Source organism: Schistocerca nitens, chromosome 12 (assembly GCF_023898315.1).
Source record: "Schistocerca nitens isolate TAMUIC-IGC-003100 chromosome 12, iqSchNite1.1, whole genome shotgun sequence".
NCBI classification, from domain to species: domain Eukaryota; kingdom Metazoa; phylum Arthropoda; class Insecta; order Orthoptera; family Acrididae; genus Schistocerca; species Schistocerca nitens.
The window spans coordinates 11,178,151-11,250,239 of record NC_064625.1 but is presented as its reverse complement, the minus strand read 5'-3'; positions in this window follow the sequence as shown (position 1 = coordinate 11,250,239).

Here is a 72,089-nt window from a genome sequence, read left to right as displayed (position 1 = left end):
TATGCTTACGACTATTCGAGTAAAATTACAAATACACTACTTGTTCAAATTATAAATCAACGTGAGTGACTAAATATATTTTTTACATTTCAGCACAGTACCTGCCTCCATTGTTTTGTTATATTTTATTTCAGCTTTAAAAATTGAGTTTACGACAGGTATGAGCTGGCACCCTATGACGAAAAACGAAGCCGAACATTGAGACCAGCCACATCTCTGGGCCGCTCAATTTCGACAGCTCTAAGCTGCCATCTTGAGATCCACAGAGTACGGATTATGAAATCGTGCTCTGTGACAAAACCGCACGTTCGTATTCCTACCGTCGTAACGAACTCGCAATAACAATTACGATGGTACGAACACAAACGTGCAGCTAATCCTGTCGAAACTAGAAACCCATTGTACATACACACGGTCAAGGGAATAAAGAACGCATCAGAAGCTTTCTGTACACTGAATTAAATGATCGCTCCACACACTACAATGTCAGCCATTTATAACAGGAGTATCTTTGGTAACAAAGCTATGGCCACTGAGCTGCCTCCTACGACACCAAGGTCGAACTTTAAAAACCGTATTGCTTGACATTGTCGTGTCTCAGTATTCTAGGCGCACAAGATATTGGTCGAATGTACGTTAAGCCGTCGATTGGGGCTTGGTGGCATGTAACATGTAACCAATAGCACTGCCCTGGCGAACCACAAAACCACCCCGATTGTGTTGCACGGTCCTTTAGTACTCCATACTTCGTGTCTCTAATTGAGTTCTTAATTTGGGCATTACAGAGCAATTCATCGCCCTAATTGCGCGAATGATGGAGGGACGAATCGTATCGCGTCTACAGATATATACAATGAGCTGAAAAAATCCATGGGACAGCGATACTCACATATGGTGGTGGTGGTGAGCTAGGTGCATGGGATATTCCGCTCCGGAAATTGTTAGCGAATTCAATACTGCGAGATCCACAGTGTCAAGAGTGTATCGAGAATACCAAATTTCAGGCATTACTTCTCACCAGGGCCAACGCAGTGGCCGACTGACTCCACTTACTTAACGAGAACAAACTGCGTCTGCGTTGAGTTGTCAGCGCTAACAGACAGGAGACACTGCGTAAAAAAGCCGCATAAATCAATGTGGGGCGTACGACCGACGTATCCGTTAGGAGAGCGCGGCGAAATTTGGCGTTAATGTGCGGTGGCAGCAGACGACCGACGCGAGTGCCTCTGCTAACAGCACGACATCACCTGCAGCTGCCCTGGTGAACATAACGGCTGGACCGTACACCACTGGTAAACCGTGGCCTGGTCACGTGAGTTCCGGTTTCCCTGATGGTAGGGTTTGTATGTGACGCAGACACCAAGAACCTGTAGGCTCATGTTGTCAACAAGGCTCTGTGGAAGCTGGTGGTGGCTCAGTGATGGTGTGGGCTGCGTTTACACGGAATGGACTGAGTCCTCTGGCCCAAATGAACCGTTCATTCACTGGACATGATCGTATTCCGCTACTTAGATGCCTTTTTTTTATTGATGAGAATCCGTCATGTCACTGGGCCACAATTGTTTGCGGTTGTTTTAAAGAATTCTGGACGATTATAGCTAATGATTGGGCACCCAGATCGCTCGATATGACTCCCACCGAACGTTTATGCGACATAAGCGAGAGGCAAGTGAATTAAATTACCTAATTAAAATATCCGAACGTTCATAACTATTCTAATTATTTGTCGGCCGGAGTGGCCGTGCAGTTCTAGGCACTACAGTCTGGAACCGAGCGACCGCTGCGGTCGCAGGTTCGAATTCTGCCTCAGGCATGGATGTGTGTGGTGTCCTTAGGTTAGTTAGGGTTTAAGTAGTTCTAAGTTCTAGGCGACTGATGACCTCAGAAGTTAAGTCGCATAGTGCTCAGAGCCATTTGAACCATTCTAATTATTTATTTTACTTATATTTGTTTTATGTTTTAAATTGTTATTTTACATTTTACATTCCTGGCTGTCTTGGTTTTCAGTTTACCGTTTCGCATACGTGTGTTTTATTAACTGAAGATTATGAGTAACTCATTATTATGAAAAAATGATAATTTCTAAGAAAATGCTTGAAAGATGACTTTTTTTTACACCATGCACATAAAAAGGACGAAATTTCTTAAGGTAATACACACGACGGAAGAGCCAATATAAAACAAAATTCCACTGGATTTCAAATGGTTACGCATGATCATCTAAATATTCTAATTTGTGTCAGGTATATTTCAGGAAATTGGTAATGCTTGCCTAAGAGAATTGTTTATGTACTAGTGACTGCAGCTTGAATGTATTGTTTCTCAAGTGGAGATTGACATCATAATCATTCACAAGAGCCAGACCTGGAAGTCTTCTCACAGACTCCTTACAACATATAAAGCCGTATACGTCGTGCGGCTGTCTGTACCTGTGCATTCGAGCAGATGAACAGGTTCTTTGTTTGTTCTTAGGTGGATGATCAAAGGGTTCTTACGCATTGACCACCACAAGAATCCAACAATAATAGAGATATTTCACCCTCACTGGGAAAGAAAACGAATGCAAAATATCTTTTGACATGGTCGGACGTCTGTGTACCACATTGCGATGCCGTCACGAGAGCATTTGGGACTTCAAAAATGAGATTATCGATTTCTCGATCCTAACTCACCACTAGTTTCCTTTAGAAATATGAAAAGGCGGGCGGTCAGAGTGAAAAAAGTAATTTTGGTTGGTTGGTTGGTTGGTTGGTTGGCGGGAGACCGAACAGCGAGGTCATCGGTCTCATCGGATTAGGGAAGGATGGGAAAGGAAATCGGCCGTGCCCTTTCAAAGGAACCGTCCCGGCATTTGCCTGAAGCGATTTTCGGAAATCGAGGAAAACCTAAATCAGGATGGCCGGACGCCGGTTTGAACCGTCGTCCTCCCGAATGCGAGTCCAGTGTGCTAGCCACTGCGCCACCTCGCTTGGTGAAAGTCATTCTGGGCGTCGTAACCTAGGACAAGAAACATCTGGTGCTCCCAAAAGGACTAGATGGCACAGGCGCACTGTTGAGATATATACAGCTTTAGACGTTGTAAGAACTTGATGAGAAGATTTTTCAGATCTAGTTCTGTTGATTGATTATGTCAATCTGCACTTCAGAAACAATACAATCAAGCTGCCGTCCCTAGTAAACAATCAGTTTTCTTAGCGAAGGCTTAGCAATTTGCCGAAATGTGCCTGATACAAACCTTGATATTTCGGCGATCACCCATGATAATCTGAAAACTTGCAGATTTTTTTTGTATTGTCTTCTCCTTCGTGTATATTAGACGAAGAAATTTCGTTCATTTTATGTGCATGGTGTAAAAAAAAGTCATGTTTGAAGCATTTCTCGGCCATAATTATTATCGTAATTATTTTCTGCCATAATAATGAGTTCCTTATTCTGAATTAACAAAATACACGTATGTGAAATGGTGAACCAGAAAACAAAAAAATACATGAATGCATAACGTCAAGTCACAATTCGAACTCTATAACAAATATAAGTAAAATTAATAATCAGAATAGTAATGAATCTTTGTAGGGATCTCATATGTTTTCTCCTGTTGTAAATAATTCACCTTTGCTGTACTGGGACAAAGATAACCGAGTGAATAAGATCCTTTGTGTTTAGTTTCAACTGTGGCTGACTAGCTGGTCAGTTGTTAGCCAGCGTTGGGACATTCTTAATCGAGCCATAGTAGCTTACAGTTGAGTTTTTCTGAGAAATGTATCTATTTGTCAGTCTGGGAGAGACTATCTGGAATACTTCATTAGCGGGATTAAGCCCCATCTGTAATCCTTTGAAGAAGATTTTGGAGGAACTTTTTAGGTACGTTTGTAGTTTCCTTGTAATGAGAGAATTTTGTAATTGTTAGTCATCTCATTTTGTCCAGTCCTCTTGCCAATAATCAGAGTTTGATTTCTCAGGAACGATTTTCTTTAAAGTAAAACCTACCTCCATGATTCGTAATACAGGTAAGAATATTTCGTCATGTGTGCATTGCACCTTACAAAAAAAAAAAATGTTCAAATGTGGGTGAAATCTTATGGGACTTAACTGGTAAGGTCATCAGTCCCTAAGATTACACACTACTTAACCTAAATTATCCTAAGGACAAACACACACACACACACACACACACACACACACACACACACACACACACCCATGCCCGAGGGAGGACTCGAACCTCCGTCGGGACCAGCCGCACAGTCCATGACTGCACCTTACACCACACGAATTCACAGATTGTTTCAAACAAGGAAAACAAGTTAGAGTTCATTATTTATCTTTAGCTGCTGCATCTGCAGATTTGTATTTGCTTTCGAGAACGTCAGTACTCCGAAAAAACAGCAAGCTGAGCAAGAGGCAAGTCACTTTTATTACAGGGCAGATCTCACCTTGCATTTAGTTTTTCTGTGATTTCCCTAAATCGCTCTAGGCAAATGCCGCGATGGTTCCTTTGAAAGGGCTCGGCCGACTTCCTTCCCCGTTCCCTAATCCGATGAGACCGATGACCTCGCTGTCTGGTCTCCTCCCCCAACCCGGCCCAACCCTCACCTTGCATTCTTCAGCAAATAGTGCGCAGTCGGGATCGTCACGTGTCGTGCTAGTGAGCAGATTGTCAGTGAACCGTTCTGGTAATTCGAAATAGTTATTTTCTTCCGAGTACAGTAGTAATTTATTTTTCTGGATATTAAAAGTCTAACAGTGTGCTTCATATAACGCAACGTTCATAATGTATTTCGTTACTGAGTTTTAGTTATATAGTTTTCATTGAGTGCACAATTAGTTTCTTTTGACATTTAATTAGATTCATTTTCATTATTTCAAATTCTGTATTTCATGAAGATTAAAATTTTATTTCACGACACTGTCCACATGCGCAACACAGTGGCAGATGTCAGTATTGCTCAGAAATTGAACAAGAAACCTAAAATACACTTGGAAAAGAGGTTTAGAGAGAGAGAGAGAGAGAGAGAGAGAGAGAGAGAGAGAGAGAGAGAGAGAGAGATGTACATAAAATTTCATTTTTCTCACATACAGACAGCACTTTTAAAGAAAACTTACGTGTATGTTAATTAGGCATGTTGAAAGTACTCTGACAGCACATACTGTACAGCTTATTTTACAAAACTGGTATTTATGAAACCAGCTTTATTAAACAGGGCTGTATGTGGCTTGAAAGCTTTATGTCGTAACAAAATTATGTAATAGTAATGGGATATTTTGCAAAAATTTCGAATTATTATAAAAGCTGGTTATATGGTTTCCAGGAACATTAATTACATATAGACTTTCATACGAAAAAAATTATGTTTTATCGTTTTAGAGATACTCCTAAACTTAAAATGCCAAATTTGCTATCAGGGTGTATTTTGCCCCTGAAAAGTGAAATTGGGCACAAACAAAAAGATACCAATTGCAACGTTTTCTCCTCCTCTACACACTTGCCTGCTTTCACCAAGATAGTTTACTGACACTTGGGAATGTGCCCTTGTGAGTGGTGTGTGTGACGACCGAACGTTGTCGCATTCCCGCATTACCCCGGTGTGTCCGTCGGCCGCGAGAATCCACACCAGTGAGGTCGTCTGTATTTGTACGGCCTCCGCGGGGATTACCGGCACGCACGTGACATCTGTGTGCGCCCAGCTGGCGCTCTAACGCCGCTCTTGTCTGCTCCCGGCCCTCCAGGTATGCGGGAACAGCTGAGGTTAGGATTTATTTTCTCACCTGTCTTCTGACTGTTCTGATGCGGCCCGCCGCGAATTCCTCCCAAGCGCCGAACTCTTCACCTCAGAGCGGTACCTGCATCCAGCGTCCTCAGTTACTTGTTGGCTATATTCCAACCTGTGCCTCCGCCTAGAGCTACCTCTAGTACCGAGGAAATTATTCTCTGATGTGTTTTGGATCAGATACCAGTAAAATCCTAATCCTGATTCTGTAACGAATCGAACTTCCATGTATGTGTCCTACAACGATATAATTTTATAGGTAGATTCAGTGCTATGTGTATATAATGCATGCAACACCTGTTGCGAATTGAGTTAGCACTGAAAAAGTGATAAATTAAAATGCCATGCCTCTGGTAGTTTTACTGTATGAACACTGAAAATATAATAGCAGATAAGCTTTTATCACGATTTCGTGGAGGGTCTCAGCGAGAAAAACTGTCGTGTAGGTTTAAAATTAAGTGTAATCTTTGTTGGAGTATTTCCAAAGTGAGGAGATGACACAAAACACGAATACATTTTCACTACTATGTAAAGACAAGTCGCAGTTTAACGTTGTTACCTAAGATCTCGATAAGTGCTTGACCAACTTACTTCATATTTTTACCCGATACTCTAACGTTCGAATGGACAAAGGTCAAGTACTTATACACTCTATAAAGGGGAAATGTTGTAAAAACTATAGAGAACGAAACTTGTCTAGCTTGAAGGGGGAAACCAGATGGCGCTATGGTTGGCCCGCTAGATGGCGCTGCCATAGGTCAAACATGTATCAACTCCGTTTTTTAAAATAGGAACCCCCATTTTTTATTACATATTCGTGTAGTACGTAAACAAATATGAATGTTTTAGTTGGACCACTTTTTTCGCTTTGTGATAGATGGCGCTGTCAGTCACAAACGTGCAAATACATGGTATCACGTAAGGAACAGTTGGTAACAGGTAGGTTTGTTAAATTAAAATACAGAACGTACGTACGTTTGAACATTTTATTTCGGTTGTTCCAATGTGATACATGTATCTTTGTGAACTTATTTCTGAGAACGCATGCTGTTACATCGTGGTTACCTGTAAATAGCACATTAATGCAGTAAATGCTCAAAATGATGTCCGTCACCTCAATGCATTACGCAATACGTGTAACGACATTCCTCTCAACAGCGATTAGTTCGCCTTTCATAATGTTCACACATGCATTGACAACGCGCTGACGCATGTTGTCAGGCGTTGTCGGTGGATCACGATAGCAAATAGCCTTCAACTTTCCCCACAGAAAGAAATCCGGGGACGTCAGATCCGGTGAACGTGCTTCGACGATCAATCCATCTGTCATGAAATATGCTATTCAATACCGCTTCAACCGCACGCGAGCTATTTGCCGGACATCCATCATGTTGGAAGTACATCGCCATTCAGCCATGCAGTGAAACACTTTGTAGTAACATCGGTAGAACATTACGTAGAAAATCAGCATACATTGCGCTATTTAGATTGCCATCGATAAAATGGGGACCACTTATCCTTCTTCCCATAATGCCGCACCATACATTATAACCCGCCAAGGTCGCTGATGTTCCACTTGTAGCAGCCATCGTGGATTTTCTGTTGCCCAATAGTGCATATTATGCCGGTTTACTTTACCGCTGTTGGTGAATGACGCATCATACACCGCGTGGAAAAAATGTCATCGTCCCGTAATTTCTCTTGTGCCCAGTGGCAGAACTGTACACGACCTACAAATTCGTCGCCAGGCAATTCCTGGTGCATAGAAATATGGTACGGATGCAATCGATGTTGATGTAGCATTTTCAACAGCGACGTTTTTGAGATTCCCGATTCTCGCGCAATTTGTCTGCTACTGATGTGCGGATTAGCCGCGACAGCAGCTAAAACACCTACTTGGGCATCATCATTTGTTGCAGGTTGTGGTTCACGCTTCACATGTTGCTGAACACTTCCTGTTTCCTTAAATAACGTAACTAACCGGCGAACGGGCGGGACACTTGGATGATGTCGTCCAGGATGCCGAGCAGCGTACACAGCACACGCCCGTTGGGCATTTTGATCACAATAGCCATACATCAGCACGATATCGACCTTATCCGCAATTGGTAAACGGTCCGTTTTAACACGGGTAATGTATCACGAAGCAAATACCGCTGGCGGAATGTTACGTGATACGACGTACTTATATGTTTGTGACTATTACAGCGCCATCTATCACAAAGCGAAAAAAGTGGTCCAACTAAAACATTCATATTTCTTTACGTACTACACGAATATGTAACAAAAAATGGGGGTTCCTATTTTAAAAAACTCAGTTGATATCCGTTTGACCTATGGCAGCGCCGTGTAGCGGGCGAACCATAACGCAATCTGGTTTCCCTCTTCAAGCTAGACGAGTTTCGTTCTTTGTAGTTTTTTCGTTTGATGCTTATTTCTTGAGATATTTGGCCCGGTCACTATCAATGGACCATCCAGGAACCGTTGTCAGGACTAATCTCTAAAGCTTCTTCAGTGATTTACTTCAAATATTCACAACACACATTAGTAAAATTTGGACGGCCATGGACTATATTGTTTTAAACATATGTAGTATATAGGATATGACAGGCAAATGTCAGGAAAAATCTCGCAAAGTTCTCGATCGATTAACTTCACACTTTTGCACAATACTCTGATAAACATTCACACGTACGTAGGCTATGTATTTTTTTTTAAAGTAAAAGAAAAAGAAAGAATACTGTGCTGTGAAAATGTGTGGTTTAGTTTTCTTTCTGACAGTAAATTTTAACTCCGGCATTAGGGCATTTAAACCAGTAGAGAAATTCTGGCCAGTTTTCAAGGAGTTCCTTGAGGTGTGGGGGAGTGGCCATGTATTTACAAAATAGTATCTCATTTGAGTCCATAAACGTATCACGGCACTGCACTAAACATATATTTGAATGTTGTGCAGGGGCAGCTGAATTTAGTGAAACTAAACCTGTAATTGTTGTTGCTTATAGGTCCCCTAACTCTGACTTCAGAGCATTTCTGCTCAAGCTAGAGAGGGCTCTTGATTCGCTTTCTAGGAAATACCGGAAGTTACTTATATGTGGTGACTTGAATATAAATTTTGTGTTGTTCTAAACGGGCTACTAGCAGTAATAGGCAGTCCGGTTGGCTGACTTGGGGGGTAAGGATATCATGTAGAACAAAGTGGGAAATATATCAAAATGCTGGAAGTTGTCACAATCAAGCTACAGTAGCCCATTACAGACAGTATTTCAATGGACTCAAAAATGTTATTAGGAAGGCAAAGCGTATGTGGTAAGCAGATAGAATAGGCAATTTCACACGATAAAATTAAAACCATACGGTCAGTTGTGAAGGAAGAGGTGGGCCAGCGGCATAAGGTCGACGATATAAAGTGAGTTCACAGTAAAAATATTTCTGTTACTTATAAATCAGATATATATGTACAGTAGTGAACAATCTTTTTATGAGCTTTGCTGGTGAATTAAACAAAAACTTACTTTCTACAGGGAATCATGTAACTGTCTTGGAAAATTCGTTTCCGAGATTGATACTTTAAACACTCCTCTGTGATACAGACAAGGGGGAGATTGAGTCAATAATGAAATCACTAAAGGCTAAGGCCTCTCGTGGATATAATGGAGTGCCTAGTAGAATATTCAAGTACTGTGCTGCACGTGTTAGCCCTGTACTTAGCCATATTTGTAATTTTTCCTTTAGTAATGGTCAGTTTCCTAGATACTGGATGGGTTAAACAAAAGGTTTCGAATGCTAGGCACATTATTTGATTTAACTAAGGCGTTTGAGTGTGTTGATCACAAAATATTGCTCCAGAAGTTGGACCATTACGGAATACAGGGAGTAGCTCACAATTGGTCCACCTCATACTTTAACAACAGACAGCAGGTTGTCATTATTCACAATGTTGATAACGGCTGTGATGTGGGGTGTGAGTGGGGTACAGTCAAGTGGAGAGGTGCCCCAGAGATCAGTGTTGGGCCCACTCCTGTTCCTTATTTATATAAATGATATGCCCTCTAGTATTACGGGTAAATCTAAAGTATTTCTGTTTGCTGATGACACTAGCTAGCTAGTAAAGGATGTTGTGTGCAACATTGGCTGGTTTCAAATAGTGGAGTTCATGACAAGTTCATGGCTTGTAGAAAATAAACTAACGCTAAATCATAGTAACACATAATTTAAAAAAAACCGACGTTTTAACTTCACGGAATCGGCATATGATTAGTGAAACTGAACAGTTAAAATTTCTAAGTGTTCAGATAGATAGCAAACTGTCGTGGAAAGCCCACTTGAGGATCTAGTTCAGAAACATAAATGTGCCATTCTTACTATTCGAATGGTATCTGAAGCAAGTGATCGTTCGACACGAAAATTAATCTACTTTGCTTATTTTCATTCGCTTACGTCGTACGGTATTATATTTTGGGGCAACGCTTCCCATTCTAAAAGGTTATTTCCGGCTGCGAAACGAGCTGTTTGGGCAATGAGTGGTGTACATTCGCGAACCTCTTGTTATCCAGTTCACTGGTATTTTTACATTGCCCTCTCAGTACATGTATTCTTTACTGTCGTTTCTTGTTAACAATATCAGCTTATTCCAAAGAATTAGTAGCTTTAACTCAGGTAATACTCGGCAGAAATCCAACCTGCATTTGGATCGGACTTGCTTAACCCTTGTGCAGAAAGTTGTTAGGTATTCTGTTGCATCCATTTTTAATAAGCTACCGCAAGAATTTGAAAGTCTTGGCAGTAACCCACGCGCTTTGAAATCGAAACTGAAGAGTTTCCTCATGGGTCACTACTCCTATTCCGTTGGTGAGTTCCTTGAAAAATTAAGCTGATTCTTATGTTATATTGCTGATTGCGTTTACTTACACTTATGGCTTGTCTTTTTTGGATTTATAAACATTTTATTTTATCTGTTACTACTTTTATGTTTTAATTTCATGTACAGACACGTTCCATGACCTTGGTGATTTGCTCCTCAATTTGGTCCTACAGAACTTTACGTGTAAATAAATAAAAATTGTTTCCCCTTAATATATTTTAAACTAAATTTGTATATATGAGAATGTGCTGTTTTGTTTTATTCCTCACAGACGGTTTTAATAGGAAATAGGAAGGTTGCATTTATGACTTATCACCGTATGATTAGAATACAATTACACAACCTGAGTCATCTGGAACTTTGTAATCCTAGCCTTGCAGATTAAAACCATAACAACATTCAGCAACTGGAGAGATTTCCCTCATACCCTGTATACCAGTTATCCCAACCAGTTGACCCATTCATTTCTAGCGATTTTCATTCATAGTCAAAGTTTCTTTTGCTACACCAATAAACAAGGCTCCAAGTCAGAGAGAGGAGGTGGTGTACTAAGAGGGAGAGACGGAGATTAAAACGAACATGCAAATCACCGACATAATTAGCAACTACGAAAAATAGTCGGTTCCGTTAGCAATGCCATATTCACAAGAATGAGAGATATTCCAGTGTGGTGTCGTTCAAAAAGCCAGGTGCATCTGTGGAGCTGATACCTCACGACGGAACCACAGGCCAGCTACGGGCGCTGTCCGACGCGAACACGAATGAGAGACGTCGAAGAAGCCTCGCCGTCAACAGGTTCGGCACGCCGCCGCTGCATGAGGTCTAGGCCTGCTTACGTCAGAGGGCAGTGCGTATCGCCGAATCTGACAACAGCTTCGTCGTAGTTCAGGTCCAGCAGCGGTCTTCTCACTAGTGTCTGTAGTCAGAATAGTGTACTAAAGTTTTAAGTGTAACAAGTGATATTTGACTGTCACGTTAGGGTGAAAATATGTTCAAATGCGTGTGAATTCATGAGGGACCAAACTGCTGAGGTCAATGGTCCCTCGACTTACACACAACTTAAACTGACTTATGCTAAGAACAACACGGACACTTACGCCCGAGGGATGGTCTCGAACCGCCGGCGGTGAGTGGCCGCGAAATCCGTGACATGGCACCTCAAACCGCACGGCCACTCCGCGCCGACGTTACGGTGTATAACAGTTATTCAGTACAAGAACTACAAACAGTTATTCAGTACAAGAACTACAAACAGTTATTCAGTACAAGAACTACAAACAGTTATTCAGTACAAGAACTACAAACAGTTACGACGAAAGCAGCACTATTATTCGATCAAAAGAACAGTTTATTACCGAGTGTTCAAAAAAATGGCTCTGAGCACTACAGGACTTAACTTCTGAGGTCATCAGTCCCCTAGAAATCAGTACTACTTAAACCTAACTAACCTAAGGACATCACACACACACCTATGCCCGAGGCAGGATTCGAACCTGTGACCGTAGCGATCGCGCGGTTCCGGACTGTAGCGCCTAGAACCGCTCGGCCACCCTGGCCGGCTATTACCGAGTGTGTTGAGAGGCTTTACTACGTATTATCGTCCAAGATATGGCCATGGACGTCTCTTAAAAATAAATATTCGTTATTAAAGTGTGTTACTGAAACTGATCTCATGAATTGTAAGTGGTGTAGAAGCTTCTAGACTTGCTCTTAAAGGTAAAGCTGTAGAATTATTGTCTAGGCGGGCTAAGACAAAATTTAGTAATACGCTGTCACGTATGCAACAATATCCATAGTGAATACGTTGAATCAGACATACGAGGGGAGTTCGATAAATAACGTAACACATTTTTTTTTCAATAAGGTTGGTTTTATTCAGGATTCCAGCACACCATATTATAAAACACTCTTTCGGCTATACAGGGTGGTCCACTGATAGTGATCGGGCCAAATATCTCACGAAATAAGCATCAAACGAAAAAACTACGAAGGACGAAACTCGTCTAGCTTGAAGGGAGAAACCAGATGGCGCTATGGTTGGCCCGTTAGATGGCGCTGTCATAGGTCAAACGGATATCAAATGCGTTCTTTTTAGATAGGAACCCCCAGTTTTTATTACATATTCGCGTAGTACGTAAAGAAATATGAATATTTTAGTTGGACCACTTTTTCGCTTTGTGATAGATGGCGCTGTAATAGCCACAAACGTGTAACTACGAGGTATCACGTAACATTCTGCCAATGCGGACGGTATTTGCTTCGTGATACATTGTTGTTGTTGTTGTTGTTGTTGTGGTCTTCAGTCCTGAGACTGGTTTGAAACAGCTCTCCATGCTGCTCCATCCTGTGCAAGCTTCATCTCCCAGTACCTACTGCAACCTACATCCTTCTGAATCTGCTTAGTGTATTGATCTCTTGGTCTCCCTCTACGATTTTTACCCTCCACGCTTCAATACTAAATTGGTGATCCTTTGATGCCTCAGAACATGTCCTACCAACCGATCCCTTCTTCTAGTCAAGTTGTGCCACAAACTTCTCTTCTCCCCAATCCTATTCAATACCTCCTCATTAGTTATATGATCTACGCATCTAATCTTCAGCATTCTTCTGTAGCACCACATTTCGAAAGCTTCTATTCTCTTCTTGTCCAAACTAGTTATCGTCCATGTGTCACTTCCATACATGGCTACACTCCATACAAATACTTTCAGAAACGACTTCCTGACAAATCTATACTCGACGTTAACAAATTTCTCTTCTTCAGAAACGATTTCCTTGCCATTGCCAGTCTACATTTTATGTCCTCTCTACTTCGACCATCGTAAGTTATTTTACTCCCTAATTAGCAAAACTCCTTTACTACTTTAAGTGTCTCATTTCCTAATCTAATTCCCTCAGAATCACCCGAATTAATTTCACTACATTCCATTATCCTCGTTTTGCTTTTGTTGATGTTCATCTTATATCCTCCTTTCAAGACACTGTCCATTCCGTGATACATTACCCGTGTTAAAATGAACCTTTTTCCAATTGCGGAAAATGTCGATATCGTGTTGATGTATGGCTATTGTGATCAAAATGCCCAACGGGCGTGTGCTGTGTACGCTGCTCGGCATCCTGGACGACATCATCCAAGTGTCCGGACCGTTCGACGGTTAGTTACGTTATTTAAGGAAACAGGAAGTGTTCAGACACATGCGAAACGTCAACCACGACCTGCAACAAATGATGATGCCCAAGTAGGTGTTTTAGCTGCTGTCGCGGCAAATCCGCACATCAGTTGCAGACAAATTGCGCGAGAATCGGGAATCTCAAAAACGTCGGTGTTGAGAATGCTACATTAACATCAATTGCACCTGTACCATATTTCTGTGCACCAGGAATTGCATGGCGACGAATTTGAAGGTCGTGTACAGTTCTGCCACTGGGCACAAAAGAAATTACGGGACGATGACTGATTTTGCACGCGTTCTATTTAGCGACGAAGAGTCATTCAGCAACAGTGGTAACGTAAACCGGCATAATATGCACTATTGGGCAACGGAAAATCCACGACGGCTGCGACAAGTGGAACATCAGCGACCTTGGCGGGTTAATGCATGGTGCGGCATTATGAGAGGAAGGATAATTGGTCCCCATTTTATCGTTGGCAATCTAAATGGTGCAATGTATGCTGATTTCCTACGTAATGTTCTACCGATGTTACTACAAGATGTTTCACTGCATGACAGAATGGCGATGTACTTCCAACATGATGGATGTCCGGCAAATAGCTCGCGTGCGGTCGAAGCGGTATTGAATAGCATATTTCATGACAGGTGGATTGGTCGTCGCAGCCCCATAGCATGGCCCGCACGTTCACCGCATTTGACGTCCCCGGATTTCTTTCTGTGGGGAAAGTTGAAGGATTTTTGCTATCGTGATCCACCGACAACGCCTGACAACATGCGTCAGCGCATTGTCAATGAATGTGCGAACATAACGGAAGGCGAACTACTCGCTGTTGAGAGGAATGTCGTTACACGTATTGCCAAATGCATTGAGGTTGACGGACATCGTTTTGAGCATTTATTGCATTAATGTGGTATTTACAGGTAATCACGCTGTAACAGCATGCGTTCTCAGAAATGATAAAGGTTCATGTATCACATTGGAACAACCGAAATAAAATGTTCAAACATACCTACGTTCTGCATTTTAATTTAAAAAACCTACTCGTTACTAACTGTTCGTCTCAAATTGTGAGACATACGTTTTTGACTATTACAGCGCCATCTATCACAAAGCGAAAAAAGTCGTCCAACTAAAACATTCATATTTCTTTACGTACTACACGAATATATAATAAAAAATAGGGGGTTCCAATTTTAAAAAAACGGAGTTGATGTCAGTTTGACCTATGGCAGCGCCATCCAGCGGACCAACCATAGCGCCATCTGGTTTCCCCGTTCTAGCTAGACGAGTTTCGTTCTTTGTAGTTTTTTCGTTTGACGCTTATTTCATTAGATATTTGGCCCGGTCACGATCAATGGACGGCCCCGTGTAACCTAATTATTTAACATGATCTACGTCAATGCAACTGCCTTGCGCCGCCTTAGCGGAAAGGCATGCATGTCCGCACGGTACCACTGTACTGGTCGACGTCGGAACCAACGTCTCTGTGCATCAGTAACCTGCCCATCATCATCCCTGTGCTGCTTCCTGCGGAGTGCATCCTTCACTGGGCCAAACTGGTGGAAGTCGGTAGGGTGCGAGATTCGGTCTGTACACTTTTGAGTACCAGAACTAGTGGACGAGTGTGTGAGCACGCCAACAAAACCGTGCAGTTGTGCAGCGAAGTGTTTCATTGCGAATCGCCGGTCACCTCGAATGAGAGTGTCCGCACGTTCCAACGCTGCAGAAATCACAGCTCCGTGCGACCCGCAGGCACGCGAGAGATCGGACAGGTTTGCGCGACCTCGTTGCGATGACGACACACCGTCTCCCAACGACTCACCGTGCTTTTGTTCACTGCGACGTCTCCGTAGACATTCTGTAAGCGTCTATAAATACCTGCGATGATCTGGTTTTCCGCCAGGTATCTGCTCTGAACGCAGCTCCGTTACTGACGCCAATTTGATGGTTACATACAGCACTGTCACCTATCGGAACTCCATATAAGGGCTGAAGCGGAAGTCCCACTTCGAAATGACAAGCGAAGAGGTGTCTGGAGTCGCCCTGCACAGCCGTGGGATCCCATCCTGACTGATGCCCTGCCATACGGCCGACAGCTAGGAGTGATGGTCTCTGGTGGCATTTCACTTCACTTCACAGGAGGACGCGTTAGGTTGTCATCCACGGCACCAACACAGCGGTACGTCGACGATATTCAATGCCCAGTTTTGTGCCCCTTCATGGCAAGCCATTCTGGGCTGTAATTTCAACAAGATAACGGCCGCCCGCATACGGCGACAGTTTCTACTGTTTGTTTACGTGCTTGCCGAACCTTACTTTGGCCAGCAAGGTCGCCGGATGTCTCCCCACTTGAAAATGTTTGGAGCATTATGGGAGGGTCTCTCCAACTAGCACGAAATTTTGAGAATGCAACCCGCCAATTGGGCAGAATCTGACACGATATTCCAGAGGGGGACGTCCAACGATTCTATCAGTCAATGCCAAACCGAATGATCAGCGCGTTATTGACCTTTATTGTAAGGTTCCTTCTATATCTACATATATACTCCGCTAGCCACGAAGCGGTGTGTGGCGGAGGGCACAATTCGTGCCAAAGTCATATTCCATCCCCCCCCCCCCCCCCCCTCTGTGTTCAGAGGGAAAAACGACTGTCTGAACGCCTCAGTACGAGCTCCAATTTCCCTTATCTTTGAATGGTGATCATTGCGCGATTTGAAAGTTGGTGCTAATAATATATGCTCTACATCCTCGGCGAAGATGGGATTTCGGAATTTAGTGAGCAGCCCCTTCCGTTTAGCACTTAGTCTATCTGCAAGTGTGTCCCACTTCAAACTTTCAATGAGATTTGTAACGCTCTCGCGATGGCTAAATGTACCAGTCACGAATCTTGCCGCTCTTCTTTGGACCTTCTCAATCTCTTGAACCAGACCCAACTGGTAAGGGTCGCATATTGACGAGCAATACTCCGAGACTGGACGAATTAACGTATTATAAGCAATTTCCTTCGTTGAAGGACTGCATCGCTCCAGGATTCTACCGATAAACCGCAATCTACAGTTCGCCATGCCCGTTACTTGTGCAATCTGATCATTTCATTTAAGATCATTTCGAACAGTCACACCCAGATACTTGACGGATGTTACCACTTCCAATGACTGGGCATTTATTTTGTACTCTTACATTAATGGGTATATTCGGCATGTTATACGCAGTAGCTTACACGTACTAATATTGAGAGATAACTGCCAGACATTACACCACGTATTTATTTTCTGCAAATCCTCATTGATTTGTTCAAAACTTTCGTGTGATACTACTTTCCTGTAGACTACAGGATCATTGGCAAACAGTCTAATGCCACTGTCAATACCATCAACGAGATCTTTTATGTAAATCGTAAAAAAGCAGCTGACCTATTACACTGCCTGGGGGCACACTTGATGTTACGCGTGTTTCTGTTGAAGTCTCCCCATTCAGGACGTCATACTGTTCTGTCTCTTAGAAAACTTCCTATCCAACCGCATATGTCATCGGATAGACCGTAAGCGCGCACTTTTTGGCGCAAGCGATAGTGCGGAACTGCGTCGAACGCCTTTCGAAAGTCGAGAAACATGGCATCAACCTGGGAGACGGTATCTAGAGCCTGTTGTATATCATGCATAAAGAGGGCCAGCTGTGTCTCGCATGACCGCTGTTTCCTAAAACCGTGCTGGTTTCGGCAGACGAGCTTCTCAGAGTCTAGAAAGGTCATTATGTCTGAACACAAAATACATTCCATGATTCTACAACAAATGGACGTCAGTGAAATTGGCCGGTAATTATGTGCATCCGATTTTCTACCCTTTTTATAGATTTCTATGACTTGGACCTTCTTCGTGTCCTGTGGAACTTCCCACTGTTACAATGATCTCTGATAGGTGATGGATAAGAATGGTGCTATATTTGTAGCATAGTCAACATATAATCTTATCGCGCTTCCCACGCCCGGGATCCCGGGTTCGATTCCCGGCGGGGTCAGGGATTTTCTCTGCCTCGTGATGACTTGGTGTTGTGTGATGTCCTCAGGTTAGTTAGGTTTAAGTAGTTCTAAGTTCTGGGGGACTGATGACCATAGATGTTAAGTCCCATAGTGCTCAGAGCCATTTAAACCATATAATCTTACGGGGATACCGTCTGGGCCAGATGCCTTCCTGGCGTCTAAGGATAACTGTTTAACAATCCCAGATACACTAACCACTATGTCAGTCATCCTTGCGTTTGTTAGATAACTGAAAGGGGGAATGGTGCTGTAGTCCCCTACCGTAAAAGAATTTTTGAAAGTTAGGTTTAGAATTTAGGCTTTCTGTTTATCATCATCGGTTACATTACTCGTATTGTCAGCTACGGAAGTTATTGAATTGTTTGTAGCGTTCATATATTTTACGTACGACGAAAATTTTTTGGGATTATTTTTAGAAGCTGCAGATAAAATATTGATTTCACATTTGTTAAAAGAATCTCTCCTTGACCTTTTGACAGCTGCTTTCATTTCGCATAATTTCTGTCGTTTAATGAACAAAGTGAGAGCATATGGACTGTCAGACCAATTCTGTGATTGGATTGAAGAGTTTCTAGATAACATAAATTCTCAATGGAGAGAAGTCTTCCGAAGTAAGAGTGATTTCAGGTGTGCCGCAGGGGAGCGTCGTAGGGCCGTTGCTATTCACAATACACATAAATGACCTGGTGGATGACATCGGAAGTTCACTGAGGCTTTTTGGGGATGATGCTGTAGTATATTGAGAGGTTGTGACAATGAGAAATTTTGCAGAAATGCAGGAGGGTCTGCAGTGAATAGATGCATGGTGCAGGGAATGACATTTGAATCTCAATGTAGACACGTGCTGCGAATACGTATGAAGAAAGATCCCTTATCATATAGCTACAATATAGCAGGTCAGCAACTGGAAGCAGCGCGCTTCTTTTTTTTTTGTTTTGGGTTTAGGGCGCAAAACTTCTATGGTCATTAGCGCCCGGTCCGTGACTTAGGAAACAGTAAAAAACCGAAATTGAAAAACAGCAGCAATGAGAATTCATAAAATTGGAGAAACTAAAAGCAGAAGGAAGGCTTAAAAATCCACTACAGAAAGGGGTAGGTTGTCTCCAAAAAAAGCTTCAAATGACTGACGTCATTTCACTGGCACTAATAAACTTGAGAACGCGGTCGGCTCAGCGCGTGTCATCTGCTAAAATCGTTGATATATCAGGCGATAGCTGTAGACGGGAGCTTAACGGATTAAAATAAGGGCACTCAATTAAAAAGTGTCTTACCGTCCACAGCTGAGAGCAGTGGGGACAGAGTGGGGGAGGATCGCCGCTTAAAAGATGTCGATGGCTAAAAAGACAGTGCCCTATCCGGAGTCTAGTTAAAATTACCTCCTCCCGACGACGCGTTCGGGAGGAAGAGGTCCAAGCACAAGGAAGAGCTTTCACGTCCCGCAATTTATTATGGGTAAGTGTCGACCAATGTGTGTGCCATAAATGAACAACACGTCGACATAGAACGCTCCGTAGATCGGCGAAGGGAATAGATTGAATAGCTGGCCGAGGAAGAGAGACTGCAGCCTTGGCTGCAATATCGGCCGCCTCATTTCCATAGATACCAACGTGTCCCGGGAGCCAGAGGAACGCCACCGAGACGCCCCCCAGGATAAAGAGCGTGGAGACTGAGGAGAGAGCTGAGAGAATCTGAGCAGATAACGTTCTGTATCCGCTGATGGCGGCGGATGTAGTGGACAGCCTGGAGAACAGCGTAAAGCTCCGCAGTATAAACCGAACACTGGTCGGGAAGCCGAAAGTGATTTGGGGTGTCGCCAACAATATAGGCACTCCCTACACCTAACGATGTTTTCGAGCCGTCGGTGTAAATAAAGGTGGCGTCCGTCATTTGTGCACATAGAGCAGCAAATGCCCGACGATAAACAAGTGAAGGGGTACCATCCTTGGGAAATCGACAAAGGTTACGGAGCAGGCAGATCCGGGGACGGAGCCAAGGCGGTGCTGTACCCCAAGTTGTCAAGAAGGTTTTAGGAAAGCGGAAGGAAAGAGAATGGAGCAGTTGACGGAAGCGGACTCCCGGTGGGAGGAGGGAGGAGGGGCGGCCTGCATACCCTACATCAAAGGAGGCGTCGAAAAAAAGGTCATGGGCTGGATTAGCAGGCATGGAAGACAGATGGCTAGCATAACGACTCAGAAGGACTACTCGCCGATTGGACAGCGGAGGTTCAGCAGTCTCAGCATAAAGGCTTTCCACAGGGCTGGTGTAAAAAGCTCCAGACACTAAACGTAATCCACGGTGGTGGATAGAGACGCCGAAGAATACACGGCCGAGCAGAGGAGTAGACTATGCTTCCATAGTCCAATTTCGAGCGCACTAAGGTGCGATAGAGGCGGAGAAGGACCACTCGGTCCGCTCCCCAGGAGGTACCATTCAGGACACGGAGGGTGTTGAGGGATCGCAGACAGCGAGCCGAAAGATAGGAAACGTGGGAGGACCAGCAGTTTTCTGTCAAACATAAGACCAAAGAATTTAGTGACGTTTGAAAACGGAAGGTTGACAGGACCTAGATGTAAGGAGGGCGGAAGAAACTCCTTACGTCGCCAAAAATTAACACAAACGGTCTTACTGGGAGAAAAACGGAAGCCGGTTTCGATGCGCCAAGAGTGGAGGCGATCGAGACATCCTTGAAGACGTCGTTCAAGAAGGCTGGTCCGTTGAGAGCTGTAGTAGATCGCAAAATCGTCCACAAAGAGGGAGCCCGAGACATCAGGAAGGAGACAATCCATAATTGGATTGATGGCACTGGCAAACAGTACAACACTCAGCACGGAGCCCTGAGGTACCCCGTTTTCTTGGGAGAAAGTACGGGAGAGAGTAGTGTTCACCCGCACCCTAAATGTGCGCTCTGCCGTAAATTCGCGAAGAAAAAGGGGCAGACGACCTCGAAAGCCCCAAGAAAACAGTGTGCGGAGGATGCCTGTCCTCCAACAGGTATCATATGCTCTCTCCAGATCAAAAAATATTGTTACTGTTTGGCGTTTCAGGAGAAAGTTGTTCATGATATAAGTGGAGAGAGCAACAAGATGGTCAACTGCAGAACGATGCTTTCGGAATCCGCATTGGGCAGGTGTTAAAAGACTGCGGGATTCCAGCCACCACGCTAAACGGTAATTCACCATACGCTCCAAAACCTTACAGACACTACTCGTGAGAGAAATGGGGCGATAGCTAGAGGGGAGATGTTTGTCCTTTCCAAGTTTCGGAACAGGAACGACGATAGCTTCCCGCCATCGTCTGGGAAAAGTACTGTCGGTCCAAATTCGGTTATAAATGCGAAGAGGTAACGCAGACTATGGGTTGATAAATGCAGCAACATTTGGACGTGGATACCATCCGGTCCTGGGGCGGAGGAGCGATAAGAAGAGAGTGCATGTTGGAGTTCCCGCAAGGAGAAAACAGTATTGTAGCTTCCGCGATTTTGAGAGGAGAAAGCAAGAGGTCGCACTTCCGCTGCACGTTTCTTCGGGAGAAACGCTGGCGGGTAATTTGAAGAGCTCGAAATCTCGGCAAAGTGCTGACCCAACGAGTTAGAAATTGCGACGGGGTCCACTAATGTGTCATGCGCGACAGTGAGCCCAGAGACCGGGGAGAAACTAGGCGCGCCTGAGAACCGTCGAAGCCGACTCCGAACTTCCGAGGAGGGAGTGAAGGTGTTAAATGAGCTAATAAAGAATTTCCAGCTTGCCTTCTTGCTATTGCGGATGACACGACGGCATCGCGCACGGAACTGCTTATAGCGGATATAGTTGGCCAAGGTAGGATGGTGGCGGAAAACGCGGAGAGCACGTCGCCGCTCACGTAGTGCATCACGGCATGCCTCGTTCCACCAAGGAACTGGGGGGCGCCGGGGCAATTCGGAGGTGCGTGGTATTGAATGTTCCGCAGCTGTAAGAATAACGTCGGTAATATGTGTTTTTTTTTTTTTTTGTGGTTTTAGGGCGCACAACGTCAACGGTCATTAGCGCCCAGACTACTTTAGGAATGCACCGCGAGTCACAAGTTTAAAACAGCAACAAGACGGAGAACACGATGAAAGACATACTGACAGGCATAGGATTAAAAAAGAAAACAGCATAATCAAATGTCCTTTGAGAGGGTTGTCAAATTGATAAAATGAAGAACGCGAGCAGCTGCTCGTGGGTCATCCGCTAAAATGGCTTCTACAGTACATGGCAGGCCAATATCGAGACGTAGGGTGTTAAAATTCGGACACGACGTTAAAATGTGGCGGACCGTCAGCAATTGCCCACATGGGCAGAACGGCGCCGGCGCAGCCGTCAGCAGATGGCGATGGCTGAACCGGCAGTGGCCAATTCGCAACCGGGCCAAAACTACCTCCTCCCGCCGAGAAGGGCGTGAGGAGGACGTCCAAGCCACGGGTAGAGCTTTCAAGGCCCGAAGCTTGTTGTCTGAAAGTGCAGCCCAATCGGCATGCCACAGCGAGACAATGCGCCGACAAATTACCCTGCTACAATCTGACGAAGGGACACCACAAGAAGCTGTCCGAGGCTGGAGGACCGCAGCCTTGGCCGCGGCATCTGCAGCTTCGTTCCCAGGGATACCGTCATGGCCAGGAATCCACATAAAGCTAACCGGAGAACCGACGTCCACCAGCTGCTGAAGAGAGCGTTGAATCCGGTGCACGAAAGGGTGAACCGGGTACGGATCACCGAGGCTCTGGATAGCGCTCAGGGAATCGGAGCAGATGACATATGCAGAATGTCGGTGGCGCCAGATGTAAAGGACAGCCTGGTAGAGGGCAAAGAGCTCAGCTGTGAAGACTGAACAATGGCCATGGAGACGATATTGGAAACTTTGTGCCCCGACAATAAAAGAACACCCGACCCCGTCATTGGTCTTAGAGCCATCTGTATAAATGAAGGTCGTATTAATGAACTTCGAACGAAGTTCGACAAAACGGGAGTGGTAGACTGAATCGGGGGTAACCTCCTTCGGGAGTGAGCAGAGGTCAAGGTGGACGCGAACCTGAGCCTGGAGCCAAGGTGGCGTGTGGCTCTCGCCCACTCGAAAGGTGGCAGGGAGTGAAAAATGAAGGTGTTGAAGGAGGCGACGAAAGCGAACTCCAGGGGGTAGCAGGGCGGAGACATACAACCCGTATTGACTGTCGAGAGAGTCATCAAAAAAGGAACGATAAGATGGGTGGTCAGGCATTGCCAGTAGCCGACAGGCATACCGACAAAGCAGTATATCGCGCCGGTAGGTGAGTGGCAACTCACCAGCGTCAGCATGAAGACTCTCGACGGGACTAGTATAAAACGCTCCGATCGCAAGTCGTAAACCCCGATGTTGTATGGAGTTGAGGCGGCGTAAGATGGATGGCCGTGCAGAGGAGTATACGAAGCTCCCATAATCCAGCTTGGAGCGGACGATCGACCGATATAGGCGAAGGAGGACGGTTCGATCCGCTCCCCACGACATACCACTGAGAACACGGAGGACATTAAGAGAACGGGTACAACGGGCAGCCAAATAAGACACATGTGGAGACCAACTAAGTTTCCTGTCAAATGTAAGACCTAAAAATTTTGTTGTCTCCACGAATGGGAGAGCAACGGGACCAAGTCGTAAAGACGGTGGGAGAAATTCTTTGTAGTGCCAGAAGTTAATACAGACCGTCTTCTCGGCAGAAAAACGGAAGCCATTGGCGACACTCCACGAGTAAAGACGGTCAAGAGAATGCTGAAGACAGCGCTCCAGGAAACACGTACGCTGCGCGCTGCAATAGATGGTAAAATCGTCCACGAAAAGGGAGCCTGATACATCAGCTGGGAGGCAATCCATTATGGGATTGATCGCTATGGCGAAGAGAGCGACGCTCAAAACTGAGCCCTGTGGTACCCCATTCTCCTGGCGAAAGGTGTCTGACAGGACAGAACCCACACGTACCCTGAACTGTCGATCCATTAAAAAGGAACGAATAAAAAGAGGGAGGCGACCGCGAAGACCCCATGTATGCATGGTGCGGAGAATGCCCGCCCTCCAACAGGTGTCGTAAGCCTTCTCCAAATCAAAGAACACAGCCGCGGTCGGGCGCTTCCGCAAGAAGTTATTCATAATGAAGGTCGACAAGGTAACCAGATGGTCAACAGCAGACCGGCGCCTACGAAATCCACATTGTACATTGGTAAGGAGGCGTCGAGACTCGAGCAGCCAAACCAATCGAGAGTTAACCATTCGCTCCATCACTTTACAGACACAGCTGGTAAGCGCGATGGGTCGATAACTGGAGGGCAAGTGCTTGACCTTCCCCGGCTTAGGAATCGGGACAACAATAGACTCGCGCCAGCATGCGGGAACATGTCCCTCAATCCAGATGCGATTGTAAGTACGAAGAAGAAAACCTTTACCCGCAGGAGAAAGGTTCTTCAGCATCTGAATATGAATAGAATCAGGCCCTGGAGCGGAGGACCGTGATCGGCCAAGTGCGTTTTCGAGTTCCCGCATGGTGAATGGGGCATTATAACTTTCACGATTCGAGGAGCGGAAGTTAGGTGGCCTAGCCTCCTCTGCCTGTTTGCGGGGGAGGAAGGCAGGGTGGTAATGAGCGGAGCTCGAAACCTCTGCGAAAAAGCGGCCGAAGGCATTGGAGACAGCCTCAGGGGCCACAAGGACGTCATTCGCGACCGTCAAGCCAGAAACTAGCGAGTGGACCTTAGTGCCAGATAGCCGGCGCAGGCTACCCCAGACAACAGAAGAAGGAGTAAAACTGTTGAAGGTGCTTGTGAAAGCAGCCCAGCTGGCTTTCTTGCTTTCTTTAATAATACGACGACACTGTGCACGTAATCGTTTATAATTGACACAATTCGCCACTGTAGGGTGGCGTTTAAAGGCGCGTAAAGCACGTCGACGAGCACGTAGAGCGTCTCTACATGCTGCGGTCCACCAGGGGACCGGTACGCGACGTGGAGAAGAAGTAGGGTGAGGGATGGAATATTCAGCAGCAGAGAGAATGACTTCCGCGAGGCGTGCGACCTGACTATCGCAGCTTGGGAATGTTTGATCCTGAAAGGTCGCCCTTGAAGAGAAGAGCCCCCAGTCTGTTTTGGAGATGTTCCAACTAGATGAGCACGGAGAGGGGGTATGCTGCAGGAGATGGATAACACACGGGAAGTGGTCGCTCGAATATGTATCAGAAAGTGCATACCACTCGAACCGGCGTGCAAGTTGGGGAGTACATATAGAGAGATCTAAATGGGAATAGGTGTGAGATGTGTCCGAAAGAAAAGTAGGGGCGCCAGTATTGAGACAGACGAGATTGAGCTGGTTGAAAAGGTCTGCTAACAGGGAGCCCCTCGGGCAGGATGCTGGAGAGCCCCAAAGGGGATGGTGGGCATTGAAGTCTCCAGTTAACAAAAATGGTGCAGGTAGCTGAGCAATAAGTTGCATCATGTCTGCCCTGGTAACGGCAGACGACGATGGAGTGTAAACGGTACAAATGGAAAATGTAAAAGTGGGGAGAGTAATGCGGATGGCAACTGCCTGCAGGCCGGTGTGCAACGTGATGGGATCGTAGTAAATATCATCCCGGACCAGCAACATAACCCCTCCATGAGCTGGGATACCTACCACAGGGGGTAGGTCAAAACGCACAGAGGTGTAGTGTGCCAAGGCAATTTGATCGCATGGGCGTAGCTTCGTTTCCTGGAGGGCTACGACGAGCGGACGGTGCAAGCGAAGCAGCAACTTCAAGTCCTCTCGGTTGGAGCGAATGCTGCGAATATTCCAGTGAATAAGTGCCATCGTAAGAAAAAAGGAAGATGAAAGAAGGGGTCACCTCGAAGGCCGCTGAGGGCCTGGCTTCGAGCGAGCACTGCCGCCGCTATCAGTAGGCGATCGTCCATTGGGTCTATAGGTTCATCGGCCATCTTGGGAAGATGGCCGAGAGGGGGAGCTTCCTCCGCCGGTGAACGGCCAGATGTTCGGCTACCAGCGGTGCGGCCAGGCGAAAGGGATGACGGCCTGGGGCGGCAACCGCTGGGTGGCGCAGGAGAAGAAAGGCGCCGTGGCGGAGAAGGAGAACTGTGCTTCCTATTAGCCTTCTTGGATGGTCGTTTGGTGGAAGTACCGGACGAAGGCTGGGAGGTCGAGGTACGTAGGAAGTCTGCACGGGACGGTTCCTTCTTGAAGGCCCGTGCATCTGACTTCTGGGTCTTCGTCTTAGCAGAAGCTGATGAAGGGGCTGGTGTCTGTGGGGTGATGGGACGAAGAGGAGACGTCGACCGCGCGATCTTAGCACTGGCCGAACGGACGACCGTGGTGCTGAAGGTCAGATCGCAGGTCTGGGTTGCCACCTCCCTGGTAGTCCGAGGAGAGGCGAGGACAGTACTGTATTTCCCCGCTGGGAGCAGCGTGGGCTTCCTACTAGCCAATAGCTTGCGAGCAGCCGAGGTGGACACTTTCTCTTTGACCCGAATTTCCTGGATACAGCGTTCTTCCTTATAGACAGGACAGTCGCGGGAGGATGCAGCATGGTCACCCTGACAGTTCACACAACGAGGAGACGGAGGTGGACAGTCACCCTCATGGGCATCCCTGCCACAAGTGACACATTTAGCCGCATTGGAACAAGACTGGCGAGTGTGATTGAAACGCTGACACTGGTAGCAGCGCGTAGGTGTAGGGACATAGGGGCGAACAGAAATAACCTCGTAGCCCGCTTTGATGCGCGATGGCTGCTGAACACTATCGAAGGTCAAAAAAAGTGTCCGGGTCGGTACAAGGTCATTGTTGACCTTTTTCATGACCCTATGGACAGCCGTCACGCCCTGCTCAGCGAGGAAAGATTGAATCTCCTCGTCAGTCAAACCGTCGAGGGATCTAGTGTAGACCACACCACGAGACGAATTCAAAGTTCGGTGAGCCTCCACCCGGACAGGGAATGTGTACAGGAGTGTGGCTCGAAGCAGTTTTTGTGCCTGAAAGGCGCTCTCAGTTTCGAGTAATAAGGTACCGTTACGCAACCTGGTACAGGATTTGACAGATCCGGCTATGGCATCGACGCCCTTCTGGATAACGAAAGGGTTGACAGAGGAAAAATCCTTTCCGTCTTCAGATCGAGAAACGACGAGGAACTGTGGGGCAGGCGGTAGTACTTTTGTCACTGGTAGCTGGTCACGTTTCCGTTTTTGGGCAGAAGTCGAGAGAGATGGAGTGAAATCCATTGCGGAGAAATTCCCCATGATTGCCAGCGTCTCCGATGGCGCGCTCCTTCCTTGTGGGGACCCTCTCAGAGGGCACTCCCGCCTTAGGTGAATGTTTACACCTCAGGTCACACCTCCCGAGAAACAGACGGAGGGACCAATCGGCGTGGTCAGAAGGTATCAGCTCAGGCAATCACCCCTCCCCGGGCCTGGCCTTTACCAGGGGGTACGCGCGTGCCTTACATGTCTACCCAGGGCGGGGAATTACGCGGTACCCCGTCACCGGCTACGCGTGCGAACGCGTGGGTCGGCCTTCAGGCGCGCACAGGGAGGAAGGAAGAAGAAAAAGGAGAGAGAGAGAGAGGACAGTGTCTCAAACGCCGAGGCGGAGACCAGAGAAGGCAAGGAGAAGAAGGCAATGAGAAGGCAAGGAGAAGAAGGCAATGAGAAGGCAAGGAGAAGAAGGCAACCAGAAGGCAAGGAGAAGGCAAGGAGAAGGCAAGGAGAAGGAGAAGGCAAGGAGAAGAAGGCAATGAGAAGGCAAGGAGAAGGCAAGGAGAAAAAGGCAATGAGAAGGCAAGGAGAAGAAGGCAATGAGAAGGCAAGGAGATTATGCAGGGGAAAGAGTAAGGAAGACAGTGAGGTGGAGAAGAGCAAAGAAAGGAACCAACCAAAGAAAGGAAGAAACGAGAAGTGAAAAAGCAAAATGACCGCAAATAGAGGTCGTGGAACCGTCCGTCTCCGGACGCAGGCGCTAACTACCCCCTTGAGGGGGAGGGACTCCTTTTGGTCGCCTCTTACGACAGGCAGGAATACCTCGGGCCTATTCTTACCCCGGACCCGCAGGGGGGGTAATATGTGTGACCTCATCGTCGACGCTGGGATAGTGACGGTCATCGAATGTCGCCAGAGACGAAAAAAGCGTCCAATCGGATTGGGCAAACTTCCAGCGTCGCGGGCGCATGTAGGGCAGTTGAGGCTGCAGTCTAAGGACACATGGAAAGTGGTCACTGGAGTGTGTATAATCAAGGGCGAACCATTCGAAGCGCCGAGCTAGCGGAACAGTACCGACCGCAAGGTCCAAATGAGATAAATTTGTCGTGGAGGCAGACAAAAATGTAGGGACCCCAGTGTTGAGGCAAACTAGATCTGCTTGGTGGAAGACGTCTAGCAATAGGGAGCCACGTGGACAAGGATGTGGAGATCCCCAAAGCGGGTGGTGGGCATTGAAGTCCCCAACCAGCAAATATGGGGGTGGAAGCTGACCAAGAAGATGAAGATCAGCTCGTGCCATTGGTGTGGACGATGGAATGTATACAGTACGAAGAGAGAACGTGTATCCGGAAAGGGAAAGACGGACGGCGACAGCTTGGAAGGAAGTGTTTAAATGGATTGGGTGATAATGGAGAGTTTCATCGAGAAGAATCAAGAGTCCTCCATGGGCTGGAGTGCCTTCAACAGAGGGGAGATCATATCGGACGGACTGAAAATGAGGGAGAACAAAGCGGTCATGGGGACGCAGCTTTGTTTCCTGAAGACAGAAGATGACCGGCGAGTAGGATCGTAAGAGGATCGACAATTCATCCAGATTGGCTCGAATACCGCGGATATTCCAGTGGATAATGGACATAGGGTGAACAGAAAATGGAGGGATGTGACCAAGGTCGCTGTCAACTCATCGACTGCTCTGAGCTTGCGACCGACAGCATGGAGTGGCATTCAGCCGAAGGCAGATGGTCCTGTTCCATAGGTTGGTCAGGAGCAGCTCCTGCCACCAGCGACCCGCTGGTTGATCGGCCGCCAGCAGTGCGCCTCGGCGACACAGAAGACGGCCGAGGGCGATTTTCGCCAGGTGGTGCTGTAGATGGGACACGCCTTGGCGGGGAAGGAGAGGATTTCTTTGTAGCCTTCTTGGAAGTATGATGTTTAGAGGAAGGAGGAACCGATGGTTGGGAAGTTGCCGTACGTAAAAACTCTTCACGAGTATGCTCTTTTTTCGAAGTCTTGGTGTCTGACTTTTGGGCTCGAGATTTAGCAGAACTCGACGAAGGGTGAGCCAGAGAGTGGGCAGGCGAAAGTGGTGAGGTTGAACGGGCGATCTTTGCGCTGGCCGATCTGACGACCGTGGCACTAAAGGTGAGGTCGCAAGTCTGCGTGGCCGCCTCCTTTGTTGGCCGAGGAGAAGCAAGGACAGTGCTGTATTTTCCTTTCTGAGGCACGGTGGGCTGTCGACTGGCGAATAATTTTCGAGCAGCAAAGGTCGACACCTTTTCCTTTACTCGAATTTCCTGGATGAGCTTTTCGTCCTTAAAAACGGGGCAATCGCGAGAGGAAGCAGCGTGGTCACTCATACAGTTGATGCAGCGAGGGGATGGAGGTGGACAAGCACCCTCATGGGCATCCCTGCCACACGTAACACATTTTGCCGGATTGGAACAGGACTGGCTGGTGTGATTGAACCGCTGACACCGATAGCAATGCGTAGGGTTTGGGACGTAAGGGCGAACGGAAATTATCTCATAGCCTGCTTTGATTTTCGATGGGAGTTGAACTTTGTCAAATGTCAAGAAGACATTGCGGGTTGGAATGAGGTTCGTGTGAACCCTTTTCATAACCCTATGAACAGCCGTTACGCCCTGGTCAGACAGGTAGTGCTGAATTTCTTCGTCAGACAGTCCATCGAGGGAGCGTGTATAAACGACTCCACGCGAGGAATTTAAGGTACGGTGCGGTTCCACCCGGACAGGGAAAGTGTGTAGTAGTGAGGTACGCAGCAATTTTTGTGCTTGGAGGGCACTGACTGTTTCTAACAACAGGGTGCCATTCCGTAATCTGGAACAAGACTTTACAGGACCTGCAATTGCGTCGACACCTTTCTGAATAATGAAAGGGTTGACCGTGGAGAAGTCGTGACCTTCGTCAGACCGAGAAACAACAAGGCACTGTGGCACCGATGGAAGAACTAACTGTGGCTGAGACTCAGTGAACTTACGTTTGTGAGCAGACATAGTGGAAGTGAGGAAACCATTGCGGAAGAATCCCCCATGATTACCGGCGTCTCCGATGGCGCGCTCCTCCCTTGTGGGGGCCCTCTCTGAGGGCACTCCCGCCTTAGGTGATTGTTCACACCTCAGGTCACACCTCCCGACAAACGGACGGAGGGACCAATCGGCACTTTCGGAAGGTATCAGCTCGGGTAATCACCCCTCCCTGGGCCTGGCCGTTACCAGGGGATACGTACGTGTCCTACCTGTCTACCCGGGGTGGGGAATTACGCGTTACCCCGTCACCGGCTACGCATGGAAGTGCGTGGGTCGGCCTTCAGACACGCACAGGGAGGAAGAAAGAGAAAGGGAAAGGAAAGAAGAGAGGTCTCAAACGCCGCAGCGGAGAAAAGGGTAAAGAGAAGAGGTAAGGAAAAGAGAAGGACAGAGGAAGGATGAAGACTTACAAGCAAGGAAGGTGAAGAATGTGGTACATTTACAAGCGTCCGTCTCTGGACATAGGCACAAACCATACTCCCAGAGGGGGAGAAAGGGAAGGAAAGAGCCAGAGGTGAGGGGGGAGGGCGAAGATGGGGGATGGGGAAGGATGCAGAAAGGGAAGGTATGCAGCCCGGAAAGGAAGGAAGGCCACATCAGCTCGGGGTCCCGTGCTCGCTACACACGTATCCACAAAAGAGTTGTGGATCCCCTGGGGGGGGGGGGGGGGGGCAGCGCGCTTCGTTACAGAAACATTTAGTAATCGCGAAAGCGTTACAGAGATGATAGATAAACTCCAATGGAAGACTCAGGAGAAGAGACGCTCAGTAGCTCGGTACGGGCTTTTGTTGAAGTTTCGAGAACATACCTTCACCGAGGAGTCAAACAGTATATCGCTCGCTCCTACGTATATCTCGCGAAGAGACCATGAGGATAAAATCAGTGAGATTAGAGCCCACACAGAGACATACCGACAATCTTTCTTTCCACGAACAATACGAGACTGGAACAGAGGGGAGAACTGATAGAGGTACTCAATGTACCCTCCGCCACACACCGTCAAGTGGCTTGCTGGGTACAGATGTAGATGTAGATGTTTGTCAGTGGGGCAGTGACTACGTTTAAAACGACTCTGCAAAAGCTTTCTCAGCAACTCCCTGATATGGTTGTTGTACCAAGGTGGATCCTTTCCGTCCCCTATATTTTTGCTAGGCACATACTTCTCTAGCACGTGCTGTGGAATATTCTTTAGAATACGAGGGCAGTTCAATAAGTAATGCAACACATTTTTTTTCTCGGCCAATTTTGGTTGAAAAAACCGGAAATTTCTTGTGGAATATTTTCAAACATTCCCGCTTCGTCTCGTGTAGTTTCATTGACTTCCGACAGGTGGCAGCGCTGTACGGAGCTGTTAAAATGGCGTCTGTAACGGATGTGCGTTGCAAACAACTGGCTGTGATCGAGTTTCTTTTGGCGGAAAACCAATGCATCTCAGATATTCATAGGCGCTTGCAGAATGTCTACGGTGATCTGGCAGTGGACAAAAGCACGGTGAGTCGTTGGGCAAAGCGTGTGTCATCATCGCCGCAAGGTCAAGCAAGACTGATCTCCCGCGTGCGGGCTGGCCGTGCACAGCTGTGACTCCTGCAATGGCGGAGCGTGCGAACACACTCGTTCGAGATGATCGACGGATCACCATCAAACAACTCAGTGCTCAACTTGACATCTCTGTTGGTAGTGCTGTCACAATTGTTCACCAGTTGGGATATTCAAAGGTTTGTTCCCGCTGGGTCCCTCGTTGTCTAACCGAACACCATAAAGAGCAAAGGAGAACCATCTGTGCGGAATTGCTTGCTCGTCATGTGGCTGAGGGTGACAATTTCTTGTCAAAGATTGTTACAGGCGATGAAACATGGGTTCATCACTTCGAACCTGAAACAAAACGGCAATCAATGGAGTGGCGCCACACCCACTCCCCTACCAAGAAAAAGTTTAAAGCCATACCCTCAGCCGGTAAAGTCATGGTTACAGTCTTCTGGGACGCTGAAGGGGTTATTCTGTTCGATGTCCTTCCCCATGGTCAAACGATCAACTCTGAAGTGTATTGTGCTACTCTTCAGAAATTGAAGAAACGACTTCAGCGTGTTCGTAGGCACAAAAATCAGAACAAACTTCTTCTTCATGACAACGCAAGACCTCACACAAGTCTTCGCACCTGAGAGGAGCTCACAAAACTTCAGTGGACTGTTCTTCCTCATGCACCCTACAGCCCCGATCTCACACCGTCGGATTTCCATATGTTTGGCCCAATGAAGGACGCAATCCGTGGGAGGCACTACGCGGATGATGAAGTTATTGATGCAGTACGACGTTGGCTCCGACATCGACCAGTGGAATGGTACCGTGCAGGCATACAGGCCCTCATTTCAAGGTGGCGTAAGGCCGTAGCATTGAATGGAGATTACGTTGAAAAATAGTGTTGTGTAGCTAAAAGATTGGGGAATAACCTGGTGTATTTCAATGCTGAATAAAACAACCCCTGTTTCAGAAAAAAATGTGTTGCATTACTTATTGAACTGCCCTCGTAAATAGTCCAATTTTTCTAAAATTGAGATTATATGTTTGTCTGTACATATAATTCATACCTACCGATTTCCGTTCTAACTGAATAATTTCTTGTAGGTGCGTTGTCTTTTGTGTCTTCGAGTGTTTTTTTAAGCCATGAGCTAATGCCCTGACCTGTACTATTTGACACATTCCCACTGAAGACCCTACAGTTCAAAGCTGCTCATCATGGTGAACCTTTAGCTTCAATGTGTAAGTAAAAATTCATCCACAGTTTCTGTCTTCATTCAAACTGAAGACGCGGTCTCGTGCAGCCTGATGCAGAGGTGACCGGGCTTCCAGGTGCGGCGGGAAACGCCGAGAGGTAGGCTGCGCCGCCGTCCCCACCTCTTCCTGGCCTGCAGCCTGCCCGCTCTATTTCTGGCACTCGCCACCAGACTCTCGGCTAACTCCTCTCCCAGCAGCGGCGTTTATGAGTTAATTCCGCAACGGCGCTATTAACAGCCGGACAGGTCGCTGCTCGTAAGGGGGCTCACCGCCAAGAGCGTCCTTTACAGCTGCGATGCAATTTCATCAGTGCACGGACCAGAAATCCTGGAATGTAAGACCACGCGCTACGGCACCTCACACAAAAAGTGAAGCGCCCAGTAGACTGTGGCCCGATGGGGAGGAGAGGACGGCCTGCTCGTAGCTAGGCTTCTGGCCCCACAACCTAAGCGCACTGTAGCCGCTTCACTTCTGCGCCTGAAATACTGTACATTGGTGTGACAAGTCATCAGAGAGCGATACCCACATTAACGGCTGGCAGTAATACTGCGTAAACAAGGTAAAAAGGGTACTGCATTTCTATCATTAGTCTCAGATGATTCCTGTGTAAAGTTTCCAGCGTCATTATTGCCACACGAATCGAATTAACAGACTCCGAACGCGGAATGGTAGTTGGAGATAGACCCATGGGACATTCCATTTCGGAAATCGTTAGGGAATTCAGCCCACAGTGTCAAGAGTGTGCCGAGAATAAATACACAATTTCAGACATAACCTCTCACCACAGACAACGCACCGGCCAAGGGCGTACGCTTAACGACAGAGAGCAGCAGCGTCTGTGTACAGTTGTCAGTGGTAACAGACAAGCAACACTGCTTGAAATAACCGCAGAAATCAATGCGGGACGTACGATGAACGTATCCGTTTAGGAAAGTTGGGCGAATTTTGGCGTTAGTGTGCTGCGTCTTCAGTTTGAATGATGACAGCAACTGTGGGTGAATTTTAACTTACACATTGAAGCTAAAGGTTCACCGTGGTGGTAGCTTGGAACTGAAGCGTGTTCAGTGGCAGTGTGTCAAATAGTGAAGCTCACGACACAACTTCATGGCTTGTAAAAAAAAAACTCTAAGACAAAAATAGGTTGCACCTACAAGAAATTATTCGGATAGAACGGAAATCGGTAGCTATGACGTATATGTACAGACAGACATATAATCACAATTTTCGAAAAATTGTGATGATTTATTCTAGAGAATATTGTCCACCACGTGCTAGAGAAGTATGTGCCTAGCAAAAATATAGGGGAGGGAAAGGATCCGCCAACGTACAACAAACATATTAGGAAGTTGCTGAGAAAGCAGAGAATTTTGCAGTCATTTTAAACGTAGTCATTGCCCCGCTGTCAAACAGAAAATATGCGAAATGAAAGCAACTGTCAGAAGGTCAATGAGAGATTCTTTTAACGAAATAACGGAAGCGAGTGCCTTTGCCAACAGCACGACATACGAGGTGCGTCAATAAATTAATGAGACTGATGTGAAAAAAAATGTTGCTTACCGTTTTAGTCAAGTTTAGTGTTGTCTCCTTCAAAGTAGTTCCCTTCTGGTTGCGCACACTTTTTCCAGCGCTTCTGCCATTGATGGTAACATTTCTGGAACTCATCTTCTGTAATATCTTCCAAGACCCTCGTCACAGCTTTTTGGACATCTTGTGTTGTTTGAAAATGGTGTCCCTTGACCTCCGTTTTGACTCTTGGAAACAAAAAAAGTCGCACAGAGCGATATCTGGGGAATAAGGTGGCTGTGGTAGTACTGAAATCTGTCTTGAGGTTAAAAATTGCTGTACTGACAGAGCAGTATGGGATGGCGCATTATAGTGATGCAGAATCCAATTCTCATCAATGTTGGCACGGACACGAAGAACACTTTTACGAAGTTTTTCTAAAATTGAAAAAACTAACTTTCATGACCAGTGATAACACGGCTCAACAATTCTGGATTAATTTCCGTTTGCTCTACCAGACTGGCAGTCACATTTTTCCGTGTTTCTCGCTGTTGTCGTGTGAGATTTTTGTGGACAATTTTTCCACAAATCTTTCTCATACCAAGATCTTCAGTTATTACTAGACGAACCGTTTCTCGATTGATGTTCAGTTCTTCTGCAATCATTTTCACGGATAATCGTCGACCAGATCGTACGAGTTCGCGCACCCTGGCCAAGTTGACATCCGTCCGTGAGGTTGATGGTCGTCCACTACGGTCCTCATCTTCAACATTCGTTCTGCCTTCACTAAACATTTTATGTCAACGAAAAACTTGAGCTCTTTACATAACTTCCCATCCAAAAGCCTTCTGAAGCAAACTGTAAGTTGTCGGCGCGTTTTCACCCAATTTAACGCAAAAAGAAATGGCATACCGTTTCGCAATATTATGCGGTTCCATTTCCGTGATGAGAGACACAAACACGTGTTAACTTGCTACAGCACTACTCATGACTGAGCAGTTGCATCGATGTACCGCTTGGACCAGTAGCAGATTATAGACCAAGGTCAAAGGTATTGTGCCTAAGCAAGCCTGCAATGTTGCCACATCTTGCAAAGAAAATCAGTCTCGTTACTTTAATGTCGCACCTCGTAGACTGCAGCGCCTCTGCTGGGGTGGTGATCATATTGATTCGGCCCTGGACGACTGGAAAACCGTGGGGTGGTCATACGAGTCCAGATTTCAGTTGTAAGACCTGACGGTAGGGTTCTAGGATGATGCACATGCCACGAAACCATGGAGCGAAGTTGTCAACAAGGCACTGTGCAGGCTGATGGTGGCTCATTAATGATGTTGACTGTCTACATAGAATGGAGTGGGTCCTCTGGTCCAACTGAACCGATCGTTTGACTGGAAATGGTTCAGTTTGGCTACTTCCTACTTGGTGCCTATTTGCAGCCAGAAGGAGAATGGATTTTTTTGTGGATGACAATGTACTGTGTCACTGGGTCACAACTGTTTGCGATTGGTTTGAAGAACATTCTGAACAATTTCAGCGAATAATTTGGGCACCCAGATAGCCCGACATGAATCCCATCGAACATTCATAGGACGTAATCGAGACGTCAGTTGCTGCCAAACATCGTGCAGCGGCAAAACTTTCGCAGTTGTGGGCGTCTACAGAAGCAGCATGGCTCAGTATTTCTGCAGTGGATTTCCAAACGACTTGTTGAGTCCCTGCAGATGGCTAGTTGCTGCACTACATCGAGCATAACGAGGACCGACGCGATATTAAGTCGTGTCCCACGAATTTTGTCACCTCAGTGTGTATCCCGCGTCCGCATGTGTTATCTGTCATGCGACAGTATTGTGGCGGTATTTTTCAACAGGACAATGCTCGCCCACACATGACACGGGTGTCTGTGCTCTGCCTGCGTGATGCTGAGGTCCTCCTGTGGCCAGCAAGATCCCCAGATCTGTCACCGAAAGAATGTGTGTGTGTGTGTGTGTGTGTGTGTGTGTGTGTGTGTGTGTGTGTGTGGCGGGGGGGGGGGGCAACTCTGGCGTCAGTTGTGTCTGAGTGCCAGTATCCCGAATATCAAGGACCAGTTACAAGAGTTGGGGCCCAAATTGCCCGAAGGGAGGATACCACGGCTTGAAGACGATGTTCCCATTCATTAAGGCCATAGTCGGTGCTACGCCATGCTGAGACCTGGGCTCCTACTGGTATGTACTTTCTAGATTTCACTCGAGATTGTAATCACTGAAATATCATACCACTTCAACGAAGTTTCATTTAGTTTCCTTCTCCTTTTCTAGGTGCTTCACTGTTTTTATCAGCAGTGTATGGACATTACTTTAGGAATGGATTAGAACGGTCTTGACCGCAATGAAATATATGTTTATAATGGTTCCCGGTTTCGGTCAGAATGTGACCATCTCCACACCCTTTGTAGCACGGTGGTTGGCGGTCGATGTGAAAGGAGCAGGTGTTGCGATTCCACGATACTGAGCAGCTGATGTTCGTGGTCGTAACACCGCCGACCACCGTGGTACAAATAGTGTGGTGGGGGTCAGATTCTGACCGAAACTGGGAACCATTGTAAACATGTATTTCATTGCGGTCAAGACTGTTTTTAATACATTTTTAAAGTATTTATAACTGAACAGCTCTTTTCAACGAAAAATGTTCTCAAAGATTAGTGTTTTAACACAAATATCGAAAGATGGTAGATGGAAGGTTTATCATCGATTCGCACAAATGAACCACACATTGCAAACATATGCAGTATATTGGCATGTAGAAAACGAATTCTGGGAATAGCAGCTGCAGTAGAAAAATAGAAACACGTGAAGCAATAATGACGTTGGCGGACAAGAAAGTTGAACGAACAGGAAACCACGCATATGGTATCTGATGATTTACAAAAAGCTGTCCAATAGAATACGTTCTTCGGATATCTGAAGACAGCAGAAATAAAATACAGTATGTCGAGCGAAAGGTTATGTATAACTTGTACAGAAACAAAACTGCAGTTTTAACACTCTGATATGAAAGCGATGCAGCAATTGTAAAGGAGCTGAGATGTTTTTGAGTCTGTACACTGAGCAAACTGAATGAAGGAAACCAAAGAAAAACCTGAAAAGTGTATTAAAGTACAGTGTTTTTCCATCAGAATCGGCCATTCGACGTGCAATGGACTCAACAGCCTGTTGGAAGTGCCCTGCAATGATACACGGCCACTCTGCCTGTATAACCGTCCATGACGGCAGCAGTGTTACCGGAGTAGGATTTTGTGCTCGAACTGACGTCTCGATTATATACCACAAATGTTCGGTGAGAGTCACGTAGGGCGATCTGCATACATGAACTATTCGTAGGAATTGTCCAGAATGTTCTTGAAACTAGTCGTGAAAAATTTGGGCCAGTGACACGTTTGAGAACACAAAGTCATTCAATGGCTGCAAATGGTCTCCGAGCAGCCGAACTCTTTCCAGTGAATGATCGGTTCATTCCATGTAAACACAGCCCACACTATTATGGAAGTTAGAAGCAGCTTGCACAGTGCCCTGTTGAAAACTTTGCTCCTGCGCCACTCTCGAACCCTACAGTCAGTTCTTACCAACGGAAATCGGGACTGATCTGACCAGGCCACGGGTTTTCCAGTCGTCTAGGGTCCAGCCGATGTGGTCACGACCCCAGGAGAGGCGCTGGAGGCGATGTCTTTCTCTCAGCAAAGGCCGTGTCCTGCCGTAGCCCATTATCGTTAAATTTCGCCGCACTATCCTAACAGCTACGTCCGTCGTACGTCCCACACTGATTTCTGTGGTTATTTCAAGCAGTGTTCCTTGTCTGTTAGCACGCATACCTGAGCCATGCGTGGCTCATGTTCCCGCCATCATGTATTTTACATCCTGTTCTTAACGTACTTCCAGCTCACTACGTTAGTTTAAATTACTAACGTCACTGAGTTGCTGCTTTGCCTGACCGTGAGCGGCGTTAACAGCGCGAATCGATATATCCCCTCTCGTAGTAGCTCTGTTCGACTGCTATTACTTCCCGGTCGTTGTCTGTCGTAAACCAGCTCGGCTCACGAGTTCGGGCTGCCAGTCAGTTGGAACGCGTCTGCAGCGCAGTCCGGACCTGCCAGTCGGGGAGTTGCAGTGCAGCACTCACCAGTGCAGTCGTGTTGGAGCAGCAGTGCGGTATGCGTCGACATCTTTGTGGCTGTTGGGTATCGTTCAAGTCTTCGTGCAAGTGTCCGTCAGGTCGTGTGCGTAGTTGCCGTTATTTCCATTGAGGACTATTTCAGGTCTTGCCGCCATTCTGAGGGCAGTGCTCAGTCTCATCGGCGACGTGTAACTGGTTCTCTGAGCGCTTCTGGTCCCCTTCAATTACCGTCTTGTGGAACTTGGCTCGGTCCTTTCCTGGTGCAGGGATGCCGTTTAGCCAGTGGGCGTGTTTACGCTGAATGGTTTGGGTCAGGGCCAGTATTTCCGCCGTCGTGTGTCTGGAAGTGAGTGGGAGACGCACCAGCAGTGCAGTCGCAGACGGACCAGACGGCAGTCGGTCGGTCGGTCGGTTGACGCGGACCAGGGAAGCTAGGTCCGCGCAGTGCAGTCGCTGGGTCCGCTGCCGGTCCCTGCGAAGTGTCGGAGCGTGCGTGGAGCTGTCCGATCGCACCGACCCAGGACGTCTGAGTAGTGGTTTCAACTACCCATGCCACGTCCATTCATGTTGTGGTGGTTCCTTTGTTTTCCTGTGAGCAAAACCGAGTGTTTGTACATACTTCATTGTGGATAATTACGTTCGTAACCTTTTGAGTTCTCATGTACCGATTGATGAGAAGCAAGTCGTCGTGTCGATAGGTCTGTGGCTGTTCCCTGGTTGGATTCCGACGGGTCAACTATAGTTGGGCTCACCACCTGTCTCGCCTAAGTGAACGAGGCCAGACCGATCTCCCTGGAGGCTTCTAAGTATCACCGCTGTTAATTATCTGTTGTCAGCTATTTTACATTTTAAGCTTATGGTTATTGTTTGTTTCTTAAAATTTTGCAAATTAATTTTTAAATTTATCTTTCAAGCTTAAACACTGCGGCCTTCTGCCTTTAAAGATTATGGTAATATATTTTGAAATTTTGAAGTTTGATTGTGGTCCTCAGCCATTTGTGTTGCACCTTTTATATGTTGCCTTTCGGGTTTTAAAATATTTTATTGCTATCTTAATTGACTTTTTGATTTTTTTAAGAATTCTTGTGGGCCTTCTGCCTTTAAAGGTCTATGGTAAAATATTGTAAAATTTTGGAAATTAATTGTGGCCCTCAGCCATTTGTATTGCACTTTGCGTATGCTGTTTTGGAATTATTTTATTGCTATCTTAATTGTATTTTTTGTCTTGTTAAGATTTCTTGTTGGAGGCGTTCAGCCTTGAAAGAGTTGCTGAATTACAATAAATGGCAATTAGAAGCAGAAACTGACTTCAACCCTTGGCCCCTTCCACAATCCTATTACCTGTTCTGCCCATCGGGTTTACGGGGCGTTTCAATACCTCTAAGCAAGCACAGCTGCTGTCTGACGTTAAGGGGGGAAAACTGGTTTCCTTAAAGATTTCTAAAATGGAATGTCACATGCGTCTAGCTCAAGTACCATTCTGCTTTCGAAGTCTGTCCGTTCCAGTCGTGCGACCGTAATCACGTCGCAGAGCTTATAACACTACAACAGCGTATTTTTACGTAGCTTATACTATGAAATACCAAATTTGGTTTATTACGTATTATGCCCTAACAGAACAAACTAGTCCTGTCACGGAAAAGCCACGTATAACACTCCCGTCTGCTACTGTTATACCATAACCTCAATGCTAGAAACAGGTTGTGACATAAAACTATTTTGTAAAAGCAATTATGGTACGAAGCAACAGAGCAGTGTTACCCTCTGAGAGGAATTTTGTTATGTTGACCGTGTTGTTCCTAACGGAGGTGGCTTATCGGAAATGAAAGTCAGAATTACGTAAATATTTGAACAGTACCAAACTAAATTTTGCCTATCTGTACTGTTCAACGGATAAAGAAAACGGCCGCCAGCCTAACTAGGCAAGAGAATGATTAACATTCTCGTTTTAGAAAGTAGGTATAAGTAACTATAACGGACAAACGCAACCTAGACTTGGCCACACGGGAGTGCAATGAACTCTGACACACATATGTTTTAAGATTGAAGCTAACAACTGGAGCAGCACAAACTATTTGCAAAATTATAACACGTACAGGAAAACACTATCACTTTCAAGGCTTACACAAACTGAGTGGTCTTTATACTGTTAATATGCACACAAGAGAGACAAACACTTAGTAATCATGAGTATATAATTTCCTACTATGCAATTTTCCACTTTTACTACCATGAGACATAAAATTAATATTACTGTAAGATACTGACTCACTTTCTAAGATTAACAACAGGTAGTAATGTGATCATTTACTAAGCAAAACGTTATAAGCCTCAGTCTTGAGAAATTTTAGTTTGAATTTGGCAACAACACATTAATAATCAGTTTTACTAGGAAAATTATTTTGAGCAAATAATATTTACTTTAACTCACTCTCTTGCCACATTAACTTTAACTTTACTCTGTCCAATAGGCATTAATTAGCAAACTGAGTTTTAACGTACTTTCAATAAGGACACTCGGTAATCACTTTAGTTCAAACGGAGAGGACCCTGAGAGGTGTTATGAAGAGGAGAAAATCAAAGTTGTACATAAATTCAGATATAAATTACCTTATATTTCAGCACAATCACACATCCATTACGCTGATCCTTCACTGTACATCATTATAGTGATATGTTGCAATGATTGCGCAATGTGGTGGCCACAGCATGTTGGTAGGTGGAATTGCAAGCAGAATTGCTGGACTCTGTCATTTCTTGGTGGCGAAGATAGATACGAATTCCACAATAGCCCAGCTATTTATCCATCCATCCGAGGCCTTGGAAAATAACAGAAATGCCTCTCTCGAAACCAGCACTATGCAACTTTTATACGGCAGTGCACGGACTCGTAGCTCATCTCTGACTGACTATCAGTCCCACCTTTTCCACCTACGCCAACCACATTTTTGCGCGCGCTACGCTGTTCCGTTCCCGAGGGGAACCCCTACACCTTTTACATACAGACTAACTAAGAGCCCTAAGTGAAGGTCAGCAGTTTACATAACAGCAAACAAACACATTAAATAAAACAAAACATTTACACATATTTACATCTCTACAAAAAATTAATCACACAAAATTACAATCATATACAGTAAGATTTGTTCCCTCGAAATGGGACAAAGAATTTTAAATTACAGATACACTACTTTGCATAGAATCAAATCACGACATCAAAGTTTGTATAAAGAGAGGAGTATACAATTTTATGCTATCGATTCAAACAAATACATTTACAGAAGCTCAATGATGAAACATTAAATGAAACAGAGACAAAATAAATCAGTAGAGCATTAGAGCCATGGTGTTACAAGCTTCTCACATCAATCACCTGGACACAAATGACAGCTCCCCCAATGCACTGTCCTTTCATACCTTGTGTTCGCGATAATACCACCGTCTGTATGTACACCGCTATCCCAGGACTTTTCTCACTTCAGTACTTATTTTCGTGGAGTAGTACGTTTGTTTCAGCCTTATTCGCGCGATAGCACTTGGTCCGTGACGTGATGTCACTTATCGCCCACTGAGAGGGCATCACTTGGATGTCGGGGAGGCACCAGGCCTCGAGGCTCCCCCCAGCACCCCCCCCCCCCTCTCAGCCTCCCTCCCCTAAGTTAGACGGGACGCTGAGCGACGGGCGTTAACGACGAACTCCAGCACACGCCATCAGAGGCCGATGAATGCGGCTGTGGGGCGCTTAGGGTCACTTCACGGGATGGGGTGCGGAGGGTGTCATCGTGTGGAGTGCGTGGTCGCGGGGGTGGCGCTGAACAATGGAAACACGAGGGGCAGAGCCCTGGGGGGGGGGGGGAGGGGGCGCCCTGCCCAACAGCTCTCACATCGCAGTTCCTCGTACCGGAGGCAGTAATTGAAAGGGCCGACGGTAGATGATATGATGAAACACTGCCATGTCCCAAGTCTGGAGGTTTCCGAAGCACCGTGAGTTAGTTACCTTTATCTGGAGTTAGCCTATAGAGAAATGTGACCATGAAATACAGTTTTAGGTATTAAAATAGCTTCTAGTGTGTAATTAATTTAGAATCGCAGACAGGCACAAGGAAAACCCTTGTAGACTAGTAAGCGTTCGGCAAAAGGGCCTGAATTATAACAGCCCCCCCCCCCCCCACACACACACACACACACACACACACACACACACACAGAGAGAGAGAGAGAGAGAGAGAGAGAGAGAGAGAGAGAGAGAGAAAGAGAGTGTCTCTTGCTTCCGAGACCAGTCTAGTCGAAGTGGACGTGTGTGTACGAATAGCTGTTTTGTGTGTGTGTGTGTGTGTGTGTGTGTGTGTGTGTGTGTGTGCGCGCGCGCGCGTGCGAGAGAGAGAGAGAAATTAATTGAGAAGAAGGCCCTTTGGCTGAAAGCTTACTTGCTCAGCACTCGTCTTGTTCCACCTGCGCGCGACTCACCATCTCTGCTACATGGTGAGTAGCAGACCATCCCTCTCGTAACATTCTCATTATTCCAACGTCGATACTCCATAGTTTGATTATTTCAAAATTGACGATTTACTAGATATTTGACGATTACCATCTGAGCGTGAAAGAATTTAGAGAAGGTTTCACATTATGTTTACATTTTTTAAAAAAAAGAACCGCTATGTGATCTCATTACCAGAGAGTGTACAATTATAATCTGGATAATTTTTGCTCCGTTTTAAACGAAAGCACGTTTTTCACGTGCCGTGCGTCATTATGACGGTTATGTCTCCTCAACTTCGATAGTACAATGATATATAATCTTGGAGGTCTATTCAGCGGCGTAAGTGGGTACTGTCTGAAAATTGCGTTGCGAATAGCATGGGTAGTAAAGAAGCAATTAATTTAAATTGTCTTGTGTGACGCTTTACTGCAACAGAAGCGCAAATTTATTAATGGAAAAGCCCTTTTCGTTTCATCATTTTCTGGAGGCTGTCATGGAGGGGAGAGTTTCTTAAGAGTTTGAAATCATGTTTACACTTTGCTGGAAATCTCTAAGTGCTCTGATTCGCATAGTGTGGGTAATTTGGGCGAGTGAGTTTCGCTGCACCAACACACGCACAGAGCTCCTCAATGTAACACGAGTCTTGTGTTAAAACTGTAATGTGAGCTTGTACCTCATAATGCGTTGATCACAGCATTTTAGAAGCTTAAATTCGGCCAATAATTAGATGAAGTGTGAGACGGAAAGTGTAACGAACGTCCTGACTCGAATTTAGAATGACAATAATTTTGTACGCTCTGCCTTAAATTCTTTGAGTGAGTCTTGGCGGGTTGAATATTTGCGATGGAAAAGGTGTTTTGAGATAAATCGTTCTAACTTTTTTGACTTTATAACCACTGTTTAACTGGATATACAACAGGTTTTGCATGTATGCTACCCTCACAATGTCCTTTACCAAATGGTACAGCGCTGTTTTAAGTCAACATTACATATTGTGTGGTCAACACCTTCAGACCCATTGCACATTGTAGTGTACATAAATTTAAAACCTAGTATATTTGCCCCAAATTGAGAGAAATTAGTCAGCCCTGGGATTTTTTTTTCTTCTTCTTCAGAGTATTGGCATTTTTATTCTGTGTTACAGAAACTGAAAACTGGAAATATCTGTAGGCATTTATAGCTCTGATATATAAAAAGGACCACTTGACATGTTTGGCGTTATTGTAATCACAGTATGCTGTTGTTTTACACAAAAATCTGAGACCCTTAAAATGCCTCTAAAATTTAGGAAACGTTGTTTCGTAAAGCTGCGAATGATGGCCATAAACCTCGATGCAATCAAGACATCGGAGAATAACATTCTGACGCAACCATGACCAATATCCCTGGCCTGTTTTGAATGACATCACGGCACGCCAAACATGTCTCGGGTCTCAGACAGAAGTGACTTTAGATATCGCCACAGGAAACAGTCTAACGGATTCATGTTAGGTGAACTCGCAGGCCACGGAATAGGACATCCCCTTCGAATCCAGCGACCACGAAATGGAGCATTCAGACGGTTGCGGGCATCCACGCCGAAGTGAGGCGGTGCACCGTCACTTTGTATCCACGTCCTCTCACGAACAACAGAGGGTACGTTCTCCAACAACTCAGCCTGAACTCTTTGCACGAACCTCAAGTAGAAGTGGCCATTCAGGGGGCCAGATAGAAGACGTGGCCCAATGAGACTGTCGCCGACAATGCCGGCCCAGATATTCACAGCAAAATAAACAGCACAGTAAGTGTAAACCTGTAAGCATGTTAATTGTAAATAAGCTCGAAAAACAATAATGCTAGACAAAGCAGTGGACAAGTTTACTTCCGTAACTCCTCAAACTGACTTCTCTGATCCCAGTTTCCCTGTCTCGGATTGTTAAGTGGAGCACCCTCTATGCTTTACTCGCTCTTATTGAAACACACTGTATAATATCGTATTGGTTACGATGTGCGTCAGCCAATCAGAGGACAGTACGTTCGTGCGTATTTTGTGGGACAGAAGAATAATTACTTTCTAAAGTTTAAGTTCGGTTCTGAGCTGACCTTCCATCGTGTTCGGACGAATGCATGTATTAGGAGATCTGAATAGGTGCAGTAATTTTGTGAAACAATGAGTTAAACTTGACCGTGGAGTGCCACAGAGTGCGTACACGTAGCGCTCACGCATGACTAACAGGAGACACAGTATACAATCAGACACACAGTATCACATCTGTCATTGTTAGCCAGACATGTTCTAATCATTGATCTTCAGTGATTACAACATGTACAGCTAACATTAACAGACGTTGTAAGTAGGCTGTTTAGGTTTTTATGTTCGTAACGCCATGTAGCGCTCTATATGAAAATCACTGACTGTGCTGTGTGCAGTCTGTGGCTGGCTTGCATTGTTGGAATTTGCTATAGTAGTGTTGGGCAGTTGGCTGCTAACAGCGTGTAGGGTTGCCCAGTTGGAGGTGAGCCGCCAGCAGTGGTGAATGTGGGGAGGGAGGGAGGGAGGGAGGGAGGGAGAGAGAGAGAGAGAGAGAGAGAGAATGATCTGGAGTGTGTGTCCATCAGAGACAGTAAACTTTTAAGACTGGATGTCATTAAATGATATATATATATATATATATATAATATTATGACTTTTGAACACTATTAAGATAAATACATTGTTTGTTCTCTATTAATATCTTTCATTTGCTAACTATCCCTATCAGTAGTTAGTGCCTTCAGTAGTTTGAATCTTTTATTTAGCTGGCAGTACTGGCGCCCGCTGTATTGCAGTAGTTCGAGTAACGAAGATTTTTGTGATGTAAGTGATTCATGAAAGGTATAAGTCAGGGCCATTCTATTGTAGGGATTATTGAAAGATTGCGTTACGCTAAAAATATTGTGAGTCAGTTTAGTGTTGATCAGAATAGGTAAAGAGCGAAATGTCTGAGTACTTTCAGTTCTGCTCAGCTGTTTGAAAATCAAATAACGTAAGGGGTTTATCCAGCACAGTAATTCATAAATTTTTCTAAGGGGACGTTACAACGTTATACTGTGTATTTTATTGTATACTGTGTTTTATGTGACGCAAGAATCATATGAGCGCTACGTATGGCCATGAACACAAGTTGCTTCTTGATTTTGTTTATGACAAACGTTTGTGTTATTTGCTACATTTTATCAACATGGACAACTTGGTTCAAATGGCTCTGAGCACTATGGGACTTAACATCTGAGGTCATCAGTCCCCTAGAGTTTAAAAGTACTTAAACCTAGCTAACCTAAGGACATCACACGCATCCATGCCCGAGGCAGGATTCGAACCTGCGACCGTAGCGGTCGCGCGGTTTCAAACAAGCGCCTAGAACCGTTGGGCCACTCCGGTCGGCTGGACAACTTGGCTTGAAGTTTAACTCAGAATCAACACATTTTGTGATGCAAATTTTGAAGACACGAAGATGACAGCAAAGTATGTCGAAACCGGCTGTTTGTAAGTAAAGAAATATTTGTGCGATCTTTGTTTTACACGTTTTTACCGAGTAAAACTGATCGCTCCATCTAATTTCTCAGCATGAGAAAATTCAGCCTATTACGAGTGATTGTGATTACGTGTTAGTGTCGAAACCGTATCTCATGCTGTGTTTTTGTAGCAAAAAAGTAATAATACATGGAATTTTTCACTCTCAGACCATCCATCGTTTAACAGCTCCGTTAACCAGATCCCAGCGAGAATTTAATGAAATGCGTGTAGTGCGGCTAGATTCCGCTATAGCTTTCTCTACCAGCAGAGCGTTATTCCTTTTCTAAGAGGTCCTGCGTAAGGACCGGACAGCGGAAGAAGATACGACCGAAAGGTGAGTGGACACTTTCTGTAGGAAGAACAGTTTTAACGACGCTTTTGCATGAACCAGCCATTTCTATCTAGACGCGAGAACAGAGTTATAAATACCGGGGCACTGTGTGTGTGTGTGTGTGTGTGTGTGTGTGTGTGTGTGTGTGTGTGTGTGCGCGCCCGCGCGCTCACAGGCAGTGGTGATAGCACTGCCTGACAGTCGGGCGCCAACGAACGCCGCTACGCGGCTCACGCACAATAAACACACGCACACACACGCACCCCCTACGTGATGGACGGGCCGCTCCCCCTTACCCCTGGCGTCAACACTCTCCGGGCAGACAGTCCGCGTGTCACAAACTTAGTCACGAAGTTGCTTTTGTGTGCGTGAGACGGAGTGAGGAAGTATAAACAACAGAAAACAACACACAATACACCGAGGCCAGGCAGTCGCCAGTATGTGCTTACTGTAGGAGGGGGTGCGGTGGGAAGAAGCGAGTGTGAAATTATTCATGCGCTCAGGGCAAGCAACAACTCGAAAGCTAAGCATAAACATTTACGAGCTACGTTACTGTTCTGAGGGTGAATACAATAGAACGAAGGACAGGGATGTGCTTCGGTTGCAAAAGGCTCCAAGCTAATACAATGCGGCGCCGTCATTCCAGTTTTCGAGAAGGGTTGTCGGACACATACTGTTCGCTGTAGGCCTGTACCGCTGACTTTTTGTATTGTATAATGATGGAACACGCTTTACACTGGCATGACGCAGCCCTTTTGAAGCACGAAAATGTTTTCTGTAGCAGTCAGCTCGGATTCCACAGTGAGCTGCTTTGTGAAACTACCTAGGTCTGTTGTTCACAAGATTCAGAAAACAGTAAATATTGAAAATGGTTCAAATTGGCTCTAAGCACTATGGGACTTGACATCTGAGGTCATCAGTCCCCTAGACTTAGAACTACTTACAGCTAACTAACCTAAAGACATCACACACATCCATGTCAGAGGCAGGATTCGCGCCTGCGCAGCGCGGTTCCGGACTGAAGCGCCTAGGACCGCTGGGCCACTGCGGGCAGCGTAGTAAATATCGCTGCTTACCTTGATGAATAATGGATGCAAGACTTCCGAAACACCAAGACACCTTCATAGTATTTGTGAACCCGGGAAAAGTGTTCTACCATGTAAAATAGCGCAAGACATTCAAAATTCTCTCTGTACTCTTACACATATTACATAATTCCCGTACAGGGGAGAACATTTTAATTGAAAGTCGCTGCCTGGTATCGGCGAGTAAATACAATATTGGAGTGCTTGTGTTGTTAAGAAGTACGATGTGCTGTTCCTTCGGACAAGCATGCATGTCCTCTCGTGTATGGGAATCTGCTAACGAGGACGGTTGTGACACAGGAACGATGACATATGGAAGTTTGGGTCTAGGCGTCGGTCGTGCACAGACGGGCAAAGCGGTTAAGGCGACAGCTGGGGGGGGTGAAGCGGGAAATCCGGTTTCGAGTCCCGGTCCGGTATAAATGTTCGCTGTCGTCATTCCCTCATACAGCTGATGTTTGGTCGTATTCGCAACTGCGATACGTTTCGTAGCGGCTGTAGTCGCCGCCGTTGTTCTGTTCTGTTTTAGGGCGCAAAAACAACTGGGGTCATACGCGCCCACAACAAAACTATAGAACACGAAAGCAGAGACGAATTAACCCTTTCAGACCTGAATTTTTTCTGGCGGAAGGAAAATTTTTGCTGACGCTCTAATGTTCTTAGGTGATCTTTTAATGATTTTAGATGCAAGATCAAATATATGTATCCGTTTCCAATATGTACTTTGTACACTTGGCTTCTTTTTATGGACTAAAATATTGAAATATTCACTATTGTAATGAATACATTGATATTCAATAATTACCATGCAAAACAACAATAGCAAGATTCGATTATACAATGTAATATAACTAAGCAACAACTACCGCCAATTCTGGCTGTCACAATATGCTGTCAACCGCTACATTCACTTGTTGATATTTTTACAGTGATGCCCAACAGGTTGGAGCACTTTTACACGATGAGAAGACTGAACATTCACAGATGTGTACATGAGGTTTCCATTGAGGAAACGTATTTCTGTTGCAGATAATACACTCCAAAATTTAATGTCCACAATTGTAGCCAGTGGTTCTGACAGGGTTAACAAACGACTAGGAGAAAGGGCTACTAAAAATACCATAAAGAAACTGAGGTACAAAACTAAAAATTAAATGTCCTTTGCCATATTGCTATGACGGATAAAAAGTAAAACGTGGTCGACAGCCTCACGTTATTTGCTACTACGGCCCAAAACCCAAGCGGCAACGTAAACGGTTGAAAGATGGACATCCCGTCAGGAAGAGGCGGACAGTTAAAACTTGGTCACAATGTGTACAAAGTGGTGGGGGCGCGTCACTTGTCAAATGACGATGGCTCCTCCCGGCAGGAGGGCTGAGTGGATGTCGTCCAAGCCGCTGGGAGAGGCCTAATAATCCGGAGCTTGTTCCCATGAAGGGAAGACCAATGGCGACGCCAAAGGGACACCACCTGCTGACAGACATTCACGCATGTCCAAAGGAACACTGCATCGTTCCCTTTTAACTACACTGTAACTGCAATATGGGAAACGCTGATCTTTTACACACGCAAGCACGCAGTAAGCTTTCTGCCGAACTAACGTTTGTCGTATGCCGCCTTCTTGGTTTTCAGTTCTAACGGCCAGCAGTGTCTAGGACGAGCAAGAGTGCTGTGAAGAACCTTTGGTCCCGCGTGCGGAAAGTACCCCCAGCCAACCCCGCAACCTGGGCGTGCACAGTAAAACCATAGCTGTACACTTATTGAATTTTCTCATACTGGGAAAGTAGAAGGAGCGATTTGTTTTACTTATTAAAAACTTGCTAAACCTAAATTGGTTAAATATTTCTTTACTTACAAACAGCCTGTTTCGACAGATTTTTCTGCCATCTTCAGGGCTTCAAATTAACTTTTTTTTATAGAGCATTTATATAATGTGCTACTTTTTATCTATATGACAACTTCATGTGAGGTCCAACTCAAAATCGACACGTTTTACAACGAAAATTTTTGAAGGTCTGAAAATGAAGACATGGCTGTCGAAATCGGTTGTTTGTAAATAAAGAAATATTTATGCGGTCTTGGCATTATGAAGGTTTTACGGCAGCTAGGTGTACACGCACGACGGCGACATCCTCCTCCAGCGCGCTCTGACAGCTGAGGTCTGACGTTGCCTCCCTCGCACTCATGCATTCCACTGATGCGTGGGACACGCACACACGCACGCTATTCGTGGCGCTATTCCGTTCCCCTCCCCCCCCCCCTTTTTCCGCTTCCTGTTGGCTTCGCTGACTCACCCAGTAGTCTGGCTCCCGTCCTCTGCCGTCACATGCGTCAAGTATTTTACAACTTCCTCTTTTCCATGATCAAGTTTTCTCGGGTTATCAGTCTAGTCAAGGCGTAGTTCTACGGCAACGTTTCGACAAGTTTCCTTCTCGTCATCTTCGTGTGAAGTGTCTCCGCCTGACGACGAAACTTGTCTAAACGTTGCCGCAGAACGACGACTTCACTAGGTTGATAATCTCAGATTTTCGTCGAGAAAGGCTGATTCCCATGTTACTCTTTTTCCTTTCATCTACGTGATTACTCTGCTATTCACAATTAAGTGCCTGGCAGAGGGTTCAATGAATCACCTTCCAGCTGTCTCTCTACCGTTCCACTCTCGAACGGCACTCGGGAAAAACGAACACTTAAATTTTTCTGTGCGAGCCCTGATTTCTCTTATTTTATCGTGATGATCATTTCTTCCTATGTAGGTGTCTGCCAACAGAATGTTTTCGTAACCGGAGGCGAAAACTGGTGATTGAAATTTCATGAGAAGATCCCGTCGCAACGAAAAACGACTTTGTTTTAATGATTGCCACTCCAAATCACGTATCATGTCGCGATAATACAAAGCGAGCTGCCCTCCTTCGTACTTTTTCGATGTCATCCGTCAGTCCCACCTGATTCGGATCCCTCACTGCACAGCAATACTCCAGAATAGGGCGGACAACTGTGGTGTAAGGAGTCTCTTTAATAGACATGTTGCACCTTCTAAGTGTTCTGCCAATGAATCGCAGTCTTTGGTTTGCTCTACCCACAATATTATCTATGTGATCGTTCTAATTTAGGTTATTTGTAATTGTAATCCCTAAGTATTTAGTTGAATTTACAGCCCTCAGATTTGTGTGACTTATCGCGTAATCGAAATTTAGCCGATTTCTTTTAGTACTCATGTGAATAACTTCACACTTTTCTTTATTCAGGGTCAAATGGTTCAAATGGCTCTGAGCACTATGGGACTTAACATCTGTGGTCATCAGTCCCCTAGAACTTAGAACTACTTAAACCTAACTAACCTAAGGACATCACACACATCCATGCCCGAGGCAGGATTCGAACCTGCAACCGTAGCAGTCGCGCGGTTCCGGACTGAGCGCCTTAACCGCGAGACCACCGCGGCCGGCTATTCAGGGTCAATTGCCACTTTTCGCACCATACACATATCTTATCCAAATCATTTTCCAAGTAGTTTTGATCATCTGATGACTTTACAAGACGGTAAATGACAACATCTTCTGCAAACAATGTAAGACGGCTACTCATATTGTCTCCTACGTCGTTAATATAGATCAGGAACAATAGAGGGCCTATAACACTTCCTTGGGGAACGCCGGATATTACTTCTGTTTTACTCGATGACTTTCCGTCTGTTACTACGAACTGTGACCTTTCTGACAGGAAATCACGAATCCAGTCGCACAACTGAGGCGACACTCCGTAGGGACGCAGTTTGGTTAGAAGACCCTTGTGAGAAACGGCGTCGAGAGCTTACAGGAAATCTAAGAATATGACATCCCCTGTCGATAGCACTCATTACTTCAGGAGTATAAGGAGCTAGTTGTGTTTCACAAGAACGATATTTTCTGGAACCGTGCTGACTGTGTCATTAAATCGTTTTCTTCGAGGTACTTCATAATATTCGAATACAATATACGTTCCAAAACCCCATTGCAAATCGACGTTAGTGATTAGATAATTAAGAGCTCAATATAAATTTTGTTTCAAATTATACGTAACAATTCAAAACGAATGTATCGACTACATGCAGTGTGACGGACTGACTATAGCGACATTGAACCCGCCTTTTCTCTTATTTCCCCTGTCAAGTGGTAAGGGTGCTCTACGTTGGAAAAATATTTGCTGAACGATGGGATTGAAGCTACTACTGGGAGATAATCATTGTATCCGATTGTCTGTAAAGTTGTTCAAAGTATTTTAACCATTTAATTTCATTGAATATTTAGCGATCTCTTACCTAGTGAAAGGGAAAAGAAGAGGAAAGAAGAAAGAAAAAATGAAGAAAAAAGAAGAAACGATGCACCATTGAGGATTTATTCGAATGGTACCGAAATCGGTACTGTGATGTACGCACAGACAAATTATTACAGTATCAAAAATTGATGATTTGTTCAAGACAAAGATCTTCACACATTGGACAAGTCAGTAACGCTTTGGTCCACATCTGGCCCTTCTGCAAGCACCTATTCGGCTTATCGTTGATTGACACGAGTTGTTATACACTCCTGGAAATGGAAAAAAGAACACATTGACACCGGTGTGTCAGACCCACCATACTTGCTCCGGACACTGCGAGAGGGCTGTACAAGCAATGATCACACGCACGGCACAGCGGACACATCAGGAACCGCGGTGTTGGCCGTCGAATGGCGCTAGCTGCGCAGCATTTGTGCACCGCCGCCGTCAGTGTCAGCCAGTTTGCCGTGGCATACGGAGCTCCATCGCAGTCTTTAACACTGGTAGCATGCCGCGACAGCGTGGACGTGAACCGTATGTGCAGTTGACGGACTTTGAGCGAGGGCGTATAGTGGGCATGCGGGAGGCCGGGTGGACGTACCGCCGAATTGCTCAACACGTGGGGCGTGAAGTCTCCACAGTACATCGATGTTGTCGCCAGTGGTCGGCGGAAGGTGCACGTGCCCGTCGACCTGGGACCGGACCGCAGCGACGCACGGATGCACGCCAAGACCGTAGGATCCTACGCAGTGCCGTAGGGGACCGCACCGCCACTTCCCAGCAAATTAGGGACACTGTTGCTCCTGGGGTATCGGCGAGAACCATTCGCAACCGTCTCCATGAAGCTGGGCTATGGTCCCGCACACCGTTAGGCCGTCTTCCGCTCACGCCCCAACATCGTGCAGCCCGCCTCCAGTGGTGTCGCGACAGGCGTGAATGGAGGGACGAATGGAGACGTGTCGTCTTCAGCGATGAGAGTCGCTTCTGCCTTGGTGCCAATGATGGTCGTATGCGTGTTTGGCGCCGTGCAGGTGAGCGCCACAATCAGGACTGCATACGACCGAGGCACACAGGGCCAACACCCGGCATCATGGTGTGGGGAGCGATCTCCTACACTGGCCGTACACCACTGGTGATCGTCGAGGGGACACTGAATAGTGCACGGTACATCCAAACCGTCATCGAACCCATCGTTCTACCATTCCTAGACCGGCAAGGGAACGTGCTGTTCCAACAGGACAATGCACGTGCGCATGTATCCCGTGCCACCCAACGTGCTCTAGAAGGTGTAAGTCAACTACCCTGGCCAGCAAGATCTCCGGATCTGTCCCCCATTGAGCATGTTTGGGACTGGATGAAGCGTCGTCTCACGCGGTCTGCACGTCCAGCACGAACGCTGGTCCAACTGAGGCGCCAGGTGGAAATGGCATGGCAAGCCGTTCCACAGGACTACATCCAGCATCTCTACGATCGTCTCCATGGGAGAATAGCAGCCTGCATTGCTGCGAAAGGTGGATATACACTGTACTAGTGCCGACATTGTGCATGCTCTGTTGCCTGTGTCTATGTGCCTGTGGTTCTGTCAGTGTGATCATGTGATGTATCTGACCCCAGGAATGTGTCAATAAAGTTTCCCCTTCCTGGGACAATGAATTCACCGTGTTCTTATTTCAATTTCCAGGAGTGTATTTACTCCAATAGCGCGTTACATCGTCTATTCCCGAGCTGGTTTTAGGACTCTGTCCATTATGTTCCAATCGTTCTGAACTGTACAAGCACATCACATCCACTGATTTACGTCCCATTCGGATATTTCGGCTATTTTATTCGTGGTGCGTCCTTTTTTTATTCTTAGAGGGTATTTTAAAATCATGTCTTACCATTTACATTTTTCATGCCATCACATAAATTGCTCAACAGTACAAAACTTGTTTTCAGCAATAAAACTTGGAAGTGATAATATGAGAAAGAAAAATTAGTTAACAGAAATGGAGGTTGTTAAGTAAGAATGTTAGACCTCGCTTGAGGGTAATGGGTACGAAACTCGTCGAAACGTTGCGACAAGACGACGCCACCACTCGGCTGATCACCCGAGAAGAGTTCATCACTGGAATACGTAGAGAAAGCCTGCAATCGCAAGAATGTTAGTAATTTGTAGAAACTGAATGAAGTTTAAAGGTGACAGGATACATCATCAGAGATGACGTGTATATTCCGGCTGTAAGTCCACCGGGGACCTGCATGTCTGTATCCACTACACAGACAGATAAACATTGAAGTCACAGTAAATTTCGGAGAAGGGAAAGCAACAATATAGTTGCTTACAAGGAGGAAATGTAAGATGACAGGAAAGTTTGTAGACAGAAAGTGTCTCTACACCAAACTGCATGTGGTATGTTATCTCTGTGCACCACAGGGCCTGTCTCTCCTGAAGCATGTACTGTATTTTTGCTCTTCGTATTTACTGGCGGAAAATGATGGGCGCTTACACGTGTATTTGTTTCTATAACCTGGGAAGTGCGTGCACGTGCGCGTGTACGTGTTCAACAAAACTGATTTTGTATTTTCTTATAAGTTATACAGGTAGTTGCTACTGGGTCAGTCAGCTGCCCCTGCTGTTGTGTTGTACGCAACCAGCAACGCCTTCAAACTCCACTCACAAGATTAAGATTTTCCAATTTCCTCGTTCGCTACTCACAAGTTGCTAGTCCTACAGCAAAAAAATGAACAGGAATTTTTTGTAGGAAATTTTATGAAATTTAATATACACTCATGCTCATAAATTATGGATAATTGCAGAATGTGTGGCACACAACGTGGCACTACACACACAACAGGCGCTAATAGCATCGACACATAGGGAACACACCACGACGCAGATCTCTAAGTTCACGGTATTGGTGATAAGTTGAGAAAACAGTCCCGAAACACATGTGCTACAAAACGCCACTGTTTCCTGCGCATGTACCTCGACATCAATATTGGATATGATCACCATGCACACGTACACAGGCCACACAACGGGTTGGCATACTCTGGATCAGGTGGTCGAGCAGCTGCTGGGGTATAGCCTCCCATTCTTGCACCAGTGCCTCTCGTAGCTCCTGAAGCGTCGTAGGGGTTTGAAGACGTGCAGCTAAACGTCGACCGAGAGCATCCCAGACGTGCTCCATGGGGTTTAGAGGAAGGTGGGACCCACTGCACCCCTGAAAAGCCGGACATACTGGTGCAAAATGACGTCCCGGTACACCTGACCTGATACAGTTCCTCTGTCAAAGACATGCAGGGGTGTACGTGCACCAATCGTAACCCCACCCTGCACCATCAAACCACGACCTCCATAGATGTCCCTTTCAAGGACATTAAGGGGTTCACGCCAGACGAAAACTCGGCGAGAATCACTGTTCAGACTATACCTGGACTCGTCGGTGAACATAACCTGCGACCACTGTTCCAATGACCATGTACTGTGTTCTTGACACCAGGCTATACGGGCTCTCCTGTGACCAGGGGTCAGTGGAATGGAACTTGCAGGTCTCCGGGCGAATAAACCGTGTCTGTTTAGTCGTCTGTGTGTCTGGAGACAACTGTTCCAGCGGCTGCAGTAAGGTCCCGAGCTAGGCTACCTGCAGTACTCCGTGGCCGTCTGCGGACACTAATGGTGAGATATCGGTCTTCTTGTGGTGTTGTACACTGTGGACGTCCCGTACTGTAGCGCCTGGGCACGTTTCCTGTCTGTTGGAATCGTTGCCACAATCCTGAGATCACACTTGTGGCACACGGAGGGACCATGCTACAACGTGCTGTGTTTGACCAGCCTCCAGTCGCCCTAGCATTCTACCCCTCATAACGTCATCAATATGTGTGCTCTGAGCCATTTTCAACACACAGTCACCATTAGCACGTCTGAAAACGTCTGCACAGTTACCCGCTGCACCGTACTCTGACATGCACCAACACACCTTTGCTTATGTGGACTGCTGCCAGCGCCACCGTGCGACGACCGCAGGTCAAATGCACCGCATGGTCATACCCCGAGGTGATTTAAACCCGCAAACCACCCACCAGAGCGTTGTTTCACCATGTATCAGCATTATCCTTAATTTATGAGCATGAGTGTAGTTAAATTTTGCACTGAGATAAGTTTTCGTTAGGGGCGGTGTTTTCGAGTTATTGGAGGAAAACTTATAAAGCGACCTTCAGATGCGTGCTTTTAATACCTCGTAAACTCTTGCCTCCAGGGAAAACGCAAATCACTAAAAAATTTAGCTACATTAAATTTCCTTCCAAAATGTCCTGTAAGTTTTTTTTTCTGTACGACTAATGGTTTCCATGTAGTGAGCGAGAAAATATGAAAATCTCGTACTTGGTATTTGTATGTGTTGCGGGCTGCATAAAACCCAGCGGTAGGCGGCAGGCTAGCATATTCCGCATTGCTAGCTGTCACTTACGGTACTTTTCAGCAAGCGGAAGATTGCTCTGAGATCAAAAGGTCATGAGATAGCAACGTGCACATTAGTATAATGGATAGGCACGAGGAAAGGCGAGAGGTGTCACTTATACCCAGGTGGTTCATGTGAAAAGGTTTGCTGCGTGATTATGGCCGCTCGACGGAAATTAACAGACTGAGCGCGGAATGGTAATTTGAACTAGGCGCACGGGATTTTCCGTTTCGGCAGCAGCAGGCGACCGACGCGAGTGTCTTTGCTAACAGCACGACATCGCATGCAGCACGTCTCGTGGGCGTCACGACCACGTCAGTCAGATGAGTCCCGATCAACGAGGCACTGTGCAAACTGGTGGTGGCTCCAAAATGGTGTGGGCTGCGTTTACAGGGAATGGACTGGAACCTCCAACTGAATCGACCACAGACTGGGAACTGTTATGTTCGGCTACCTGGTGACCATTTGCAGCCATTCATAGATTTCATGTTCCCAAACAACGATGAGATTTCTATGGATGATAATGCGCCATGGCCATGTCACTGGGCTACAGTTGTTCGCGATTGATCTCAAGAACATTCCGGACAATTGGGACGAATGATCTGGCCAGCCAGTTGACCTGACACGAATCCCATCGAACGTTTATGGGGGCATAATCTAGAGGTCATCGCGCACGAAATCCTGCACAGGCAAGACTTTCGCAATTATGGACGGCTATAGAGTCATCATGGCTCAATATTTCTGCAGGGGACTTCCAACGTCTTGTACAGTCCGCCACGTCGAGTAGCGCTACGCCGGGAAAAAAAGGAGGTACGATACGATATTAGGAGGCGTCCCACGACTTTTGTCACGCCTACGACAGCCTAATCCTGTCACGCCACAACAGCAATGACGTTCCATATTCTCATCTCTCGCCTCATTTTTTTCCTTTAATGGCATACGATACTTGTAAAACACGGCGGGATACGCCGCATTTCCTGTATTACGGCTGCCCTTTACCTCCACACGAGCCATAAAAGGAGAACCGTTTCGCGACTTCGGCGCTCGCGCCCTTAGACGTGAACTCCAGAGTTGGCCTAACAGGTGCGCCGCGACGGCCGGCCCTTAGGGTTTATTGCGCCCTTATTGCCTGCCGCGCCCTTTATGCGACGCCATAGCTGGTAGGCATTAACCGCCCGCTCTGCCGTCGCAGACTTCATCTCTCGGAGATTGTCCCCCCGGGTGTTCGCTGCGAGGGCCGGAGGTTGCCTGTATACGAGTTTCTCCATAGTTATGTAGGAGGCACAAAGGGAAATCAAGAAGTTCTCAATTTAAAGGTAAAGGAAACACGTGCCGAATGTGTAGTCCACCTACACTGCCCTCTGTTAGTTTTGAAACACCAAGCGATTATGGACAATGGGAAGGAAATACATTATAAAGTTGTACGAGGGTAATCTCAAAAGTAAGGTCTATTTTTTTATAAGTACATAGACCTGTTTATTTCTACAATGGCTTACATCAGTTTACAGCTTGAACATTTAGCTATTTTTCTACATAATCACCATTTCTATCGATGCATTTGTGTAGACGCTGTGGCAGTTTTTGTATGCCCATGTCATACCAGCTCGCCGCCATGCTGTTCAGAAAGTTATGAACCTCTTCTTTCACCTCGTGGTCGGAGCTGAATCGCTTTCCGGCCAAATGTTCGTTTAACGTAGGGAATAGGTGACAGTCACTGGGCGCCAAGTCAGGACTACAGGGTGGGTGGGTGATTATGTTCCACTGAAACTGTTGCAGGAGAGCAACGGTTTGCCGAGCGATGTGTGGGCGAGCGTTGTCATGGAGATTGTGTACGTCCTTGCTCAACATTCCTCTTCTCCGATTCTGAATTGCCCATTTGAGTTTTTTCAGAGTCTCACAGTACCTGTCAGCGTTAATTGTGGTCCCAGCGATTCAGATCCGACGACGAGGTGAAAGAAGGGGTTCATAACTTTCTGTACAGCATGGCGGCGATCTAGTATGACATGGGCATACAAAAACTACCACAGCGTCTACCAAAATGCATAGACAGAAATGGTGATTATGTCGAAAAACAGCTTCATGTTCAAGCTGTAAACTGATGTAAATCATTGTAGAAATAAACAGGTCTATATACTTATAAGAAATAGGAGACCTTACTTTTAGTATTACCCTCGTATTTATTGCTTCTAAATATTTATTAAGCTCAAACAATACATACAGATAAATGCTACTATTAAAATTTAAATTCATCAAAATAGCCACACTTTGCTTTAATCAATGACTTTTGTACATTCAGCATACTGTGGGTCAATTTCGTCACAGTTTCAGTTATTATTGCAGGATCTCGCACAAGTGTGTCTCACTCATGATTCCTCATTATCGGGTCCTCCGTTCCAACTCATCCCGCCGTAATTCGTTGTGTTAGAATCAGTTGGCTGGGGAGGCGATTCAATGTTTTTCAAAATTTTCTAACCTCTGCAGACTTCTCATAGTTTCGACTCGAGCAGCGTGTATGTTTCAAGTCGTCGTCTTGCTGCAGGACAACCCTCTCCCAATCAGACGCGAACAAGATAATTTGACATGTCGGTGGAGAATGGCGCAATAAATCTTTTGGTTCATTTTTCCGTCTACGTTTACCAAATGTCCGGCTTTATTCCACCCAAAAGATACCCATACCATCACAGAACACCGTCCGTGCTTCACCGTCGGAATAACGCACTGAGGAGTCAAACACTCATGTGGTACACGGCGTATGAACTGATGGCGTTTACTTCCAGATATTTGGAACTGGGATTCATCAGTGAGGAAGACTGTTTCTCAGTTCGCTGCTGTCGAATGTTGGTGTGTCGTGGCCCACTGAATCCTACCCTTCTTGTTAACAGGGCGCAACAATCGTTTCCTTGCTGCTGCATAACCCTGAATCTTGTTCTCCGCCAGGTGCCGTCTCACTGTTGACACATTGACTGGCGTATCCCTAGTTGGGTTTAGTTCAGCAATCAATTCATGGACAGTTTTGAATCTATTACATTTACTAGTCACTAGCAGATACTTGTCCTGGCGTTCTGATGTTTGCCTGTGTACTCCTGAGGAGCCTTCATTCAGCTAGCCGCAGTTGTATGGTCTTGACAACTCCGCTATGGAAATCTTCAATTTCTTTGATGTTTGTCGGACACTGTTGCCTTTTTGGTGTAAATTTATTATCTTTATCGCGAAATATTAGGAATGTGGCACTTTGGGGCCACTTTCAATTACCGTAGCTGCATGTACTACTTTATTTCGCGACGGACCCTACCTTCAAATGGCTCTGAGCACTATGGGACTTAACTTCTGAGGTCATCAGTCCCCTAGAACTTAGAACTACTTAAACCTAACTAACCTAAGGACATCACACACATCCATGCCCGAGGCAGGATTCGAACATGCGACCGTAGCGGTCGCACGGTTCCAGACTGTAGCCACAGCGGCCGGCGTCCTACCTTCATACAAACAAACTACAACTGTAGACAACGTACTTCTACACAGTCGTTCCGTCCACTTGCGCAACGTGGCGTGTTTAGTGGAATTGCTTGGACAGGTGAAGTCAGTTTAGATAAAGCTGAGCAATAGCAGTATGTACCGGTATATGTATACGTGTACAATAATTATCTGTACAATACTGTCTCATTAGTAATCGTTACTTGATTGTACTATTCCATATTCTAACAAGTAACTCACATAGATCACTCTCATCTCGCTCCATTGTAATACACAGCACGGTATTTCCAAACTTATTGAGGGTAGTGTACAAGGCTGATGTAACGCAGGAAATACATGAACTGTCTCACGAAGAAAGGGAGGCAGCCACTAGGAAAGGAGGAAATTAAACTTAGCTGGTTGAGAGGGTATGTGGTGTTATTTCACTGATTACAATACCCAGTAAAATTTACAGAAACTTTGCCACTGTGAGCCGTGTTGTCAATACGAAGTTGCCACATCTCTGGCCCGAATGCATACACTAATTCGGTTCGGAGGAGTGTCATACTGCCGCTGTATGCCCAGGAAAAGCTGGACCACAAGCGCTGAACTGCTCCTTGATTTCCTGGTTACCGACACTGGGGCGTCGTTGACGTCTGGGCTGTTCCTGCAAGTGTCCTACCGACGACAGGTCTGCGGATCTTGGACTGGCCACGGGAGCTCATCACGCACACAGTTCATTGGACACGTGCAATGTGTGCACGAGCATTGTCGTATTGGAAAGTGCCACCGCGGTGTTGTCACACGAGCGAAAGCGGAGAGAGGACACCCGATGTCTGGGATGTAGCGTCGTGTCGTCATAGTTCTCTCAGTCGCTACCAGCCACGACGAAGGCATGCTCTATGGTTCCGCCATACCTTGACATCAGGAGTGACAGCGCTGCGCTTCTCCAGAACACTGGAAGAGTGGGGATCTCTGCATAGGTCGCCACTGTACTCAGCGGGGATGATCATCCAAGGTAGTGCAGAACTGTGACTCGTTGCCGATGGATCACTCATCGGCAGTTCGTGCTTCGCGGTCACGGCACACACTAAACGCAGAAGTCTGTGTTGTGCTGTTAACGGCAGCCCACACATGGGGCGGTACTTCACTACACCAACTCTGCATCTACATCTACAGAGATGCTCCGCAAGCCACGGTACGGTGCGTGGCGGAGGGTACCCCGTACCACAACTAGTCGTTTCCTTTCCTCTCCCACTCGCAGACAGAACGAGAGAAAAACGACTCGCTCTACACCTCTGTATGAGCCCTAATTTCTCGTATTTTATCTTCGTCGTCCTTACGCGAAACATGTGTTGGCGGCAGTAAAATCCTTTTGCAGTTGGTTTCAAATGCCAGTTCTCTAAACTTTGTCAGTGGTAATCTTCGAAATAAATGTTTTTTTTTCCCTCCAGGGATTCCCACTTGAGCTCTTGAAGCATGTTTGAAACACTTGTATGCTGATGGAACCTACCGGCTCGTCTCTGAATTGCTTCGACGTCTTCTTTCAGTCCGACCTGGTACGGATCACAAACACTCAAGCACCACTCAAGAACAGGTCGTACCAACGTCCTACATGACGCTTCCTTTACGGACGTTCCACACTTTCCTAAGACTCTCCCAATAAACCGAAGGCGACCATTTCCCTTCCCTAGCACAGTTCTCACATGCTCGTTCCAGTTCAAGACCTTCTTGGAGACAGAACTCAACACGTCGCTCTTAACGGAGCAAAATTGACAGATGTAAAAGTAATATCCGGAGTACCACAGGGAACTGTGATAGGGCCGTTGCTGTTTACTATATATATAAATAATCTAGTTGAAAGCGTCGGCTGCTCTTTACGGCTATTCGCAGATGATGCAGTTGTCTATACCAAAGTAGCAACGCCAGAAGATAGTAAAAATTTGCAAAACGACCTGGAGAGAATGGTGCAGGCTCTGACAGTTGACCCTGAACGTAAATAAATGTAACATATTGTGGATACATAGGAAAAGAAATCCACTACTGTACAGCTACACTATTGATGACAAACAGTTCGAGACAGCGTCTGGCGTAAAATATCTAGGCGTAACGATCCAGAGCGACCTTAAGTGGAATGAGCATATAAAACAGATAGTGGGAAAAGCAGACTCGAGACCCAGATTCATCGGAAGAATCTTAAGGAAATGTAACTCTTCCACGAAAGAAGTGGATTATAAGGCGCTTGTTCGCCCGATTCTGGAGTGTCTATCATCTGTCTTGGAATCCTATCAGGCAGGAGTGATAGAGGAGATTTAGAAGATTCAAAGAAGAGCGGCGCGTTTCGTTACGGGATCGTTTAGCTGGCGAGAGAGCGTCACGGAGATGCTAAACAAAGTACGCTGGCAGACGTTACAAGAGAGGCGTTGTGCATCACGCAGAGATTTACTATTGAGATTTCGGGACAGTACTTTTCAGGGGGTGTCGGACAACATATTACTTCCCCCCGCATACATCTCGCGTATTGACAACGAGGAGAAAATTCTAGAAATTAGAGCCAATACAGAAGAGGCTTACCATTAGGTGTCGTGCTGGGTACGATGTAGCCCGCGCGATTAGCCGTACGGTCTAACGCACTGCTTTCCGGACCGAGCGAGGTGGCGCAGTGGTTAGACACTGGACTCGCATTCGGGAGGACGACGGTTCAATCCCGCGTCCGGCCATCCTGATTTAGGTTTTCCGTGATTTCCCTAAATCACTCCAGGCAAATGCCGGGATGGTTCCTCTGAAAGGGCACGGCCGACTTCCTTCCCCATCCTTCCCTAATCCGATGAGACCGATGACCACGCTGTCTGGTCTCCTTCCCCAAAAAACCAACCAACCAACTGCTTTCCGGGCGGGAAGGCGTGCCGGTCCCCGGCAAGAAGCCGCCCGGCTGATTAGGGTCGAGGTCCGGTGCGCCGGCCAGCCCGTGGATGGTTTTTAAGGCGGCGGTTTTCCATCTCGGCGATTTCGGGCTGGTTCCCCTTATTCCGCCTCAGTTACACAATGTCGGCGATTGCTGCGCAAACACTTTCTCCACGTACGCGTACACCATAATTACTCTACCACGCAAACACTGGGGTTACACTCGTGTGGTGTGAGACATTCCCGGGGTAGGGGGGGGGGGGGTCACCTTCGAGCAATAACGATGGTTCGGTGTGGGGCGGTGGTGGGTTCAGTGGACTGCTGTAGCGTGTTGTGGTGTTATGAACCACTGAGGGCTATGGCGGGGACGAAGCCTCTCCCCGTGATGTAGATGTAGATATCGCTTTGCAACCTTACGCCCAGATATTTAAACGACGTAACTGTGTCAAGCAAGACACTAGTAATGCTGTACCAGAATATTACGGGTTTGCTTTTCCACATTACCTTACTTTTTCTACATTTAGGGTTAGCTGCCATTCATCACACCAACTACAAAATTTGCCTAGGTGATCTTGTTTCAACCTGCAGTCACTTATCTTCGACACCTAACCGTACACCACGGCAACATCAGCAAACTACCTCAGATTTGTCTCCACCTTGTCTCCCAGACTATTTATGTATGTGGAAACTAGCAACGCTCCTATCACACGTTCCCCGGATCATTCCTGATGTTACGCCTGTCTCAGATGAACAATCGCCGTCGACAACAACGTACTGGGTTCTACTAATACAGAAACCTTCGAGCCTATTCCGTATGCACGTACCTTCGTTAGCAGTCTGCAGCGGGGCACAGAGCCAGATGCTTTTCGGAAATGTAGAACTGTGGAGTCAGGCAGTGCCCGATGAACGCTGTGGGGTGACGCAGCATTCTGCAGCGAGTTGTCCTCTGATGGGGAGGCGCAGACGCACAGTGCAGCACAGTACAGCAGTTCCTGCCTGTGGCGGTCACACGTGGTCTACCGGGACCTTTAATACGAGTGTGCCCGTCCTCACTTTCGCGTACAGTCCAACGGTGATGCTCCACGAATCTGGTGGCAGCTCGATTCCACCTGTCAGGTAAATGGAACCCGCAACGTTGGCCCTGACAACACCTGTCACGAGTTGATAGTGCTGTCTCACACGAGTATCCAGCTTCACCCTGCCTTTCCAAGTGATGACTCATCATCTGATGCAGCGCACGTCCCTTACATTTCTTACCAGGTCTCGTAACCATACTAAACACATTTTCTTTGTGCGTCAGTGTAGATCGCTTGCTTGACATTACTGCTGATGGGGGATGGTGACTGTGTCGAGGACAGTGTACAAATTTTAATAGTAATAAGTGCGTGCATAAGAAGTCAAGTAAGTTGTTTCACTCTCTGATGCAGTGTAATAGAAATCTGGTATCGTTCGGGAAGGCAACAGGTTTCACAAATTACACCTACATGCATTCATGAGACATAACATTAACCGCACTTCTTACTGCCCCTGGTAATTTTGTGGGCACGCGACACGCCGAAGTATTAGGTTGCTGTACAAGTTTGTACCGTTTCATTTTTTCATGTTCTTATTCCAGCTGCTATCGAATTATTTATCGACTGTCTTTTTTATTTGTAGTTCACTGTTGCTATTTCAGATTACATATTGCCATTTTGTCATCTGGAGATAGTGAGTGCCCGGCCGCGGTGGCCGAGCGGTTCTAGGCGCTTCAGTCCGGAACAGCGCGACTGCTACGGTCGCAGGTTCGAATCCTGCCTCGGGCATGGATATGTGTGATGTCCTTAGGTTAGTTAGGTTTAAGTGGTTCTAAGTTGTAGGGGACTGATGACCTCAGGTGTTAAGTCCCATAGTGTTTAGAGCCATTTGAACCATTTAGATAGTGAGTGGAGCCATGAACGCTAGAAAATGGAATGGCAGGTGCAGAAATGTGAACACTTCCGATGTAGCCTTCTGTCTGACTTTAGTAGAGCGGTGAGAACAGCGAAGACAGAAGCATTTGGGCCCTGCGTGTCGGTAACGCCACTGCACGCAGCACGGCAAGAGAATCGCTTTCTAGTTTTGAGGAAGATCATTCATTTGTGACTCTCCGCGTTCAGGAAGACCTTTGGGGTTTGATGATAACTGAAACACATTAATCCGCAATGATACACGTCAGTGTACTCGGGAAGAGGCAAATACGATGAACTGTGATGCAACATTTGTATGCAATGAGGAAGGTTGAAAAATCTGATGTATCGGTACAGCATGCTCTAAGCCAAAACCACACAACTCAGCTCAGCGGGTGGCCGTGTGTGCAGCTGCACTTGCTCGTCATCAGTTGGCTTCTGAACAACACCCACCATTCGCATCCTGTATCGTCAGTGTTTATGCTAACATGAGGAAAAGGAAGGACTGGTTGAGCCCAAACAAAGCAGCAACTCCCTGTACAAAGGCCTGAGGGCACCCACAGAAGATAATGTTATGCACCTGGTGTAACAGTGACGATGCGGTGTGCTACGAATTGCTTCCCCGAGCTGTAACCATCACTGCTGACGTCTTGCGGACGCAGTGCGAGTACAGAGACCGGGAAGACTGCGTGATGTGACGCTGCTCCACGGTAACGCCCGCCCCCTTCTGCTAATAGACGAATACACTACACAAGAGTTCGGTTGTCAAGTCATTCCGCAGCCACCTTTCTCACCTGACCTTGGGCCGTCAGATTTACTCCTCTCCGCTGTCCATCGAACAACCTACAAGGAACTTCATTGCCGGATGAAAATGCTCTCTGAACATGACTCGACCAGTTCTTCGCTTCGAAAGTACGCGACTTGTACAGTCGCGGAGTCTAAAACCTACGCCAGCATTGCCAGAGTTGATATTGAAGGTAGATGTAAAAGTGATTAAATATGTAATACACGACTACTGTAGGTGATATATTTGTTTCCAAAGCATTACATGAACAAATACGACATACACGAATAGAACCATATACTTCATCGATTTCGTATTTTACCCTCTACGTATGTTCTATCGCTACCCCACTGGTCACACGACGTACGTCCAAGAGGCAGTGAAGTCCGTTCCACACCTTACGTAGCTGCATAAATCGATGGTCGTCACAGTAGCATTTATGCGTTCTCTGAGCTGTTCCAGTGTTCTTGGCATTTGTGGTACATGAACACGGTCCGTAATGTATCCCCCGAGGAAGAGGTCACAAGGCGGTAGGCCAGGCGACTTGGGAGGCGGGAGAAGGGAGCTGATCCACATCATCACAACTAAGTCCGATCCAGCGATGCGGAAATCCGTCCTTTGGATAGCGACCAACATCGATGCTCCAGTAAGGTAGTGGCCGTCTTGTTACAAGATGAGACTCTCTGAGTCAGCATTGTATTGTGGAAACAGCCGGAACAGCAACATATCAAGCTGAGATCTACTCGTCGCGGTCTTCTCACGTAAGAAAACGTGCGAGTGGGACCCGCCCATAAACTCTGTGTTTGGGCAGCACATCCACTCCGGTAATCGGTAATCTCTACCATTTTTGTCTGTTATCGATATTGATACTGGAAAGATATCGGTCCCAGTGATTCCAAGACTTTCGAGAATGTCAGATCTACATCACTGAAAATAAAGTAATTCAAGAGACAGGTGACCATTGTAATAGTCAGTAGTTCTACATTCGGGCTGACTGGGTGCCATTTGCTAAAAGTCGGACATCACTTAAGGAACGACTTCGTTGCTCATATGACGTTTCGGAATTTATCAATCATCGAATATCCAGGAGCGATTACGCCGCGTTGATTTGGCGTTTCAAGCTTTATGCGAAACGAACATTTGCAGACTGGTTCTGAGAGGGGAACTACTGATTATTTTAATTTCGCTCTTGACATCGGGAAAGAAATAACATAATAAATTTCTTTTCGTATGATATAATTAAAAATTTATCGTTGCCAGATTTTTCCCCCTCGGTTTTCGTGTAAAACCTTGCTTCTTGCCAAATTCCATAATTCTAGTTTTTTTTTTTTTTTGGTTTGCAAGTATCAAAATGTTACGCAAGTGGCCGTATCTTGATTTAGTACAGTATTTTACATTGCCTAGGCACCGCAGACCTCAGTGTTTGATATAAATCTCAACTTCATACCTCAACCCGTTCCTGAGAGAAATGGTTTTTAACGGTTGGGTACACGGAGTAGAGTGATCCTATAACGGTTCCGTTTTTAGCGCCTGAGACACGAAAACCTAAAACGACTGCCCATACATCTTGGGGTTGAAGCTCTTTTGTCCATGTTTGTTTTAACAATACATTTGTTTTTGGATGGGGTCCGCCTTCAATACTGACTTGAAAATTCTCAAATGCAGCAACAGCCTGCCCACAAAAACTAGTAATTGAAGAAAACTATCAAATACAAAAAGTCATAGTTGAAGGAAAACCAGAAATAAATGAATACGCAGCTCTATGCAATGAAACTCTACCCTCAAAGAATTATTAGATAACATAACACCAACCTATAGACACGCCCCGCCCCGCCCCGCCCCCCCCCCCCCCCACACACACACGAGAATTAATTTCAGGCATACCCATAAAAATTTCCAAATAGTAACTTTTGCTTAAATAATTTGTCTACTTTAAGTTGTAATTGGTTGCAGATGACAAGCTGTGAAATAAAACAGCCACGCCGGCCCTAGTGGCCGAGCGGTTCTAGGCGCTACAGTCTGGAATCGCGCCACCGCTACGGTCGCATGTTTGAATCCTGCCTCGGGCATGGGTGTGTGTGACGTCTTTAGGTTGGTTAGGTTTAAGTAGTTCTAAGTTCTAGGGGATTGATGACCTCCGAAGTTAAGTCCCATACTGCTCAGAGCCATTTGAACCATTTGAGAACAGCCACAGTAAAAATATAATACATCAAGAAAACGACGCCATGTGGAAAAAGGTATGAATTCATAATTTTGTGTGTTTCTTCAAAAATATGTAATTGCGATTTTAAAAACTAATATTTGCATGTTTACAAACAATAAAAAACATTCTATATCTTTAACAGTCGTAAAGTAAAAGCCCACTGATGATGCTGCAACTGCAGTGAAACTTGTTTGGGGAAAAAACAAAATTGTGTTTTGCTAAAGGCGGACCCCATCCAAAAACATATGTACTGTCCATACAATTTCGACTATGACACTAACCAACGGCGAATACCGTTCACGCACCACAGTTTTATGACAATGATGACTGCCGCACACGCACACGCACTGTTGTATAAACATCTCACATATTCCGACACAAGAAAGAATTCTTTTCTCTATTTTCCGCCATTTTGTCAGGGGACTCCATTGATAACGGCAATTGGTGGCCACATTGAGAACTCTGTGAGATTACGCTTCTATTCACGCACGAGTGTTATTTGTACATGTACTACTTCCACAAAATACAGGCCTCTGAAAACGGAAGAATCGTTTGCAGTGGCACTGTACAACCTAAAACGGTTAGCATCGTCTGCAACGCACGTCTTAGTGGCTGGCAGAGCACAGATGTATCACAGCCCAGCCCAAAGCACTGAGAACAGGAATTTAAAATTTGGAAAGGATGTCCATCTTATACTGCAAGCATCATTTAACAAGGGATTTTTCGAAATTCCATCCATAACGGGGTAAAAAACAGGGAATTAAAGGTTACTTGAAAATATGTCGACATAAAGCCAATTTTGGCGCCAGAACTACGAACACTGGTACTTGGTTTCTCGGTCAGAAATAAAAAAAACACGTGCTTCGGCATTTTTGGAAGCTGAATCACTGAGGGTGTAAAACACGGGGTGAAAGTTTTTCTTTGTTTGAAAGTAAACCTTTAGTAAAGATTGATTGATTGAAATAAACTATTTGCAAAGCCACATCTACGAAGACTGGTATTTGAGTTATCGGTTTAAAAAATGTGTTTCAGTCTTTTTGGAAGGTCAACCGCTAGGATCAATTCAATAGGGGATAAAAAATTTTATGAAAATATTTTACTACGAAAGCGTTTTTAAGATTGTATCTCTGAAAAATTGTACTTGGCTTCTCGGTTAGAATTAAAAAATACGTGTTTAATTGTTTTTCGTTCCTGATCTGTTAAAACATTTTTAAAGCAAAATCTATGAAAATTGCTATTGTACTTTTAAGGAAATGGGTGTGAGAGCATGATAGTTTTAATGGAAAACCCCCACAAGGTCGCAGAACGCAAGATTAACAAAAAGACCTTTGAATCCAGCAACCAGAATCGCTGTTTGGTCAGAGGTACATTCGGGAAACACCATGCTTCTATGGCCTTGATTAGCGTGAAAAGTTTAGAAGTTGCAATTTGTGAATAACATAAAAATTCACTAAAGATAAATATGCAGAAGTCACAATATTCGCGAGCGAAGCAGCCGGCGCTCACCTAGTCGTAGCCAAGTGCCGAAGGTGTTGGAGTGAAACAAGCGCCAGACGTGTAGGTGGTGCCGTGTTGTATGTACGAGCGCTGTTTGCTGGCTGGCTCGGTTCGTGGCGGGAAGCAGGTCAGCGGCAGACACGTGCGGCCAGAGCTAAAAGCGAGCGCCCGCCGAGGCGGACACGTCAGCCCCGCAAACAGCAGAACAGCGAAGAAGCCCACCCACACCCCGCAACAGCGCGCACAGATGCCTGCTCCTGCTCCTAGTCTCGCCAGGTTCAAAACACGGGGCTCCTAAACGGACGACGAACCTCCACCTCGCACTGCTAGAAACGCCTCCGGGAAACACTTTACTGCCTACATCACAAGTTTTGTTACATAGGTAACAATTTTCAGCCAGCTCAATGTTCAGAACTTGCAACACAATAGACGTTGTAGTAAGTGCTGAAAACACATACTGCAGTGTATAGGATGATCTTACATTCTCTACATAACAACCAGAAGCAATAACACACGCCTTCCTGCATGATATGGTAACCAGCTGAAGCTGTCTCTGAAAACGTTTACGATTTAACACGTCAGAGCACTTTGTTTCTTAATACTGAACACAGAATGAACATCGACAAAAGTAAAAGAAGGGCAGCGGAATGCAGTGGTATTACAAAAAGGCGATGTTGTGGAGGAGTTACGAATTTGGACACCAAAAATAGACCAGTTTTGATATTTCCACAACAAAACAACTGGCGCTGGCTGTAGTAGTGAGGATATTAAATGTAGACTGATGATACGAGAATACATTTCTAAAAAAGATGAATTCGTCAATACGTTACATAAATTTGTGTGTTAAAGAATGTCTTCTGAAGGTTATTCTCTGGAGTGTAACCTCGTACGGAAAAGAAAAGTGAGTGATGAGCAGTTCAGTTAAGGAAAGAATAGCTTTTGAAATGTGGCGCTGCATGAAAATGCTTAAGATTAAATGCTTAAGCGGAGGGAAGTCATTTTGGTGCTTCGAGTGGTTTTCTTTTCAAGCAATTGCTATTTCATAAGTAGTTGGGTATTATTACGGTACATAGCAGCAAAAATTGATGTGTATACAAAGCGATACATTGAACACAACCGTGTGGTGGCAACAGCACGTGAGTGCATCCCTAACAAGGGTTTCCCACAACCACAGTGGGCACGGCCATAGTTCTCAGACGGGAAGTCCGCATGTAAAGTGGGGGAAAAAAGTCAACACACATTATACAACTCTATGTGCAGGGTGGTTCTAATGAAGCTTCCGTAATTCAAGCCAGTGTAGACGGAAAACCATTTGCCATGTGGATACTAGGCTTTCCAGGAATGATGTTCAGACTCTGCGCTGCAGGATTTGCGTAGTTAGTAGGCTAGTATCAGAACCGTTTGGAGCGCAACAACTGGAAGCCTTTTTTCGGTTCTGCTTCCCACCTGAAGATGATGATGTGAGCCTTCGAAATTCGTAGTGGCAAAGTAGCGGGTGATCAAAAAGTCAGTATAAATCTGAAAACTGAATGAATCGCGGAATAATGTAGATAGAGAGGTACAAATTGACACACATGCTTGGAATGACATGGGGTTTTATTAGAACCAAAAAATGTCCGACAGATGGCGCTTCATCTGATCAGAATAGCAATAATTAGCATAACTAAGACAAAGCAAAGATGATGTTCTTTACAGGAAATGCTCAATATGTCCACCATCATTCCTCAACAATGGCTGTAGTCGAGGAATAGTTGTGAACAGCACTGTAAAGCATGTCCGGAGTTATGCTGGGGCATTGGCGTCGGATGTTGTCTTTCAGCATCCCTAGAGATGTCGGTCGATCACGATACTTTTGCGACTTCAGGTAAACCCAAAGCCAATAAGCGCACGGACTGAGGTCTGAGGACCTGGGAGGCCAAGCATGACGAAAGTGGCGGCTGAGCACACGATCAACGACGCGCGCAAGAGATCTTTCACGCGTCTAGCAATATGGGGTGGAGCGCCATCCTGCATAAACATCGTACGTTCCAGCACGTGTTTATCAGCCACGCTGGGGATGATGCGATTCTGTAACATATCGGCGTAGCTCTCACCCGTCACGGTTGCAGTTACAAATCCAGAAACACTCATTTCCTCGAAGAAAAAAAGGACCGATAACGGTAGATGTGGTAAATCCAACCCATACCGTGACTTTCTCGTCGTGCAATGGAGTTTCCACAACAGTTCTAGGATTTTCGGTAACCCGAATTCTGCAGTTGTGGGCAGTGACAGACTCTCAGAGTGAAATGAGCTTCGTCGGTCCACAACACGTTACTCAACCAATCGTCATCTTCCGCCATCTTTTGAAACGCCCACACCGCAAATTCCCTCCGCTTCACTAAATCACCAGGTAACAGTTCATGATGCCGATGGATTTTGTACGGATAGCATCGGAGGGTACGCCTCAGCGCCAACCAAACAGTAGTGTACGGAACGCCGGTGCGGCGTGCGACTGCACGAGCGCTGACTTCCCCGTGCATAGGCGAACTCGCTACAGTCTCCATTTCTTCCTGAACTGTCTCAGCAGCATTACGCCTTGTGCTCGGTCGGCCACTACGGGGTCTATCGTCTAAACAACCCGTGACTT